Source organism: Primulina eburnea, chromosome 11, assembly GCF_022965805.1.
Source record: "Primulina eburnea isolate SZY01 chromosome 11, ASM2296580v1, whole genome shotgun sequence".
Lineage (NCBI taxonomy): Eukaryota > Viridiplantae > Streptophyta > Magnoliopsida > Lamiales > Gesneriaceae > Primulina > Primulina eburnea.
This window is the reverse complement of record NC_133111.1, coordinates 37560892-37614317: the sequence shown is the minus strand read 5'-3', so window position 1 is coordinate 37614317 and position 53426 is coordinate 37560892. Positions and strand designations below refer to the sequence as shown.

Below are 53426 nucleotides of genomic sequence, written 5' to 3'. Positions count from 1 at the left end.
ATATCGGCGATTTCGATTCAGGGTTTGGTTTAGGGTTTAGGGTTTGGATCGAGTTTGGGTCGCGTTTGGGTCGAGTGGTAGAGAGATTTTGAATTTTGATCATTTCATAATACATAAGTCATTCTATATATGATTAGAACGTAAATATATATAAAAAATTTATTTGTGTAAATATTTTATTATGAGTTATATATTATAATTTAAGTGTGTTGGTTAAAAATTCATAACAATATTAGACGAATGTATCTCTTATCGGGTTGAATTTATGCTCGACTAAAATTCTTAACAAATTTTTAATTCCAATAAATTTTTTAACAAATTTCGTATAATAGAACCTAAAAAACTCATAACATGTAAGACTCGATTCAAATTAAACTACTCTACCCAAAAATTGAGTATATTGTGTGGCGCGACCCCCTCATCCCAATTTTGGGTTGAGTGGGTCGTGCCACACATATATTGTATGGCGCAACCCACTCAACCCAAAATAGGGTTGAGTGAGTTGCATTTTGGGTTGAGTGGGTTGCGCCACAGGGTTGTGGCGCAACCCACTTAGGCGCAACCCACTCAACCCAAAATTGGCATTTTGGGTTGAGTGGGTTGCGCCTCAACCCAAAATTGGGTTGCGCCGGTGGCGCGACCCACTCAACCCAATTTTGGGTTGAGGCGCAACCCACTCAACCCAACCCAAAATTGGGTTGAGTGGGTCGCGCCTGGGTTGCGCCACAATTTGTGTGACTAGAAACAATAATCCTAATACAATTCAAATCACAATTTGCTTTCATTTTTTATGATGTTATATAATTGATCAATTGATGAATCATTCTCTAAATATATTTTTTGTATGAGATCGTTATTAGATTGAATGTAGTAAAAAAATATCACATAAATTAACTAAAATCAATGCAAAATATCATATAAATGTTTTAATCCAACAACCATAATTCATCACAAATACAACAACAACAATAATGTCTAAATTTTTCAATCTTCTGATAGTTCAATTGATAGGCATTTTCCCTGAACATGGTATAACCTGCTGTCGCTAAACAGTAAAGTCCACATTCACCGCTGCAATGAAAAAACAAACATAAATTATACATTGATATACATTAAACAATAATGAAATAATAATTTTTTAAAAAAATTAACCTGATTTTTTGAGTAAAAAAATTATTTGGCCTAGTTATTGGGTCGTGCTCTTCTTGAGTCAGCACGTGCTCACTGATGAAAAAATTAGTTTTTAAACAAATTTTAAAAAAAGATAAAAAGGTAAATTCCATTGACTCCCTTTCTCTTAATAAACGTTTCCGTGACTCCCTTTTCCCTCATTCCCCCTCTCTGCAAGAGACCTCAAGTCACACCATACGCGCACAAAGATAAGCAGATACACAGCTAACATGCATACACTGCATCTGGACACGTGATATGCGCGATTAAGGTGCCAAGTAAGTTCTGAATTTGGTAATTGAAATTGTTCGTCGAAATTTTCGATTTTTATTATATAAACGAGACCAGCATTCTTAGTACATAGACGTCTTTGGATCTTCGATCAAGGTTTTACATATTTATACATATATGGAACATATATGGAGATATAAAATATATGTATATAATATTATTATATCATATATTATTAAAAGTTAATAAATATATTATATATTAATTATATAAAAGTTTTAACACAATGAAATTATTAGAGTTTTTGTGGACGAGAGAATAATAATTATATTAAGAGTCTCACTCTATAAATACACTACTATGACTCATAATACTACCCTTAAGTTTAAAGTTGGAATATCGTGTTCTCAGGTAGATGAGATCCTACCTATATGGACACTACCTTTACTTCATTTCAACGGGTAAGATCTCGTCACACATATAATTTCAAAAAAAAGGTGGGTCTTATATATGCATGGGCAAATCTTGGTCATCCATCCTATCATGGGGACAATGTCTACATAGGCAGGATGAAATAAATCGTGTTCTCGCACCCATGACGCAGCAGAAGTTAAAAATTTTGTTCGTGGACGTCGTGTATTTAAAAACATTTATAGGGTGTTTTAAGAATTATACATTTGCGTTTATTACGATGTAATCCAAACTATTCCGATTTTTACGTGGAGATAGTCATTTTTGTAAATCTCTACAAACGACTCTTCTCCTTCGATCATCTTCGTTTGGTTTGCATTAGAAAATCCAAACAATTTGTGCATTGAGACTATAGTCTCTGAATTTCTAAAATCCGGAGATGGTGCAACGACGGAGGCACATCGATAGAAAAACCAAAGGGCTGAAAATTTTCCTTCAAAGATGAAATAGTGGCCTAGAGGTTTTCAAGGAGGAGAGAAATTTTGTGAGTTTTTGTGTGCAAAAACTTAGGGATAGTATTATGAGTATTAGTGGTGTATTTATAGAGTGAGACTCATAATCTAATTAAGAGTCTTTCTCTCCCACAAAGACTCTAATAATTTCATTATATTTAAATTCTCATATAATTAATATATAATGTATTTATTAACCTTTAATAATACATGATATAATAATATCATATACACATATTTTATGCATGTTAGTAGTCATATACACATATCTCCTCTAGATCATTTATGAGAATTTATGCATGTTAGTAGTCACAACTACTAGCACAATAATTTAATTAGTAAATTTCAAATTCACCAAAAAAAATTATTCCAAATTCATGATAACCCCGATCGACGATCCGAGAGCGCCGATGTACCAAGGATACAAGTCTCGTTCATATAATGAAAATATAAAATTTCGATTATAAAAAATTTCACTTACCAAATTTAGAACTTACCATATTTGGCAGCTGCCGGTTTTAGTGAACTCCTTGACAAAACATACAGTTCCACTCTCCTTGCTTATTTAGCAATCATGTTAACTTCCATTTCTTCTATCCTATGGAATCAACTCATAAACTCCTTTATAAGCTTCATGTTTGATTTCCATCAAACTATAGTCGCCAAATTCTAACTCTTTGAATTTTAACTATCTCAACGAGAACACAAAATACGATACTTATGTGACCCTCAATGGTTAAGTGATACAACTAGCCGTGAGTTCACATCTCCATGTAATTCAGAATAACATTTATTTTTATTTGTGTTTACCCTAGTTAACCTCATTCTTTTCATCAACTCTTTGATCAAGAATGTCAGAACTCATTTCTGATTGCACCCATCGGATCATGGTAAGAGCGTCAAGTAGCATCGCCTCATGATCTACTAGGTATCACTGATAGTGCCTGCAAGAACCTTTAGTCATGGTTAGCGTACAGTATGATCCCTTCAACACATATTTTCCGATCGATTCTGCGGCCATTGGTATATCGAGAGTTGTAGATGAATTCAACAACGATGCGATTTATCTTTGAATACTAATAGTGGCATGTTATGTGCAACTAGGAAAACACATTTTCCTAAAACACACAGCTTGCTCTGGCCAGAGACTCATTGTACTATTAACTCATCCAATCACATAGGATAGTTTCACCCGTAGGCGAACGATGAATAATCGACTACAATGCATTTGCTCCTACGTATTTCGAAACTACACTCAACCTCGTCATCTGATTACCTCGATGGAGTCGGTAAACGAATCAAAGTACATGCTAGTACGTATAGCCCAACATTGTCAGGGGTCAAAGGAGTAATGGTGTACAACCATAACTGCGGACTATTCTACTCGATAAGTGAGAACCACTTGGATAGTCTGAGCGAGGGTTGTTCAGTGCATCATCATATGATTACTGATCTGTGTGAATGGACATCTCCATGTCCTTGCCAATGAATATAGCGTTTACATCACTAGAAAGTGTACCGTGTATTCTAAACAAGTTCCTAGTCGATTCAGCCATCTAAAACAAGGATAGAGGTCGCTCGAGCTCGAGACTAGCATATGTGATCTTACGTTGTAACGCAAACCTCATGATACCTATTGTATATTCAAGGACTTTATCTATGCAGTTTGCATTAGTATACATATAAAATATGATGTCATAATCGAATGAAATCATAAAATATTATGAAAATAAAGATTGTTTTACATTAGAGTCAATAAAAGCCCGAGCCACAAGTTGGTTTGCTGGACACCTACTCTAACAGTTCATACCTTTATCGGATCTTTCTCAGTTCTATGAGCACCTGGGCGTAGATTGTTTGTGGATGCCTCGAAGTTGCAATCGACACAAATTTTATTTGACAAATGCGATTTTGAGAATTATTTGTTTGATAACTTGAAATTTACATGTTTTTTTTAAAACAAAATCTTTTTTTTTCTTGCATTTACCCATTTTATTCAATTTAAATCTATATATTTAAATATTATTTTTTAGTACTTCGACAATCAACATTAATAGATTTGTTGGATAGTTCAAGAGCAACATTGTAAATTCAGACAAAAAAAATATGAAATTACGCATTACCAACTGCGTCAAAAGTGCTTGCAGTTGCAATTATCGATTGAAGGTTGAGTGTGCTCTTTACCTAATTACACACCTTACCCAGATCAAGTTGCATATATTTCGTTGACTTGTATTGACTCGGGTATGTCAAACATATATCTGATCGGACCATTTGGATCAATAAAATGTAAGAGTTTTGGATCATGAGTAGGTCTGTTATGAGACAGTCTCACGAATCTTTATCTGTGAGACGAGTCAATTCTACCGATATTCATAATAAAAAATAATACTATTAACATAAAAAAGTAATATTTTTTTATGGATGACCCAAATAAGATATCTGTCTCACAAAATACGACCGTGAGACTGTCTCACACAAGTTTTTGTCTTGGATCATCAAAATTTTATAGTAAATTTTGTTAATATTGTTTCAAATACTTTGTTGGGTGCAATATTTATCCCTGCTTGGTAGAGCGATCGGACTGTGGTGCTTGAGCTGCTGTGCAGTTTAAAAGATTTGAGTTGCACCATTACCACCAACTATAGCTTTTGGTAAAGCGGTAAGCACTCGATCCTACAACTGGTATCAGGGTCAATGTCATGGGTTCGATTTCCATTGATTGCAAGGAGTGCAATTATTGGGAAGGAGATTGTTGGGTGCAAGAATTGTCCCTGCTTGGTAGAGCGATCGAACCGTGATGCTTGAGCTGTTTTGCGGTTTAAAATATTTGAGTTGCACTATTACCACCAGCTATAGTTTTTGGTAAAGCGGTAAGCACTTGGTCCTACAATTGGTATCAGAGTCAAGTTCTTGGGTTCGATTCTCATTGATTGCAAGGAGTGCAATTATTGGGAGGGAGATTGTTGGGTGTAATAATTATCTCTGCTTGGTAGAACGATCGAACCGTGATGGTTGAGCTGTTGTGCGGTTCAAAAGATTTGAGTTGCACCATTACCACCATCTATAGCATTTGGTAAAGGGGTAAGCACTTGGTCCTACATACTTTAATTTCGTTGGGGTGCAATAATTGTCTCTATTGAGAGGACAATTAGAACATGACGTCTTGTGTTGTTATACGATTTAAAATATTAAAATTGTACTATTACCATTAATTATAAAAAAAAATTTTGAGTGAAAATATGTTTCATCATCAAATAATGATGTTAGAAGGTACAACGTTAGATAAATACAAAGGAATCACATCCTTAAATTTGAAGGACATCTAGATTACATACACATTTTGACTAATAGATGAGCTACTTGGTTTTTCTTGTATAGAGCAATGAACAATCAACGATTGTGCTACATTGGAGCATAAAAACTATATCTCCTAAAGTAGGTTTCTTGTGAGACTGTTTCACGAATCTTTATCTGTGAGGTGTGTCGATCATACCGATATTCACAATAAAAAGTATTACTCGTAGCATAAAAAGTAATATTTTTCATGGATGATCCAAATAAGAGACCTGTCTAACAAAATACGACTCGTGAGACCGTCTCACACAAGTTTTTACCTATATCCTATGGATCATCAAGAAGAAAAAGAAAAAAGATCATGAACGGGGCAAAAGAACGTATAACTTTTGAAAAAAACGTAAAGTGTTTAATCATGCCGTTTCGATAGATAACATTTTAATTTCGAGATCAATCTCTTTCCATCTTATTCTTTTTCAAAGACATAAATCTTTAAATCAGACAATCTGACGTGAATTGTTGGTGACCCATTTCGTCATGTGGGAGGTGAAATAATTTGGAAATTGAAACTGCATTCTGTATAATATTTAATGCACCTCACCGTATAAACCTAGAATTTGGTACCAAAATTAAAAATTGCGTTGAATTTTGGGGACAATGGTCGTCCCAGTCAAGTGGAGAGGGCCATACGGACAAAATCTACTTAAAATTTATCTCCATCGCAGTATCGCCAGCTACTAACGAGTTGGAATGTATTTAGTGTTTTGTTAAATATTATTTTATACAAATAAATTAATAATTATATCACGATGAAATACTCGGAGATTCAAAACATATACAATGTAATGACATCACATATTCGACATATTGAGGTACAAATTTTGTATGATGATGTTTTTTTTGGTACAGAAAAAATTCTGAAGTATTTTTGTCGATATATATCGATCAAACTCATTCACGCATGCGATTGTTCGCATCCAATGTATATTTTAATATTAAGATTAAAGTAATGTATCATTTTTTTTCATCATCATTAAAAAGAATGTATAATAATAAAGAAATAATTTAATAATTATTAAAATGTTGGGAAGTGGATGATATATGATTACATATTAAAAAGCAATTAAAACATTCGAATTTAAATAATTGTGGCGTATAAAAGTACTATAAATTTGGTGGCGGCTTCTTTTTTTTTTTTTGGAAATTAAACATAATAAATTTATTAATTTTTGTGATTAATAATGTCACTGAGTCACTGAAATCTTGACTCTTTTGGCTCTTTATTATTTCATATTCTCAACTAGCAGTGTCCCACGGTCTCACTTCATTTTTAATGACCGAAGAAGTCGGACAGTGTTTAAAGAAACAAACAGCATGTGCGAGCAATAAAGTTGTGTGATTTCAAGAAGGAACATTCACATTTTCAAATCCCACTTACGAATTTTCCAGTAGATTAAATTTTGGTGCTTTTTTTTCTTTTACCGGTAGCTTGTTTGTTTGTTTGTTTGTTTGTTCGTTCTCTGCATGGGTCTGTTCTATGCATCAGAAGAGGTGATCTGAATCTTTTGCCAGCTTATTTGGCGATCTTTGGTGTAGTTTGTTTCTCTTTGTAGAGTGTTCTTGTGGGTTCTCGAGAATGTGTCATTTTCATGAAGATTTATGTGTCGATTGTTCATGAATTTATGGCTGAGCCTACGATGGGATTTTCAAGATTGTGCTTTTTAGTCTGTTTTTCATTGGGTTTCTTGATCTCTTGTACCTACCAACTTCAATCCTCTCAAATCCAAGTGCTTTTGCAGTTAAGGAAGCAATTAGAGTACCCCAAACAGTTAGATTATTGGCTCGATAGAGGAGTTGATCTGTGTTATTTTAATTCTCCTCAAGTGAATATTTCATGTCAAGATAATGTTATTTCTGAAATAAGAATATATGGTGATAGGCAAACAAGGGCCAGTGGTTTTGATGGATTCCCTATTCCTTATCAAACTTTGTCACAAAACTTCTCCATGGATTCACTTTTAGCAACATTGTCAAGGCTTAATAATTTAAGAGCTTTGAGTTTGGTGTCATTAGGCATATGGGGTCCAATTCCTGTAAAAATTCATAGACTGCAGTTTCTTGAATACTTGGATTTGAGTTGGAACTTTTTCTATGGTTCAATTCCTCAGACACTTCCAAGAATTGTGAACCTGGAGATCCTTAAACTTGATGGCAACTTCTTAAATGGTACTTTTCCTGATTGGTTTGATTCATTTTCAAATCTTACAAGTTTGAGTTTGAGGAACAATCAAATTGATGGTCCGATACCGTCTTCAATGGGAAGAGTTACTTCTTTGGCGGATATCAATTTGTCCAACAATCAAATTTCTGGTAAATTGCTTGATCTTAGTAGCTTGTCTCGCTTAAACTGGCTGGATTTGAGCAACAATAAGTTAGATTCAGAACTTCCAATTATGCCGAAAGGAATAACTGCTGTTTTGCTGAGCAACAACTCCTTTTCTGGTAGAATTCCTAGGCAATATGGCACGCTCAATAATCTGCAGCAACTTGACCTTTCTTTCAATGCTCTTCAGGGAACTACTCCTTCGGAGCTTTTTGCCTTGCCTAATATCACATCATTAAACATGGCATCGAATATGTTTATTGGTTCGCTTCCATCAAGTTTATCTTGTGGCAGCAGTCTTGGATTAATTGATTTCTCTAACAATAGATTGAAAGGCGTTCTGCCTTCATGTTTAAGATCGGATATGAAAACCCGAGTTGTTAAGTTTGGTGGGAATTGCTTGTCGATAGATTTAGAACACCAGCATCCCGAAGCATATTGTGTAGAAAACTCCTCAGGAAAAAAGAACTCTAAAGTGAAGAATGTGGGGATACTAGTAGGTGTAATTTGCGGGATCGTGGTCATATTGGCACTTCTGTCTTTTGGATTTCTTGTACTATGTCGACAGTATTGCCCTCACAGAACATCAGAGCAACACTTGCTGCACAAGTCCGTGCAAGATAACTCAGTTAAAAGTCGCCCTTCTGAGCTTATAACGAATGCAAGTATGTTGTCCCCTTATCTATTTCAGTTAATCCATAGTTATTTTTTGAAATTTATCTTCCCGAGCAGCTTATAATGGATTAGTCTTTACTCCACAGGATTTATTTCTGATGCGGCAAAGTTAGGCACACAAGATAGGCCGGCTCACCGATTATTTTCTATTGACGAGCTAAAGGAAGCTACAAACAACTTCGACGATTTAGCCTTGATGGGCGCAGGTTCAAACGGAAAGGTTGATCGATCTTTTCATATTGATGCATTTTTCTTTTTAAGGACGGTTTACTGTTTTCTTTGATTGAAATCAAGATCCAAAATATTGCATTAGAATTCTAGGAAAGCCGCCATTTTTTTACCTTTGACCTTGTGTGTACTTTTCTTGAATGAGTCACAGTTGTGCCTATGATTCAAAACTAGGCAACTTCTGTCAATATTGGCCTTACTAACAGTCTTGTTCTTAGATATACAAAGGAAGACTGGAAAACAGTGATCAGGTAGCCATACGTTGTTTGAAAGTGTCGAAAAGGTATACTATCCGAAACCTCAAACTTAGACTGGATTTGCTGTCTAAACTTCGGCATCCTCATTTGGTCTGCCTCCTGGGACACTGCATTGAGATCGAAGGAAAAGATGAAGCCGGTGTCAATGAAGTGTATCTTATTTATGAATATATATCTCATGGAAACTACCAAGCTCGTCTTTCTGGTGAGGGGGTAGCTAATAATTTGTTATTGCTTGGAACATGACATTATTGGCTGCAACATCAAAATCGAAAGTTTTCTTCAAGTAGTATTTCTTAAGTTGGAGAAATTATTGCTTAAGAATGGTAACTAAAAGTTAATCATGTTATATCCGGTGGCTGCCCATGGGACATAGCGATCAAAACTTAACTATTGGACTACTGTATGATTTTAAATATTAAGAGCTATATCTTGTGGTGCAGCCCAAGCTCTTGGTCCTAGAATAAACCATTTTATAATATTTTGAATTTGTAACATTGTAAAAGTAATAAACTAATTTACCAGTTACAACCTTGATGATAAATTACTAAAATTTAGCTGCATTGGCTCTGCAGAAACAAGTTCACAAAAGGTGATCAGATGGTCGGATAGGCTGGCAATTCTTATAGGCATTGCGAAGGCCGTGCATTTTCTGCACAATGGAATAATTCCTGGTTTTTTCAGCAACCAGTTGAAAACTAAAAACATATTGCTAACTGACAATGGGATAGGGAAGCTCAGTGACTATGGATTGTCTGTTGTAGCTGATCAAAAGATTGACAAGGACAAGGTATGGAATAATAAAAAAATGTGTGATTTTTCGGCGATCAAAGAAATTGCAGTAAAGCTACTGATAAATGTTATCTTGATATTTTCTTTTTATAGGAAGAAAGTGGAGGCCTTAAATCATGGTATGACTTATGAGTTACGTAGGATCATAAAAAAGTTATTGTAACAGACAAAATCTTTAAACGTTTATAGTAAGAGCGGTGTTGTTTACCATTTCTGCCCACTATTTTATAATCATCAAATATTGCTTTAAAATATGCAGGCAAATAAAGAACCTTGAGGACGATGTTTATAGTTTCGGGATGATATTACTGGAGTCACTTATTGCACCATCAGTTCGTGCAAGAAAAGAGTCGTTCGTGCTCAACGAAATGGTAAATAAATTGATTGAATGAGTCCGTGTTAACTGTCTAGAATATAATTCCACATTGATGAAAGCTCAATCTGAGATGCAACCAGTATTCTTTGATTCACATTTCTAGCTTAACAAGCGTTTTCATACTCTTTCTCATGAGAACTACAGGAACAAGAAAACTAGACTATATATGAGTCAGCCCCAAAAAAGAAGGCAAATGAAATAAAGTAAACCAACAAAATAATTCAGTCAATTTAGAATTTTAACCTTTTCATCTCCCCTTCTATTTTTTGTACTATACTAATTGCGTAAGGATGGAGATAATCATCGTCCGACGTCAAATAAAAGTTCTGGTGCTTTTCTTATGTCATTGTTCAAACATTGGTTCTACTTCACCTTTCTGAAGCTCATTTTCCTTGTTTAATCCTTCTATTACCCCGGCAATCCAAAGTTATCATCGAGAATTTCAGCTTCATCAAGCCTTTGCCTTTTTTTTGAAAGGTTTTCTTTATTATACAGGTGTCTTTAGGGAATCCTGATTGCATAAGTGGAATAGTTGATCCAATTGTATTGGCATCTTGCTGTCAAGAATCTGTATCCATCGTAATATCCTTAACGATCAACTGCATTTCTCCCGAGTCATCTACTCGTCCTTCTTTCGAGGACGTTCTTTGGAACTTGCAATACGCGGCTCAAGTTCAAGCAACATCAGATGGTTAACAAAGAATTGAAAAATCTACTGCAATCTCGATCATGTGGCATATAGCTGCAGATATGAGATCTTAATTCTGTTGTCATTTGATACTTTGTCAACCTGTAAATGACTAGAGCGACTTGGATTTGCATATATTGTGGTTGAATAGTGAATAATACCACTTTTTGTATCAACTTCTCTAAAGAATATTAGAAGATCAAAATTTGTAAAGAATATACCTTTTTGAGAATGGCAATAAAGGTAGTGCAAGTCCCTCTGTAAGTAAAAGGTTTCATATGTACTTTGTGGGGAAATCCGAAACTAGCATTGATCGAGCAGCTCCCAAATCGGGGCGATCGACCTGGTCGCCCATACGGGAGCGAGTTAACCAAACTTTGTGTTGAGGGGAGGTTTGGTTTTGAGTCTTCTTGTGTTCCAATTTGACTTCATAATCATATGGACCATTTTCATCATGTTATTAGCAGAAATAGTTGCTATTTCCAAATTTAGCATGTGGAAAATTTCTAAAAATGGAAGTTTTCAAAAATAGAAACTTATTGATTTTATGAAAATTTAGAATTAACTCGTGATTACTTTTATATGTTCGGATATTAATTATTTGAAGTTTGATTATATTAATTTGGATTGCTAGATTTAGCTACCATATTGGAATGATCCACATTCATTGATTGTGTGATTGGTGTACCAAAAGAAGGCTATGTTTAAAAAATAGTACACTAAGATAAAATATAATAGAAATATTTTCTAGAATGATTGGATAATTGGATTCAAGGTAATGATCATGCTATGCTATAAGTTTTCGAAAATATATATATATATATATATATATATATATATATATATATATATATATATATATATATATTGAAGATTGTATTGAAGAATATGATATATGGTTGATTTTTATTGGCAAAAACTTGTATGAGACGGTCTCACGGGTCGTATTTTGTGAGCCATATATCTTATTTTGGATTATTCATGAAAAAATATTACTTTTTATACTAAAAATATTACTTTTTATACTAAAAATATTACTTTTTATTGCGAATATCGGTAGGATTGACCGGTCTCACAAGAGACCTGCTCATTTTTATTTGGGAAAATCAACCAAACATTGTCTTTAGATGAATTGTATTATCATTATTTATATAAATATAATACATACATTTCACACAAAAAAAGTCATAAATAATCTTAGTTTGGATTAATTTGGCTCCCACATCTTCTAAAAACAAATATACTCATTTAATTATCTCAATAATCTGAACAATTGGATTCGTTTGAATATGATTGGAAACGAGACTCGTTTGAATCTGATTTTAAACCAGACAAACATAATAATAAAAGCATATTTAGAACATAAATATTTCGATCACACAAATATTATAAAATTGTATCGCTATTATACTTTTAAATTTACTCAATTGTATAAACTATTGACATAGAGATATAAAGTGGTTGATAATTTGATGACTAGTTATTGTTGTACAATATATTTAAAAAAACACAAGTACAAAAGTTATATTTTAATTTTTAAATTCTTAGTGTCTCGTTGAATAAATTTTTATAAACTAATTTAATTTATTTATACCAAAGAAATCATCTAAATATCCAACTTTTTTTATTAGAAAGATCGAATAAATTGAATTTTCTATAATACATACACTAAATCACGAGCATCGTATTCTAAATGCTATATTTTATCAAGAAAACAAATTATTGTAGTAGTTTTTAGTTTAAATTTATTTAGCTTTTTAGGTAAAATAATTTATTATTCAAAGACATTTATATTTAAAATAAAGATTAGGTCTCTTATGAGACGGTCTCACGAATCCTTATCTGTGAGACGGGTCAACCCTACCGATATTCACAATAAAAAACAATACTCTTAGCATAAAAAGTAATATTTTTTCATTGATTACCCAAATAAGAGATTCGTCTCATAAAATACGATCCGTGAGACTGCCTCACACAAATTTTTGCCTAAAATCAATAAATATTTAATGCGATAAATGTCTATATATATTTATTTGCTTAAGAAAAAATGATTTATCATTAAATTGTCCCTGTGTATATATATATATATATATATTTATATATTTCGGTTAAATTTTCATAATAAATCAATTATTCCTCACCACTTCACCTTCTCCCTATGCCTCAACAGCGTAATTTAGTGGCATTCTGACAATGCAGCTAACGTGAGCACTCTGTTTACCCACCTATAAAATCCCCCCACTCTTCGTTTCCGATTGCACCTAACAGTTCTGTCTTCTTTCACCCCTATCAATAAAATTTTACTGTTTGACCCCTATATATATATATATATATATAGATACACACCTGTACGTATATATTCAGTGTGTGCACACTCTCTCTCTAGAGATATCGCATTCGAGAAGAGAAGCAGCGGAGATGGTGTCGACCCGGCGAAGTGGATCTCTACCGTTGAATAACAAGAGATCATCTTCGGCGTCCGATGATAACAACAAGCCTTCTTCTCCGAAACGTCAGAAGGCACTTTCGGTTTCTTTTACTTTCTGATTTTTTGTTTGTGTTCGAACTGGAAATGATCTGTTTTTTTTATTGCTCGATTATTGAGTTTGGGGTTGATTTTTGAATGATTTTGGTGTAGGGTGAGAGCAGCAATGATAAAAATACCAGTATTAATGATGATAATTCGAAGGCATCAGAGCTGGAGCCGGCGGGGAATCCTAAGGAAATAAGCTCCACTGATCCGGCGGAACTCCCTGCAGCCGCGGTTCCAGCTGCCTCCGTCTCGGTCGCGGCTCCTGTGGTTGCTCAAGGCTAGTATATGCGAACTTGACTTTTGGATTTTGTTGCATGTATGTAGAATGCTGAAATTTGGGGAATTTTGTGTGAATTTTCGAAATTCAGGGGCTGTGGCAGCTGTAGCGGATAAGCCGAGGAGCTCGTTCGCTTCGTGGAAGCAACATCTAGGTTTTGAAACAACAACGCCTTGGTGCCGGCTTCTCACCCAATCCTCGCTGGTAACTTTTTTTTTTCTTTCTTTCATCTGATTCTTTTTATATTTTTATGAGCTGGAGTTCTTGGTCTACATTTGTTGGATTTGGTAAAGTGGTCAGGCCTGATAAATATGGTCTTGTACTTGATCTCTCAGATGATTTCTTTCTTTTCTTTTTTTCAAGCTTTATTATTTTTAATCTTTTACGAGTGGAGTTCTTGGTGTACGTTAGTTCAAGTTTGTCGCTTAGACAAAGCTGAAGATACAATTTTTATTATCTGATAATTACAAAATATTTAGTGATTTTAAATTGAAGGGAATGTTGACTAACAACAAGGTGCCTGTTTGCAGAACCCAACCGTTTCCGTGTACACAACCAATTTCTTAGTTGGCTCAAGCAAACAGGCGAATCTGTTGATCCGTGATCAAACCATCAGTGCAATCTTGTGTTCAATAAGGCTCACCCAGGTAATGCTTGTAAACAAAACTTAAAAATTGGAACAATCTATCGTCTATAATTGTTTTCTTTTGTACCTGATTCTGTAAATGGATATGATACCTGCATTGCTAAAGAGATGGCCCCTACTTGTGGTTCTTCACTTGCAATGTATGTGTGGAATATTCCGAGGTATTTGGTATCTGCAATTTTCTTTTTTTTTGCTTACTTTTTGTTGAAAATTATCAGCGAGATGATAAACCTGTTGCGGTGCTTGAAAGTAGGGGAAGCAAAGCATGTGTGCAAGTAAATGGTAAAGCAATCAAGAAAAATTCTAGTTCCGATCTCAATTCAGGGGACGAAGTGGTTTTTGGCTTTCTCGGAACTCATGCATATGTATCCTCAATTTATTTTGTTACAATTATTATTTGATTTTCAAGTCCATTTCGTATTATTTCTCGTGGAGTCCTTAATGCCTATCCATATAGATTTTCCAGCAGCTACCTTACGAACACATTATCAAGAGCCCCCCACCAGATGTACAGGCTAATGTAGGAAAGCCGATTCATGTTGAAAGGCGAGCAGGAGATGCATCTGCTGTGGCTGGTGCTTCAATTTTGGCATCTCTTTCTAACCCACGGCAAGATTTATCACGGCTTAAGCCTACATCTCAGGCCAGTGGTAAAAATTACAGAGTGAGTGAACTGCCTTCCTCCCCCACTTTTAATGAGGATGAGCTTGATGGCCAAGAAGTTAACTCAGCTACAAACTTAGGGAGTGAAGCAGCTGTTGACGTCGGGGCTGCCAACAAGTTTGATGGCAGTATAGAACCTGGTTTAGAGGCAAGAAGCAATAGTAGCCAAACTGAACCTTTTCTTTCATTATGAAAGTTCATGTTATTAGATTTATCATGACTTAGGAGTAGCCAAAACTTTTGTGTGACAGGATGAAAGAGACTGGGTTAGGGATCCGATTCTGGCATCAGTATCTGGCATGTGCACACGAACTTCAGCATTTAGAGAAAGCATAATTGCCTCTATTCTACATGGGAGACAGCTAGAAGTTTCATTTGATAATTTCCCCTACTATTTGAGGTAGTGCTATGCAACTTCAGTTCGAATTTTTTTGAGGATTTAAAACTGGAGTCTATATTCACCCCATCATCTTCTATTGATTGTCTAGTTTTCCTACATACATATTAAATTGTAGTCACTAGTCAGCATACAAAACACATGTTGTTATCACAGAGTTATCAGTACTTACGTATCTAATTAACTTGCAGTGAGAATACAAAAAGTGTTCTAGTCGGGGCTTCATATATACACCTGAAGCACAAGGACCAAGTTAAATTTACATCCGAACTTCCTACTCTGAATCCGAGAATTTTGCTTTCTGGTCCTGCAGGTCACTAATTGGTTTCACATAAGTGTTTGTTAATCAGTAGGCTAATCTTCTTTGTATTGTTTCATGCGATTTAATTTAAAACATGCAGTGTATTTTTTCTTGTTTTTTCAGGGTCTGATATCTACCAAGAAATGTTGGCAAAGGCGCTTGCTCATTTTTTTGGGGCTAAATTGCTTATATTTGACAGCCATTCATTTTTGGGAGTAAGTTTAGATTGACCATTTCAATTTTATTGTTAAAACTTAAGTTGAGATTGACCATTCCAATTTTATTTCTAAAATGTGTTCCCTTTTTTAGATTATTTTGTTTCCTGTGCTTTGGTAAAAATTTTGACGTCTGGTACTTGTTTATGAATATTTTTTTAACCAAAAAAAATGAAAGGCCCAAAAGAAAAGCTTGTATACTTATAATGGTCTTCTAATACCTGCATCTTTTAGTTTTTTTCTGGCATAGTAATTGATTGAGAAAGTGTCTCCAATTTATCTCGACTCTTATTTAATTTTTTAAACAAAAATGAAACCCAAAAGATTTTATAGAACAGTTTTTTAAGGAATGCATATGAAAAGCATGCTTTTGGAACTAGATAGAACAACATTTTTTAGGTTATGAAGTTGTTCATTGGTCTTTTGAATTTTATTATTGAACCATATATTTAAAAATCTAATAAACGGGATCTAAAAAAAAATCTAATAAACTGATGAAATGTCATATATGGTTTATCCATTTGTTTTAGGGTTCTTCTAAGGATGCTGAGACTCTGAAAGAGGGAGTCAATGCAGAAAAAGTGTGCAATATGAGCAAGCAAGTCACTAGATCTACAGTGATCGGCAAGGACATTGGACTTACATCTGGTGAGGCAGACACCACGCTTAGCGCTCCACTTGGCTCCGACTCGTTGAAAATGGAAACTGATGTCATATCCAATTCAGTGAATGCTGCTAAGAACTCTTCTATTAAACTAGGTGAGTAGCGTTGTAATTAGTGTGGTTTAATTGTTTGTTTGTCTGCTCGCAGTCTAGTTTTGGAAAACCCTCTTGTCATAGTGACAAATTTCTTTAATTTGTGATTCCTTGTGCTGATTGTTGCAAATTGATTTAGGTGATAGAGTTAAATTCATTGGTCTACCTTCTGGTGGAGTATATTCAAGTAATACGAGGTAATAACAATATCCCATGCCTTGCTTTCTTTACAGTCTTTGAGTTTGTGTCGTAGAAACATTTGGTATTTATTCCTATATTTGGCTTATTTCCTCTGGTGGTAACTGGTCGTGAATCACAGAGCTCTCCTGATATTAAATGAGGAATACAAATTGGCTTTTCATTGGGTGTTTGATTTGAAATTTTCGTTGGTTCCTGTCCTCAAGAACAATACTTATGAAGTGATTGTGAGTTAGAAAAGGAGGATGAGGCCAAAATTATCTTTTGTTACTTTGATAAAATCATCCTATTGGATACAATTACAAAACATCCTTATATACACGTAACAAAATCCAAGAAAAGGGAATAAAATCTAACACCTCTTCTTCTGTTGTAACCAAAATAACAGAACAAATAAGATAAAATTTCCTCAACAAATGTTAGTGATTATCCTTGGAGTTCTTTGTCTACATATTCCTCAACTCATATGGCTAGGTGTCACTCATCCGTTATCTTTGTACAGTTAAACCCTTATATATTTGGGTAAATCATACATGCCCAATATGCTCATTAGTTCTCACTCATTATGACTTGTTTTTAATATAACATCTAGAATGTAGTATGCACTTTTTATATGTTAATGTCCTTTATCGATAGACATGTCTTTTCTCACTTAGATTTCACCTAGGTTTGCAAATAACACCTTTTTAGCTCGACTTTTAGGGGACCAACTCCTGGAATGCGAGGGAAGGTTCTCTTGCCTTTTGAAGATAACCCTCTGTCAAAAATTGGTGTAAGATTTGACAGACTTGTAGCAGATGGGGTTGATTTTGGAGGTCTTTGTGATAATGGTCATGGATTCTTCTGCCATGGTGATACTCAGCTTGATAAGATCTCTATTTGATTTCTGTTAGCTTTGTAGAATATGAAATTCGGAGTTTGCCTTATTCCTCATAATTTCATTATGCTTTTTTCCATCTAGCCAATGAACTTCGCTTGGATACCTCTGGCATTGAGGATATGGACAAGTTGTTTATTAACACCATGTTTGAGGTGTGGTCACTTTTCTTTTCAAAATCAACTGGGTTTACATTGAAATGGTTACCTAATATCACCCAATTTTACTCTTCCCAATTGCTAGACTGTATTTGAAGAGAGCAGGGATTCCCCTTTCGTTTTGTTTATGAAAGATGCAGAGAAGTCCATGGCAGGAAGTTCAGAATCATATGCTATTTTTAAGAACAAGCTTGAGAAGCTCCCTGATAATGTTGTAGTTATTGGAACACACATTCAAACTGACAATTCTAAGGAAAAGGTAGAATTTGTCACATATCCATCTACATTCTTTACATGTTTCATGATTGTTCTAATCAAGCTTCATGGGTTGACATAAATAAATTGACATTAAGTACAAGTCAAAATCTTAATACATATACTTTGGGATTCATTCGTAAATCCAGTTTGCTCTTCTGCAGTCTCACCCTGGCGGTTTGCTTTTCACAAAATTCGGCGGCCACCAGACTGCGTTGCTTGACTTGACTTTCCCGGTAAGGATCTGTTGAAAATTTATGTCTAGATTGTTATTATATTGTTTGCGTTGTTTAAGAGGATACAACATGTTTCATCTTTAGCCATGAAGCATGTATTTGTGCCTCACAAAGTGAGGGCCTTGCTAGTCTGTCTTATTTAGCAATGTTTCTAGCATTTTCAAGCTGTCTTACATTTATATGAGGGCTTTGTCTTACCATGAAACTCGTCTATCTTATCGAAGTTATGTATCCATCATCTATTTGTTACAAACATTCTTCTAGTTCTTCAAGCTAGATTAAGAATAATGGAACATATATAAACTCTATGTGTTTTTTTCTTTAATTCAAACCTCGTGTACTGGGCAGTAAATAACACAAGCGAATTCTTGAATTATATGCATATGTGTATATATGTGTTTATATGTGTATGTATGCATGCACGTGAGGTGCACACATCCTATTAGCTAGACTATCAACTCCTCCTAGAAGGAACTATAAACTACTCATCTTTAAACAGCTAATACCAACTAAGAAAATTACAAATAATACAATTTGAAATCCTAGGATATTCGTGTCTTCCTTTGACCTGAGTGATAAAAATTTGACATGCCAAAAGGTTCTCTCTAATGAGTCTCAAGAAAAAAAATGTCAAAAGAGGAGGAGATCCTGCAAGAAAGGAGTATTACCGATATCGAGAAGTCTCTAATCTATCACCCTATAACAAGATCGATAATGCAGGGTGCCATAAATTGGTATTAGAGCTCATTGTTATGGGATTTTTAAGTTTCACAACAGCAGTTTGTGGCATTTATGCTGAGTGCACCTTAACTTGAACCTTGAGCTACCTAGACTGACCAACTCCTCTAAATGCGGAACCTATAGATTATCACAAAAGGAAGCGACAATAAATTGTGTAATTTAAAATCTTGAATAATTACTCATAGATTAACTTTTCATCTCGGGCTTACCTTGAACGAAGCATTCTTTATTAAGAAAAGTACACCTGTTCGTAATTTTTTCTTTGTTGGTTCTCATCATATACCTGGTATATCCTAGTTGCTTGTGTTTGATCGGCTAACATTGTTCCAGATAAAGATTATTTCTTGTGTTATGGGATAGCAAAACAGCTCTCAGATTCTCAACTCATCACATGTTTTATTGCCCTCATATGATGTGGATTTGATTATACCAGGATAGTTTTGGGAGGCTGAATGATAGAGCTAAGGATGTTACCAAGGCAACTAAGCTTTTGTCAAAACTGTTTCCTAATAAAGTAACAATTCACATGCCTCAGGTTTGTTGCTGGAATTCCTTTTTCATAATATTTTTTGGCAAACCAAATTGCATAATGATGCTGATCAACATCTCAGGATGAAGCTCATCTGGTTAGTTGGAAGCGTCAATTAGATCAAGATGCTGAAACCCTGAAAGTGAAAGCAAATTTGTATAATTTACGAACTGTGAGTTTTCTTTTCATTATGGAAGTGACCCCATAAATTTCATTTATATATGATTGTTATAGGCTTGCAAATATTATGATTTCACTTAGCACTTCAACTACTCATGATGCAGATGTCCTTTTGGTGAACATATGTAGTTTCTTCTTTATGTATCACTATTCATACTTTTCAATGTTTATTCTAGAAATGATACAGTTTATGATAACTTGTCCTCATCAAATATAATCTCTAACCTGAATGCACAGAGAGACTGAGTAACACGAACACCTGCACTTATATGGAGAATGACCGGCAATTACAAATATAAATCAGAAGCTTTTGTTGAATTCAGATCTTTTGTAGTATTTAACTGGTGTATGACTCAGTATTTACTTCAGACCTTTCTAATATTGCTAGGATGCCATTTTTTGCATGACAGAGTTAAGATTATAACTTTTTCCACCCAAAAAATAGTTGAAAAAAATTGTGAATGGGTTTGTGCTTACACTCTGGCATTTGTACTGTGTTGTTTTTAACGTCATTCCTGTGCAGTTGTTTTTTAGAGATGAGAGGATAAGAGGGGATTAGTTTGTTCATTCTCTTATCATTTCAACTGAAACCACCTCTACAGTACAAGGTCTTTTGACTTTTGCTTTGTATTTTTATATACAGGTCCTAAACCGTAATGGTTTGGGGTGTGATGGATTAGAAACTTTAAGCATCAAAGACCAATCACTTACAAATGAAAGTATGCATTTCTTTTGCACGTCTTTATCATATACTAGCTTTGGTTTACTTTATGATTTCCGTGTGAAATGATAAACTTGTGAACATGAGAGGATGACATAAGTTTTGGAATGTTTTGAAGGTGCGGAAAAGGTTGTTGGATGGGCTTTAAGCCATCATTTGATGACGAACCCTAAAGCTGAAGCAGATGCGAGGCTTGTTTTATCTACAGAAAGGTAATTGAAAGAAGCCACTTTTATTTGCAAAATATTGATCAATATTCAGAATCAAACTAATGTGGCACTCTTGTTGCAGCATTCAATATGGGATTGAAATTTTACAATCCATAATGAATGAATCCAAGAATTTAAAGAAGTCCCTCAAGGTGATACTTTGTTGCTTGACACCATATTCATTTGTTGTTGATTTGTGAATCTGCTATTTGTATCTTCAATTTGGGTTTTCCCAGGATGTTGTGACTGAAAATGAATTTGAGAAGAGGCTTCTAGCTGATGTAATCCCAGCCAGTGATATTGGAGTGACATTTGATGACATAGGAGCACTGGAAAATGTGAAAGACACGTTGAAGGAGTTGGTGATGCTTCCTTTACAGAGGCCAGAACTTTTCTGCAAGGGTCAACTCACCAAGGTGACTTTTTATTCTTTTTTATGTGATTGTTCCCTTGATGCAAGAAGGAGATTTCTGGTGAAGGAACTAATCTGTATTTTCACAATTTTTACTATTTTCAGTTTCCTTTTATGTTGAGTTTGTTTTCTTTTTTCTTGAATTATTATTCATATTTAATATACATCTTGTTTAAAAAATACACATGAAACATGATCCCTTTTTCTGGTTAGTGAGGCTATTTTCTGTGCCAATCATGTTACTGTTTTCTCTTCCATTTTCTGCAGATTCTTTTATTTATTTATTGTTTATAATATGTATTTTTTTGTTCAGAATAATTTCCATGATACAGATGAAAGATTGTAATTTTTTTTAATATTGAAAGATTGTAATTTTGCTCTAGTCATTTATCACTAAATAGAAAAATGATTTCTTTAGACTATTGTCTAATTGCTCATAATTCTTAACCCATTTGAATTAAGATATTGCATTCACTCTCTTTCAATCTTGCAATGTGCATTCAAATGCTTATTTTTGTTGCCTCTGAGATTTAATCTTTTCTGGCATTGCTTGACTGGTTGGATAGTTAAATATTATTGTGGCTAGCATGCGCTCTGTGTTAAAAACCTCCAAATCTATTCTCATGCAGCCTTGCAAGGGTATACTTTTATTTGGGCCTCCTGGAACAGGAAAGACCATGCTTGCTAAAGCTGTGGCCACTGAAGCTGGTGCTAACTTCATTAACATTTCAATGTCCAGCATAACATCGAAGGTTCAATAAAAAGCTCAACTTACCGTTGTAAATTATGCTGATGTCATAATGTTCTCATGTTGCACCATCATTCTTTGTATTTGCAGTGGTTTGGTGAGGGTGAGAAATATGTCAAGGCTGTCTTCTCACTAGCCAGCAAAATTGCTCCAAGCGTTATCTTTGTGGATGAAGTATGCCATGTTACTCTATATTATGATGTGTGTTCTCCTTGTGATATTCTTCATATGTGCTTGCGGGTGCAGTCAAGCCAATTAGAGCTTAAGAACCCAAAAAAGTTGCTGCTCTAGCTCGAGTTTGATCAAGTAGTAACTTGTAATTAAGTAGTAACTTGCAAATCAAATTACTTGAGCCAGAGCTTGTGCAGTTGTGCTTGAATTATGAGTTCGACGATGCGGTGTCTAAAATGCTTCTCTTTATAAAGTTTTTAATTGTTGATATGAGTGATAAATTCATGGTAAGATAAAATATTATGACAAAATATGAAGGGTATCGTAGCTCGAGCTCCATTAGTTGGATGCTGTATGCGGGGACTTGAGCTTGGCCAATGCTGTTTATGAGTGCTTAAAAGTTCTGTCAAAACTGGGCGCCATCTGAGCTCACATGACACATTAACATTTAATCTCTGACCGCTGTGCTTTTTCCTTGTTTTGTAGGTAGATAGCATGCTGGGGAGAAGGGAAAACCCTGGAGAACATGAGGCCATGCGTAAAATGAAAAATGAGTTCATGGTGAATTGGGATGGACTGCGAACAAAGGACACAGAGCGTGTTTTGGTACTTGCTGCAACAAACAGGCCTTTCGACCTAGATGAAGCTGTAATAAGGCGGCTGCCTCGCAGGTAAGAACAAGACCGAGAACATCTTCGGGAAGTTTGATCTTGAGCACAAAATGTTTGATGATTGCACTGGTATTGTGTTGTCTGTAGATTGATGGTCAACTTACCAGATGCTGCTAATAGAGCAAAAATCCTAAGAGTGATACTAGCAAAAGAGGACTTGTCTGCTGACATGGATTTGGATTCAGTATCAAGTATGACAGATGGTTATTCTGGAAGTGATCTAAAGGTTGGGCCTAAAGGCTTAAGTTGTGAAAGATTGGTAGTTGCAGGACTCTACTTAAGTTAACTTCCATGTTTTGTTTCAGAATTTGTGTGTCACAGCTGCACATCGCCCAATTAGAGAGATTTTGGAAAAAGAGAAAAAGGTATTTTTTTCCTTAATTTATATCATGTAAATGGGAAAATTAAACTGAGTGGCATCTATTTCCTGTTTCGGGTTTTTACTGTTGCAAGTGTGCCTCACGAATCATGTCTTGTGGGCCTTTCAAATTCTTGTAAATGGCCATTTCCCAAGCTTTTTAGCATGTTTCCTTTGTTATATCATCAATTGAATTATTTGTGGGGATGATCAAGTTTTAGAATCCATTTTGGATTTTTTTTATCTTATTCTCGATGTATCCTGGTGGCTTTGTTTCTTTCTTTACCACTTCCTATTTTGGAGAAATTGTTTCTCATATGGATGTTATCAAATAGGTTATCCGAAGAGATGATTACCTTTGTTTTTGTTTTTGGAATTTCTATCTTCATCTATATAACTGCTATGGTTAATATCAGGAGCAAGCTGCTGCTCTTGCTGATGGGAGGACTCCACCGGCTTTAAGTGGGAGTGCTGATATTCGTCCCCTAAATATAGATGACTTCAGATTTGCTCATGAAAGGGTAGGAAGAAATCACATGAAAATGTTATTTTATGTCACCAACTTGTTCCTTGTTCTAAATTTATTTATTTTCATTCGACCTAGGTCTGCGCAAGTGTTTCATCAGAGTCGATAAACATGACAGAGCTTCATCAGTGGAACGAACTTTACGGTGAAGGAGGCTCGAGACGGAAGAAATCCCTCAGCTACTTCATGTAAAGGTTCGCATATGTACAATTTGTTCTTTCCTTCTCATCGCCAGCATTCTCCACCCATTCTAGATCCAACTTCTCCATTGGATATGCATGTGAAAACTCACCGCATCATACAATGAAGTATAGGTTTCTATTGTACACTCGTGTTCTAATTTATGAGATGGTGTAAGGTTAGAAGAGCCTCCCCAAGTGAAAATTATTGGCTACTCTAGCTTTGTTTTGTGTCCCATCTCTCTCTTCTGTTAAATAGAAAATGTCAGGCAGGATTCAGTTTAAGTTTTTGCGACTGCACAAGAATTAGTCGGATCCTGTGCATATATATTTATTGCCGTCCTTCATTGTTTTAATTGTTGCTAACTTATACTAATAAGGAAACGTGGTTTCTTTCATTCCTTCCGTCAGCTGAAGTTTTAGTTTTGAATTCATTTCTCTAGCTGGTGTTGGCGACATTAGTTGTCCTGCCAGTGGAGTACTTTGTGACCTGAATTTATGTAGATTTTAAAACATGCAAAGTATTACTATTAGATGTAACTTTTTATATATCACGGTGCTCGGTTATACAATTGGTATGTCTTTGATTTAAATTGTCCTCGTGGTATGCCAATGCTACAGTGTTGGCCAACGTCAAAACTTTACATTCGAGTTGCACAGTACAAAAAGCTGGATTGGAATTGTTCTTTATCGCTTTTAGTCTGATGACGCAAATATAAGTTTATGTAGCTTCCATCATGCTCCTAAGAATCTGCGGGGGCTAAGTGTTAATAAAACATCTGTATGATATGCTAAGTACCCAAGGGTCATTACAAAAACTTGTTTCTAGACAAGCTAGTTAAAAAAAATTAAACGTTACATGTTTAATCCAATACTCCATATGATGTAAGTTTGATTTGAACAATTTAATTACCATAATTAAATCATTATCTGCACCAGATCATGTTATATTTGTTGCGTTTGAATCAGGCCTGACAATTTAGTAAAGAGGATCGAACCTAAAATTTCTCCGGAGGGGGTTGGATCAGATTCAAGGGGAGGTGATTAAAAGGGTGGCAAAATTTGGATTTTTGTATAAAATTATAAATAAATTTTAAATTTTCCCACATGAGCAGAAGGCAACTGCTTTATTTCTGGGGAAAAAAATAATTTACGAGGCAATTAAACAAGTGAATCAAATGACGTCGAAAAACAAAATCGAAACAACATTATGAAAATGCAGCAGAATTAAGATATAAGCAGTTGTGCTTATGGGCGAGTTCTTGGGCAGTTGCACAAGTAAGACACAAGGGTCAATTTTTTTTGCTAATAACAAAGTTTATGTTTTGTAACAAAAAAACAAACATCTATTTTAAGAAGTCCTCTTGGCGATATTTGAAGCTTGAGAAAATTTGCATCATAGGCATAATTGTATTTGAGGGTGAGAAAATACACGTAAAGTCAAGGTTGTGCAGCTTCAAGGAGTTTCTCATATACTTGTCTGGCGCTCAAATCCTCCACCTGTTTGATAACGAATAATGAATGGCGTCATGTGATCCATAAAATACAACAAAACGAAGGCCCGAACAAAATAGGAGACAAGTACAAAGGATGTGTTGATACTTATTTTGTAATAACGACAAAACGAAAAATAAGATTTTGCACACATCTTTAAATCACAAAGTAAAACGGCCGTGTTAGAAAATTTTAGTCTGGTGAGAAAGCAGAGGCTATGACAAGCTAACAACGACAGCATATGAGAAAACTGTCATAAAGAAAGGATGGAATCAGCGAAGTCAAATCACTGATCAAGGCTAGGAATTAGCAAAGAGGAAAAAAAATCAGTCAACAGAGTCTCTACCGGGTTTAAAGACAAGCTGCTAGGAGGTGAAATTATCTCTATTGTCTCACCATGCTTTTAGGAAAGTATGTCAGAATCAAGGATATACTTCGAAACGCGAAAGACAGATTCCATATGCCGTTTAATGAAGGTATAAAATCTCAGTTTTCAGGTCAGAGATCAACGGAGACGATTTGAATAGCACATAGTAAGGTTAGGACTGATATCAAGGCGGCAATGAGGATGGATACTCAATTACCAAAATTCAAATGCTGCCATCGACTTCCTCCATAAAAGAATTTGAACTAGACGATTACCATTCAAAAAACTTACATCTCAGAAAATTTTCTTAATACATTCTAAAGAATTGAGAATTTAGCTTATACTCGGGATCAAGATTAATCAATTCTTATAGACCCCAGATAAATCCGTTCCTGTTCTCTGTTGTTTTATTTTTGTTAGATTTCTTGAGCCAAGCACTCACAAACTCTAAAGAGGCAGAGGGGATGTAAAATATAGTGGATTAGACATACTAAATTGAGTTTAATTTTTTCCTTGTTGGTAATAGGTGTTATAGTCTGTAGTGTCAGTTGTGATTGTAAAAAGTTTGAAATAATCAAAGTATTATACCACCTTCGAAACTTAATAAAATCTCGTCTTTTTACGTACTGCACTTTATGTTTGTCTGTCTATTGTCCTTGTTCATGTTATATCCCAAATGAATGTTACTCAAGTCTTCTACATTTTATTTATTGCCTACAGCTCTATTTAAACCTAGAGTCGACAAGGTCTTAACCAGCTTTGTACAAAATCAAATTGTTCATGAGACGGTAATGGTCTGTGCACCCACCAACTTCTAGACTGTAATATCTCTTACCTGGTACTGACAAAGCACGATGTAACTTGCTTCCTCGGGATATCCAAAAAGAAGCAAGCCACACGTACGATAGAGTGACCACAATGCAAGGGACAAAAATGGCACTGCCATCTATTAACTTACATTGGATATCAATTATCACAAATTTCCTTATTTAATGGTAATCCAATGGGGGGCGGAAAAAGGAAAGTTACTCTCCTACACCTGAAGAAAAAATTCTCATATTTCATGAATAATTTTTTATGAAGTCATGTTTCGCACCCTCTCCAGTTTGATTTTAGTTTATTATAAAATAATTTGAATACTACAGTTTAAGTTGCCTTCTTAGTCCAAATTTCTGACCTTTGGAAAAAGACAGCACCACCATAGCTCTTCACTTCTGGACCTGTGTCTCTTAGACTTGGCATGATTCTACAGTTGTTACTACCAGTTTCTGGGCAATCAAGGTAGCACTCATTCATTGATTATATAGATTATCTCTACTTCCATTTTCAGGGTTTCTAAGAAATACGCGTGTCAGCAAAGATACCAGGCTTAAAAATTTGGTTTAATTCTTGGGCTCAGGTAAAAAATGAAATGAAACCAAATAAACTAAATCAACAAATCAAGTTTGATATAAAGCAAAAGGGCAGCCTCTCATTCCACTAAAAAACACACAAGTTAAAAGAACGAAATTCAAGCACCAAGCTTACCACCAGGAGCTTTGATTTATTATTCCACCCTCTTTGGAGAGTCATCTGGCTCAGTTTCAAACCTAATACCTATTTCCATGCATTTTTGTCAGGTCAATTTGGATATTTTGTTTCAGAGATTGTAACAGTTGCTGTGACTGGTGATTAGACATTAAATAACTAATCTAAGTACCTTTCCCATATATTCTAAAAGCTCATTGTTAGCTTCCCCTCGGGCTGCAGGTGCGGCAACAGTAACTCGAACATCGTCAGCATTTACTCCTGAAATTAGTTAAGAAACAAGGTTGTAAGAAAAGAGATACATTTTCCGAACTATCATGGAATTTTGTCGAAATTAAAAAATGCATCTAGAAAACTGGCGACACACAAATGTGGAACAAGGAACATGGTGCTTTTCCCACATGTCACAGATTCATATTGTGGGAACCAAGCTATGCACTAAATGGACGCCAAACCAGTAACTAGCACCTAGGTGGAGACTAGACACCGCAAGACGGATTCCACGGTATCAACATAATAAATCACATATTATAACTCCAACACAATAACATCAAATTTAAAATGCCTTCAAAATTACACAACTAATAGAATATCACAAATTTCCTCTACTTCTTCTCCATAATTTTCAACTTGTTCGTCATCATGCACAAACTCAAAAACATCATTGTGATAATCTTCTTCTTCTTGGATGTAAGGTCATCCTCGCGAGAGGTTCTCTAACTCTAGATCACTGACGAAGATGAAGTTTGATGTGTTAGGATAAATCAATAAATCGCATTTCTTTCAGGTCTTTGATTAAGAGCCCATAAAAAAACTACTTTTCATTTTTTTAATTGGTAAATTAAAAGCCCAAAAACTTTTTAAAAAACCCCCTAAAAAAACCAAAAAGCCGCCTAGGATGACCGACTTGACACTTTTCGGTGTGGTCGGCCGGTGCTTAGGCCGAATTTTAGAACATTGGTGGGAATTGCAGCAAACAGTTTTATTAGATGGTCAAAATTTCCTATTTGAAAATTTTCCAAACCACGAGGAGAATACATTTTTTCGTAAAAATATTGTTGAGAACAGGCCGAAGATTAAACAAGAATGATTTCTTGATAACGAGTCTAATGAAAAGTGCCTTCACAAACTAATGATAATTCTTTTGCCTTGTGCGAAAGAATTACACATATTGCCATAACATGGTAACCTTATGAAGAGTATCAAGAACATTTCAAATTTTCAAGGAAGCACTGAAGAGAGTAAAAACCTTAGAAGCCTATTTTTTTTATATAAGCAACACACACATGTGAATTAAAATGCTGGAAATTCAGCTACTAAATAAATTAAATGGTGGAAGATGAAAGACAGGAAGCCTCATAAGCTCACGTTCCAAAGCGAGGGTATCATAATTTATTCAAGACAATTTAAAGTTTCACTTCTTAACTTTCAAACACTGTCCAGAAAATACTAGCTTGCAGGCCGACTGGCTGAGACATTATTTTAATGCATCGTAGAAAGCATTTCTAACACAATCAATGCAGCCACCTACAGTGCTACACCATAGTGTTATCATCATTTGAAAATGTAATTTTTCTCATGCCTTTTCTTGTTGTGTGACAGTCAAAAAATACTCCTGAGAAACGCCTCAACCTAGACAAGCTAGATAATTCCTATGATTTCAAACTTCCCGTACAATCCTTATCTTATTAGCTTCTAATGTCTACGGATTGTACGAGATCAAAAGGTTCAAACTTTCCATCAACCCAATGGACCAACTGGTAATAGCAATTTATGCTGATCATTGATCTAATAACAAGACTATTGTATTAATTGCAGAAGTTCTGCAACACATAAAAAGGTACTTATGATCCAATTTTTTAACTATCCTGATACGAACACATTTACTGCTAGAGAAACAAAATACCGAAAAGAAACTAAAAAGCACATTCAAAGGCATGGCTAGTTCATATTTCTTCGCCCGATAAACTTTGAAAAGAAAATCAAACAACTAAAAATATTGATCCCTAGAAATTGAACATTTACGTAAATACTTATCAATCAATTACAGCATTAGAGCCAGTTGACTGTTGGATTACTTGTAATTGCTGAGCGTTGTGAACGGTCTTCCACTTCGATGGCCACTTGAACAAGGCCGCCCTCTAATTGCGATATGCAGGGCGGAACAGGAGCATCCTAAACCATATGACACGTGTAAATTGCATTCCACCAAAAACAGTTATCCAACAGGGAGAGTTAAGTATGTAAGGCTCCAGAGTGCATGCCATAGCAATGATGAACAACAGAAATAGTAATCTGACTAACCACCCAAATTTATAACATGTACAGAAAAAAAAACGACAAGGAACAAAACTCACTTTAAAATTGCAATCTGACAAAACTTTACAATGTTACCTGTGGATTAGTTTCAGCAGCAATTGTACTAAGTGCACCGTCTACAACATATATGATGGAAGCAGATGCCATATCTTCTTCAGCGCGATAGCAAACAAGCAGCTCACAACCCACACAATTCATTCGATACTGCTTCTCCACTTTCCCTTCACCACTGAATCAAATAGATCCACAAAATTCAGAAGACGTAAGATAAATCTAGATCAGTGCAAAACAACTTACAGAAAGTTACCGCTTCAAAAGAACCTTTCCAGCTTCACTAGTGTTAAGCCTCGCAAGATGCTTCTTCCTGTCCAAGACATAAGCTTTGTCCGTATTTCTTTTGGGCATTTTCTGCAATTGGGTATCTATAAAACATTGTAATTGATATTTCTCAAGAGCTAAAAAATGAAGTGTAATCAGAACCAACACATATAAAGCATTAAAAAGGGAATAGATCCATCCAGTTAAAGCAACAGAAATCTGAAACAAGGCAATCATCCAAACTCAAATTCAATTACACTACTGGATTAGGGATTAAAATCTCATTCAGGATTAAATTTATTACCGGTAATAAGAACATGAGAGCTGCAATGCTTGCAGTAGTAGACGAAGAGATCGGAATCGGGACCTTCCGGCAAAGCGTCCTCGCTAGAGTATGTATGCGTCGTTCGTTTCGGCATCTCTCTCACTTCACCTGTTCACCACACACCATACTTCAAATTTTATATATAGAAAATAATTTATTTTCTTTTTGTTTTTTTTTTTGGACTTCTTTTTTAATCATACCATATAATAAATTTTCAAATTTAGTTTTATAAGGCTTCTTTAGACCATTTTGGTGTGATAACAATGGCCATATTCATTTTGATGGCGATGCAAACTATTCGTACTATCGCTCCTTTGTTTGCCGGCAAAGATTAGCCAACCAAGTGGTTAACGAGTTGGCTCGTCGAAGTTTGCAGTTTCACATCAATATTTTGTTTTTGACGTATTTGTTCTTATACAAACTTGTATTGACTGACTTATTTGTTTAAATGAATGTTGTTTTCATGCTAAAAAAAGTCAGACTCATTTGCAGGCGTTTGATTTTTATAAACTTATGGTTTCAAAACATAATTATTAATTTTATGTAATAAAGATCGTTTTGCAGGGAAATATATGCTTCTTACTCAAAAATAATATATGCGTAGATATATTTTATCTGGACAAATATTACGTATAGGACAATACGAATACCTTTTCTCGATTTATTTTTTATTTGGTGAATTTCATCATCCAAAAGAGAAATGGGGTTTTTATTAAAAATAATTTAAATTTTAAATTTTTTTTCAAAAATACTTTAAAAAAAAACATGTATCAAAACTACCTCAATCCGCTGATGAGAAGGGCGGACGCTGCCTACGTGTAGCAGCGTCCGCGCTTGGTAAGCGCGGACGCTGCTCCACGTAGGAGCGTCCGCGCTTCTCATTAGCGGACGCTCCTACGTGGAGCGTCCAATCAATACGTGGCCCTTATTGATTCGTCCAATTCGATTCTTATCTTCTTCCCGTCCTCTTCTTTCATCCATTTATCTTGTTCATCCATTTATCTTCTTCAGTGGTGCTCTCGTTTATCATTTCCTACCTGCAATATTTTTTGAAGTTGAGAAGATCTACAGCATTTTGCAAAAATGGCAGATAATAGAAATCCAGAAGATCTTAGTGTCCTATATTTACAGGCGACCCATATATCATCAAGAGTATCTTCGTTAACCGTTGATGATATTGTCAAAGTGAAAAGGTCAGACAATTTGATTTGGAAGTTATATACCAATAATTACTTACACAGGCGTGTATTGTCATATTTAAATCATATGGGTTTTTATGGAGTTTTAGAATGTGGCTCGCAAGTTATTGATAATCATTTGATTACTGCGCTTGTTGAACGTTGGAGACGTGAGACACACACGTTTCACTTTACATGTGGTGAAGCAACAGTTACACTACAAGATGTTTCAATAATTTGGGGTCTGACAATTGATGGTGAAGCAGTAACCGGAGTAGACGTGTCGCATAAAGTGGAGGAATGGCAACACATATGTTTGGATATGTTAGGATTTGTGCCAGAATCAAAATATTTGAAAGGTGGTCATCTGTCTATGACAGCACTACATGATCATTGTATATCTAACCTTGTCAATGATGAAACTTCAGAGGTAGATGTTGTGAAATTTACTCGTTGTGTTGCGTTAATGATTGTTGGAGGAATAATGTTCCCTGATTATCAAGGAGGGTCAGCTAGACTAATTTTTTTGCAACTGTTACGAGATCTTGATAACGTGAAGTCTTATAGTTGGGGTAGTGCAGTTTTAGCGTTTCTATATCGTGAGTTGTGTAACGCGACACGTGTAGAGAAGTCTACAATGGCTGGACCTTTATATATCCTGCAGGTATCATTAATGTGATGTGATTATTTAACACGATATTTTGTTTAAATTTTTTAATTTTTTTTATTATTACACGCAGATATGGGCATGGAGCATGATTAAATGTGTTAATCCCGATCGAGATGGGTTAACATTAGTTGTACCTCCCGTTGATCCGGATGCTTTAATTCCAGTTTCTCCATATGGTGCACGGTAATATTTAAAAATTATTTTTGTGAATATCATCTTGTATATTTTCTTGATATATAAATTTTTTTTGTAACTGTAGGTGGATGTATGGGTTTAGTTACACACATTCGCCAACACATTCTGTCAGAATTATAAGGGATTCGCTAGATCGTATGAATAATAATGAGGTATTATAAAATTTTAATACGTAATAGTGAATAGCCGAGTACTATTATGTTTTTATTCATCAAATTAATATTCAATTTTAATAATTTTTTTGCAGTTTAATTGGAGCGTATACCAGAAAAATGACATAGATGTGAAGACCATTATTGATTCATACGACAACAAAATATGGCGGTGTGTTTGTCCCCTTATTTGCTTTGACATCGTGGAGATGCATCGTCCTAATCGGGTAATGCGACAATTTCGAAGGCGGCAATCAATTCCAGGGTCTGCCGTCGACAATGACGATATGCATAATATCACGAGAATAGGACATCGCAACACCAACTGGAGAGATTATCATAGGAATTCAATTGAGTTGTGGAATAATAGGCTGAGATATGTTTGTAAAGGGGTGCGACACGGGCGAACGACGCAAACTGATGAAGATTACTTTGAATGGTACAATCGAATAACTGTGCGCTCGATCTCACCTGCAGTTACTGCCGTTGGTTTTCAACCACAACCGTACAATACTTTTGTTGGAGAATTTAATTTTCAACAAAATTTTAGTACGCCTTCTCCGTTTTCGCATCAGTCTTCATTTGGAGGGAGAAGTGACATGATTGGGCAACCAAGTGGGTTTGCAGGAGGCTCTACGATTTTTACGTCAGGTGAAATGAATATTGCAGGAACCTCTAATACTCAGCATGATTTTTTCGGTGATTCAGGGTATGGTGACTTTCGTCCGTTTGGTCAGACAGATTTTCAGACTCCTTATTGGTCGAACACACAAAGTTTCACGAATTTGCTTAACGTCGGACATCAGCATGTTGTGAATGATACTCGACCGCAGAGGAATGTTATATCCCCTATCACTTATCCAGAGTATTCAAACGAAAGAATTCCTGAAAATATAGGATTGCGTAGAGGGACGAGAAGACGCAATCCACCTGACTGTGGAACAGGGAGCCATTTGTATCATTTTAATTATGACGATGATTCTGCTCATTAATTGTGACTATAAAATTTCAATTGTTGTACATTTTGCGTTTTTGCACCGTGTGAATGTTATGATTTCGTAAGTATAGTGTTATTTAAAGCATTGTAGATTATTTTATTTCATCAGTATCAGATTAATAAAAGTGCAGGAAACAAAACACAAGTAAACAAAACTGAAATAAAACATATAAACAAACAAGTTCCAATTCTTTTTACATCTTACACACCTGAAATGAAGAAAATACACAATCGAAAAATAAGATGAAAAAACATAATTGACTTCCATATCCTCGACTTTGTTGTTCTTCTTTTCAACCTGTTGATCTGCGTTAAGTAAATTGTAATTAAAGCACGATAAAATATAGTACATTCAATCTATCCAATGAACAGTAAAAGATAAAGAAGAACAAAAGATCACATACCTCACTCATCCTCGTCATTATCTGGTGGTGGCACTCCCGATGCATTCCCCTGTGGCTGATAGTCATACTGAAAATTGAACGGAGAAATGAACGGAGGAGGTGGAGGAATGGTCCCTGGGTCAACACCTCTATGGGCCATCATTGTATGCATCATGGACTCCAAATATGATATATGTTCATTGTGGTTCAAGTTAACTCGTTCCTGGTGTGCCACGAAGGCAAGAGTTTCATCTACTTTCTCGTTTAGGGACCGTCTGTGGGGTTGTTGGCGACGCGGGACGGCGGTGCTCGATCCACCTGTATCGCCCTCATCCGTCCTGAATTCTAAACGTCGTTTAGCATACTTACGCTGCCAGTCCTGGATACAAATGGGCTTCATTGGTTGCAGCCACTCTTCATCATCACGGAACACAACGCCTGCCATTGCACACAACTCTGATATGAGACATGGAAAGAAAAGACCGATATGTCTGTTATTAACGCTTATCAAAATTTGAGAATTGATAAGCTTTCCCACATTGATTGGGTAACCCTGAGATATAGCATATAGCACCACGGCTCGCTCTTTTTGAACTTCACTTTTGTGTGACACCGGCATCATTCTCCTTGCCAAAAACAAATACCAAAGAGCATTATCGGCCTTCAGATATTTTTCATCAAAACAACTCGGTGATCCCCCTACTGGTTTCCAGATCGCCCCTGGATGACACAGGGTGTCGATTATCACAGTATAATCGGGGTTAGCAACCAAAGCCTGGAAGGTGGAATCGTCGACCTCGGGCGTTTCTAAAAAAGCATTGATTATCTCAGAATCAAATGACACAAGTTTACCCCGAACAAAAGCTTTGTCATCCGTCCTCTCACCCGCATTTGCGTAAAATTCTCGCACGATCGAGACCACCGCCGCTCTCGGTTGAGCTCCAAATTTCTCCCAGCTGCGCCTATCCAAATCCACAAGAGGCCCAACGTATCGATCCTCCCTTTGTCTACGAAATCCCCGCTCGGTAATCGGGTTTCTATTGATTTTGGCATGTTCATACCGAGCCTGCGCCGCATCACTAACAAATCGAGTTCTATCAAACGAAGAAGAAGACCCGAGATTACCTTTCACCTTCTTGGGAGCCATTGTTTGATAATTAGATGAGGATAATTGAGTGATATTTGGAGAGTTGTAGGAATATTGGTAAGGAGATAAGGAAAAGGGGTGGAGGGAAGAGATTTGAGAGAGATTTGGATAGTTGAAAGTGTATGAGATAAATAGATAGGGAAAGGAGTGGAGGAAATATAAAGGAGAGGGAAAGAGAAAGGGGGAGGCAGCAATGCATGCGCTCGAGCGGTATATTGTTACCGCTCGAGCGCACGCTGTGCGCTGGAATTATTTCCAGCGCACGTAACGCGCCCGAGCGGTAACTTGTTACCGCTCGGGCGCGAGGGGCTCTGGAAAATTTCCAGAGCCCCTCGCGCTCGAGCGGTAACAAGTTACCGAACGAGCGCGACTTGTGCGCTGGAATTCTTTCCAGCGCACGCAACGCGCCCGAGCGGTAACGAATTACCGCTCGGGCGCGAGGGGCTCTGGAAATTTTCCAGAGCCCCTCGCGCTCGGGCGGTAATTCGTTACCGCTCGGACGTCGGCCGTGCACTTGAAGTCTTTCGATTTGCGCTGGGATTTTTTAAATTATTTAAATTTAATTTTAATCGTGAACATAACGTAAAAACAAATAAAACATTAAATTTCTCATTTATCATATCAACGATTATTATAATATCAGAAAATAATTTATCCATGATGTCTCTGTCTAGAAACATTTGTGTCCATCTCATTTCGCAATCGAGTTGTTCTATCTCTACCAACTCTTCTTCTTTCACATCTAACAGGATTGTGTTGCAACTCGAAAGGTGGAGGATCCCAGTAACGCTCATCTGCAAGAGGTTGAAATCTGCCTTCGTAAGTCGCTAAGTACTCAGATATGTTATACCATGGTTGCACTAGTGTCGTGGGATCCAACGAGTGCCACTTCGCGGTACAAATAGCATGAGAACATGGTATGCCAAAAATCGTCCATTTACCACACGAACAATCACTCGTTGCTAACTTCACCACCTGCATATGTTGGCCACGACTTGGTCTTCCTACAGTTGCAACAGAAGCAGTTTGATCACGTACATCATATTTGGCAACACGATGTTCACTAGATTTTCTCGCCCAATTGTCATACTTCCGAAATGCATAATCTGACCACATTTGATTTTCCTGAACCATTCGAGCACCTCTAGTCACACGTTCAATAAAATATTGTACGCACCTCTGAAGTGTCAAGTGTACTATGGCAGATATAGGAAGTCTACGAGCACCCTTCAACACACTATTTAAACACTCCGACATATTTGTTGTCATCACCCCACGACGCCAACCACCATCATGTGCCAAACTCCATTTTTCTTTCTCAATTCCAGCCAAATATCGGTGCGCCAAAATATTTTTTTGTTTGATTGCCTCTATTATTGATTCAAACTTACAGATTTGATTCTGTGTGCCTGCCGCCCAGCATAAATCTTTCAGATGCACGTCTTTAAATTTAGCGTTGAAGTTTGAACACACGTGTCTCAAACAAAACCGATGCACACCATGTGGAGGTTGAAAATAGGGTAGATCTGCAGTTGCACGCACGATTCCCTTATGTCTATCAGAAATAAGACACACGCCATTTTGACCACGAACAACATGTCTTCCGAGATTCTCCAAGAACCATTTCCAAGAATCTGTTGTTTCTTCATCCACAACAGCAAATGCTAGCGGTAGAACCTGATTGTTCGCATCCAGAGTGACACCGATCAACATTTTGTGCTTGTATTTGGAATACAAGTGTGTACCATCAACACTAATTATTTTCCGACAATGCCGAAACCCATCAACACACGGCCTAAATGCCCAGAAAACATAGTTCAGTGTCTTACTCATTTCGTTGTTGCCTCTGAGATGCTTCCACTCCACAACTGTTCCCGGATTGTATTTTGACAAAGCACACATATATTTCGGTAGTAATTGAACCGAGCTCTCCCATGTACCGTAAGCAATTTCCATAGCACGTTTCAAACTTCGCCATGCCTTCAGGTACGAGATTTGATAACCATATTTATCTTTCACATTTTCAATGATGTACTTAATCTCGTACGAAGGATCACAACGAACAACTCCCAATAGCGTATGTGCCACCATCTCACTACTCAAGTTCTTATGGTCTATACCAACAGACGTAGATATACATGTGTGAGGCCCGCCATATTTTGTTATTTTCCAATAACCTGTCTTGGCCTTGAATGAAGCCCGCAGTCCCCATCGACAAATGACCGTAGAAGAATTATTTTTACAACGTAACTTCAACAAACTGCGTGTGCTATCCTCGACACGGTACTCACGCCTGACAACTCTGACAGAATAATCTTTCACAGATGCAATAAGATCATTCTTATCTTTAAATAACATGTTGACGCGTAATTCACCTCTATCCGGATTGTAATAGCTTGATTGCTCTCCACAAGGAACATCGATAGAATCAGGATGCTCTTCCCCAAAAAATTTATTGAAAAATGATGGTATTTCAGAAGTGTTTGACAAAAAAGGTACGGTCTGCCTCTGCAATGTGTCACGTGGTGGTTGTCGACATGATGTCCCCTCATCAGGATTCGTAAAAATATTCACTTCATCATCAACATTCGCATCGTCTTCTTCAGACTCGCTGTATGATATATCGGGTTCAGAATCAGTCCTCCAAATATAATCATTATTGGCCTCATCCGGACAACGAGCACTCGTATCTAATGTTGGATTCGACCAATATGGAACATTATTTTGTTCCGACGAGACATTTATAAATTGATCCCAAGGCCCACATACATCATCGAAACTCATATTACCGAGTCCTTCAGTAACCTGTGGAACATAAGATTCTTGCTCCTGGAAACCACCATATATAGACGTACCGGGTTGGTTATAAAAACCTGAATCGGATGCATGTGGAACGTAAGATTCAGGATCATCAAATCCAACATTATGCTCAATTGAATTTGCTTCCACGTACAGATGCAACACATGCATGTTGTCACATTGCATTATGAACTGTAAAGCATCGTCATCAACGAGATTGACTTCAATTTCATGCCAAGATGCTCTCTCCATGAATGAATACTTGGTTGACATCTTCAAAACAAAATTCGCTGGATCGATTGCTAACATTTTATGCACAACTTCAACTAAATCCATTAAATTAATGGATCGTGATACTCGTATCGGTCTAACAAATGGAATGCTATATTCAATCGATTCATTATCGCTAACTATATGACCACCAAAATATAAGAGTACGTCGATGTTAGACATTTTTCTCTGAGATTGGAGAAAAATTCAAAGAGAAGTGAAGGAAAATTTATGAGAATTGTTATCTGATTCAATCGAAAATTTTTTAATTATATAAGACTCGTTTCTTTATTATTGGTCTTCACGTGAAATTTTCAGAGTATTGACTTTCACGTGAAATTTGCAGAGTCTTGATTTCTCAACTTTCACGTGAATTGTTCAGGAATCGTTCGTACATAATCAGACGAAACGATTGGTGTAGGAAAATCGATAAAATTGTAAACAAAAAAAAATATATAAAATAGCAGCGCGGTAAGCGCGGACGCTGCTCCACGTAGGAGCGTCCGTTGCTGACAAGCGCGGACGCTCCTACGTGGAGCAGCGTCCGCGCTTCCGCGCTTGGTAAGCGCGGACGCTGCTCCACGTAGGAGCGTCCGCTGATGACAAGCGCGGACGCTCCTATGTGGAGTAACGTCCGCGCTTACAAAGCGCGGACGCTGCTACATGTAGGCAGTGTCCGCTCTTCTCATCAGCGGATTGAGGTAGTTTTGATACATATTTTTTTTTAAAAGTATTTTTGAAAAAAAATTTAAAATTTAAATTATTTTTAATAAAAACCCAGAGAAATGGGATACGGTAATTTTTATTTTAATTACTCGACAAGATTTTAAATACTATAATAAGTTGACAAATTTTCGCATGAGTATGTTTAATGTAGAGTTTGGATTCCGTGAACTTGAATTTTTCAGCTTATGATTTTAGCTTGTTTATTAAATAAATTAATAATATGAAGGATTTCAAAATTCCAACTCTTTCAAATCTCAAGATATCACAACTTGGAAAAGTATTATAACAGCGTGCACAATCACAAGATATAAAGGGAGCATTCAGCAACAACATTTCAAGTTCTCAAACAAACACTCGCAAATGTATCGTTTAAAAGTTTAATAAATCGTCAGTCAATTCAGGACACAAAATTGAGTATAATAAAGATGCTGAAAATGAAAATAAAGAAAACAGAGCCCAGAATGTCTTGGCAATGACGAAACTCCATCCCAACATCTCGACTGCCGATGCCGATTTCTTGTGGAAGCTCTGCCCAAAAAGGAAAACAAGTAAAGTTCACCTCTGAGAAGAACAAAACACTAGCGGAGATTAGGAATAAATTATCAATATTTTAGACAACAAGTAGCACATTTGCATCCATGTTTTGGTCAGTAGACTTTTTCACATAAACTTCTTGAGCACATTGGAATAACCTAGGAATAAACTTTGCCATATGGATTGCCAAACAACACTAGACGGATAATTTTAGTCAAAAGAGAGACAAAGAAGCTTACAGATTTTATTGAAGGCTGCAATGTCACAACTTTGGACATATTCACTTATTGGTTCCACGGTGAGGTGTTCCTCAATGAGCGTATCAATAGACACCAAGTCATCCACAATGGTCATCATAATCTGCAGCTTCTTGATACCATATCCTACGGGGATAAGATGAGCTGCAAACACGATGCATCAACACGTTATTCTTTCCACGTGATTTCAGGATGAATAAATATGTATCCAACTTGGATCGATGCTCCATCACAAGAAACTCCGAACATGGAAATATTAACAATAGTAATCCCACCATACCTTTCTGCTTAGGGTACAAAATTTTCCAACGCAAACCAAAAATCTTAAGGTGAAATATCAGTGAACTGAAACCTTGAACCACCTAAATCATTCATGAATTGCTAGAGAATTACTTACATGCTCCCCAGAGTAGACCTTCCATCTGCACGCTTCTAACAGCTTCCTCGAGCTTTTTCATGTCTGTTTCATCATCCCATGGTTTTACATCCAGTAGGACAGATGACTTCCCAGCTGAAACAGAATAACATGATCCATGTGTTAAACTAACATGGCTGTATATGCAGAAATTTAAACAATCGCAAACATAAGATCAGAGTGAATAATGTCCCTAAAACAATTAAGGAACTCACTATCAACAAATTACAGCTCATTTAATTGAACACGATTAACAATTTATAGAACAAGAAAAGAAATAATTTCTTGCACGGATATAACGAATAACCCACATTCTTTCTTCTTTCCAGATGCCTTCACAGATGCCGCACGTTCTTCAGCAGCTTTCTTCTCCTCCTCAGTTTCCTCACCAAACAAGTCCACATCGTCGTCGTCGTCCTCCTCAACAGCTGAGGCCTAAAATACATACATGCATTAACAAGGTCATAAAAAACTTACATCAAAGGTTAGAAGGTTAAACCAATAAATTAAATGACATAACTAGAATAGTGGATAGACAAAAAACTAAACAACTAATTAGGGGGTCAAATTGACAAAACTTTGAACACCATAATCCGAAAAACAATGCAAACAGCCTATTTTTAATATCTTGCCTTACTGTCTGCAACTGGAGGAGTTGCGATTGCCTCCTTAGAAGCTGGAGCTGACCCTTCAATAGTCACACCGCATCCTTCACCAGAAACTCCACTGTAGATGCCTAATCATAATAAATAACAAAACCTAAAGAATGTTAATATTTAAGTATGTAATTAAAAGACATACCTGATCCTCAACAACGCCTCAATATGGTTGTACCACCGTGATACATTCACAAAGTCAGATGGGGGAGGCTTCACAAGGGAAGTATGCACAGTGAGATCGTCTTTTGATGCGTGATACCTGGGACAACATATGAAGAAAATACTTAACTCACATACATAGCCAACAGAACAGTTTCCACCGTCTTAGGCCTTTCATAAAATTAGTATAATAATCAATTCTCGTCCCCATGATCCCTATCTTTAATCACAAACATCTGCCTTCATATCAACAAACAGATACTAGAGTTCTTTAGGTTCCAGGAATTATGACTCCACACGAAACTAACCCACAAACAAAAAAGTAGCATGTACTTGGGTGGTGTGGTCACAGAAATTTCCCATCAAACATTTAAATCACTATCAGAGATTCAACTGAATACAAGAATAAAATACTGACCCAGTTATATAACTGCGAGATAAAAGGTACTCATCGAGCTTCTTGAGGCCAGATTCCAAACTAACGTCGAACGAAGTCATGGCTTAATAATACACGAGATCGAATCGAACTGTTCTGCACCGCATGAATAATGTTGAATCAGGGGAAAAAACTAGCAGCAAAATCAAATAGACATAACAAAACAAATCCGAGCGATAAAAATTGATACCACACACAAATTAGAGTACGAATACACACATTTGCGCAAATTAGGGTAAAAGAGATCTGGCGGAAGACTTACAAGCGCGGCGGCGTGAGTCTGGGCTCTGGAGTTGGGGATACTTGTTATGGTGATTTAGGGTTCACAGGGGCTTTAAGAGTATGATTCCAGAAAATTAATTTACTTTAAGCCCAATAGGTTTGGAATATCTGATATTTGATCCCTTAATTTTTTTCGTTTTACTTTTTCGGAAAATTAAAGATTTTTCTCCACATTATTATTAGAAAACGGGTTTTATTTTAAAAATAATGTATTTTTAAAAATCAAAAATAATATAAAAAAAAACATTTTCAAAACTGCGGAATGCTGCTCACGTGAAGCAGTGTTCGTGCTTCGTAAGCACGGACGCTGGTCCATGTAAGCGACATCATATATATCAAAATCGTCGCTAAAATTAAAGCAGCGACGATTTTTGAAACCGTCGCTCAAATTGAATCTGCGACAGTTAAAATAGTCGCTCAATGCCAAAATACTGCGCATAATTGTATCAACAGCGTGCACATGTACGCCGCGGATAATATTGAACTTTCAACGGCTTGCAACTTTGTAGCGTGAAATGTACGCTACGGAAAGAGAATTTGGGCGCTGTGAAAAGTCATTTTGGTTGTAGTGAAGATAGAGAAAAAAACAGGGATGGCTGACATATTCCGTCGTTTACGTGGACCAGCGTCCGTGCTTACGAAGCGCGGACTGATTCAGGGATGGCTGACTTTGGTTTGTTTGGTCAGCAGGATTTTCAGACTCCGTCTTGGTCGAACATACACAGTTTACAAATTTGCTTAATGTTGGTCCGCAGCATATTGTACATGACATTCGAGCACATAATGATGTTGAGGAAAATGAACAACATTCAATTGAGATATCCCAGTCTTACGACATCTCCACAGTCCCAGGAAGCACCAATTTTGTTTCCATGATCATTTCAAGATTGGCATCATCACATGTGCACAGCCTCTTTTGCTTGATAAGCCATGAAAAACTTATTTTTTGATGAATTTATTGTCTGTTTTTTTCTCTATCTTCACTACAACAAAAACGATTTTTCGCAGCGCACAAATTCTTTTTCTGCAGCGTACATTGCATGCTGCAAAATTGCAATCCGTTAAAGTTCAAGATTATCCGCGGCGTACATGTGCACGTTATTGATACAATTATGCGCAGTATTTTGGCATTTAGCGACGGTTTTTTAACCGTCGCTAAAGTCAATGACGGTTTTTAACCGTCGCTGATTCAATTGCAGCGACGGTTGGTATATCGTCGCTAAAATGAGCGCCGGTTACAAAAACGGTCGCTACTTTAATTTTAGCGATGGTTTGGATATATTCCGTCGCTAAAATATTCCTTAGCGTCCGTGCATCATAAGCGCGGATTGCCATAGTTTTGAAAATGTTCTTTTTTTTTTAAATTATTTTTGAATTTTTTTAAAAAATTACATTATTTTTTAGAAAAAAAAACCTAGAAAACGATAGGCATTAAAATGGATTTTAAATTATTTTTTATTCTAATGAAAAAAATAATAATAGTAGTAATAAAACTATGTTTGATTCAATCGTTTGGATCATTTTCCAATTTTTCAAATATGAAAGTTTTCATTTGTTCAATAGAATACGGTATAGTTTGGTACATGAGATAAGGGAGAGATTGATAAATAATCCTCCTTATCCCATGTTTGGTACATTTTTAAAAAGCTCATGATAATATCATGGACCCTTGATAAATAATTTTTTAGAAGGATAAAATGTCCTTTCTATTAGGTGTGATAATTTTAATTTAAGGATAAAATACACTACAAATGACTTAATTACCCTCAATTTATAAATGATTTTTATAAATCTATGTCAGTAAGTAGAAATTAAAATCAAATAAATATTTTGATTTATTTTTAGATATTATATAATATGATAATTATATAAATGAATTCGAGATAATTATATAAATAATTTTTATAAATCTCAATAAAATTATTAGTATCACCCGATTAACATTAAAAATTGTTATTTGACTTGACTCACAAAATCAATGGCTCAATTATCATATTATATAATATATAAAATTAGATAAAAATAAATAAATAATGCAAGCACTATCTGCGCATGAACATATAAAAAATAAGAACTCAAGCAACAACTTTGAAATTGTAAAATTTATTATGATAAGATTAATTTTGTCATTATAATGTAATATATAAATTTAATCACTCTTATTAAAATCATATCAAACATTAAATATAATATCATACATCTTATTTATCCTTAACTTATCTTTATATTATATATAATATGTTTATCCTATCATATGTACCAAACTATGCCTACATGTACAAATCCTGTAGAGCAAATTACGTCAACGCCCATAATAAAATTTCGGTAATGTGAAAAAAATTTCATCCCACAAATTTTTAAAATTTTGTTCTCTCAATTTTATCTAGCTTTTTTTTTGGTGTATTTGTAAACATCATTTTATCTTTTATACTTTAAATGATACATTAGTATTAGACACAAAACCGTCTATTTTGGTCTATATTTGTTCGAAAAAAATGCTTTTTTGAAAGATTAACTCGAAACGCGGGTAGAGATCCCCGATTTTTTCGAGTTTGGGTTCGGTTCGGAGATTTTTTAAAATCTCCGATGTAGTTCGAGTAGAGTATGAGATTATTATCTCCATCCCGGAACTCACCCGAAAATAATATCAATAATAAAATAATATTATTATTATCAATAATATAATAATAATAATATTATTATTTTTAAAATACTAATAAAAATATTATTATTATTATTGATATTAATATTATTATTATCACTAATAATAATAGATAATAATAAGTTTCGTTTTGAGAAAATCTCTGAATCCGTCATCATCTTGACATATTAATATTTTTAAACGTGAATGAGGACAGAAATAAGAAGTTGATCCCGAACTTTCGGGTTTGGAGATTCTCCGAACCCAAAAAAAAAAAGAATCAGGACGGGTATTGGGGTGGGGATGCAAATCGAGGACGGAGATGACAAACCGACCCCCCACCCCCATTGCCATCCCTAAGTAAGACTATTACTTGCATCAAATAAGTTTATTATTATTATTAACAAGAAGTTATAAATTTGAATTAAGAATCTTTCATATTAATGCAAATACATTCAGCCAAAACCTTAAAATAACATTTTTGAAATAATTGACGAAAACTATAATTAAGTTTTTTTATATAAAAAAATCGAGTCAAGAAATTTAAGAGGTGAAACTTGATTTTCTGTATAAAATATGCCGACAAGAGGGATCAACCAAATTCATCCCTACAAACCCACTTTAAACTACAATAAATAATAAGAGAATAAGCACATTTCATTAGTTGCATCCAATATATAGATATATAGTCAACAATGGATTAAATAAAAACGTAATGTGAACAGGGAAGTCGATGATTGTTCATGCATGGGAAGTGTTTCATTCGTGACAAAATACAATGCCGAGTCACGTTCACTATCACAAAAAGAGGTTCAACAAAAATTGAAATGAGCTAACTGATTATCAGAATTTCACATCCTTTCCTGCGTACTGATTGATTGTCGAGGTTCTCGTATCAACAAAAATCCTGCAATGGCGCACACAAGTATCATTGAGTCGAATGATGTTTAAGCAGAAATCCCAGCGGTAATCAAATTTACCTAAGAAAAGTTGGGAAAACTAGTGAGATGTGACAACATTGAAGTAAAGAGTATCTGGATCATTGTTCATTGATGCGTACTTCCGCAAGATGAGGGAAAAATCCCCCATGATTGCCTACTAAAAATAAATTTAAGCAAAGATTTTTCTCTCTCGAAGCTACTCTCACGGTCTCGCTTTACTTTCAACACCAAACCACATGATGCCACCTCAAAGGTTTAACTTTATCAGTGATGCTTCCAAGAACAATAACATGACATAGAAAAGCTCATCTCCACGACTCCATCAGTGACATGAGGTGAAGAAAAAGAAGACACGCCATAAAACCACAAAGAACCATAGATATTAAAGGACCATGGAAGTTGTTCTACATGCATTATTGAAACAAGGTGTACTGAGATGTACTAAATAAGAATTTGTATGCACAAACAATTTTTGTCCTAACAAGTACTGTAGAAACTGCTATACAAAAACAAAACAAATATTCGTTACTCGGGAAGTAAAAACGAATTACTATTACATTGCATTTCACATTAAATTCATAATATTTACATTTAAAGTCTACATTCAAGTATGTATTGATGTTTTAACCCGCACAAAGAGATGTGCTTCATAGTCAATGCAAGCACTTGACTAGTATCTTGAGCCTTAAAGGCTAAGCACCACTACAGCTTGAGCCTTGAGGTGTGCTTTGTGGGTTTTCTAATCATACAAAATGCGCAGAATAATTCATACTAAATTCACAACGGTTCTTTGCTGTTTCAATGTGGTTATCAGTTATATAACCACTGTGGATGACGGATGATTCATGGGGGCCACATTTCCAATTTTGTTGCTTTTTCCCTTTCAAAAACTTTTATCATATCGGAATGAGAAATTTCAATTCATAAGAGGAATTTCGAACTCGGTTAAATCAATAACCGAACAAATCTCTAAAATCACACAGATTTAAATCAACTTTTGTGGCAAAAATCAAATAAACAATGACATAACGTAAATCAGCAAAATAGGCACCTATTCGATGCGAACGAAGCATTAAGAAGCACCGACGATGATATTGTTGATAGGAATGAAGATCAATTTAACAAAAAAGCCTACGAATCCCATCACCACGAACCCGATCGCCGTACGAGTCGCTACCTTCGTGAATTCTACATGCAGAAATTAATCACACCAGAAATTACTCACAATATCGAAGAAAAAACAATAGATTAGCCATCACAGATTCATAGTTTTCCGAAGAAATCGCACGCACCTTTGCGATCGGGCTTGTGGCATCGCTTAACGAGGCGAACGCTGTCCTTGGCGAAATCTCTGAGCGGATCGAAAACCTGGTCCAAAGCATCCATCTTCCTTCGATTCGATTTCAATTCTCTCTAATTTCCCGAAGAACCGATTAGTGTGAAGCTCAGATTTCTCGGGATTGGTTTATGTTTGGGGGAAGGGTTTCAGATTCGTTGAAGCCAAATCAGATGACGCTATGTTTAAATACCAAAATAACCCCGAGGAAAACGAGTTTTTGTATTTGCAATAAATAAAAAGAGCAATTATTTATTAAACAATATTTAGTATAATTTTGAAGGATAATCTTTTACCCTAGATGAAAATATGTGAGCTTAATATGATATGATTTTCTTTTCCATTTCAACATTTTCTATTGGTTTAAAGTGGAATCTATTACTTGAGAAATTTGGAGTAAATATTTTGTGAAAACTTTAAACTCAAGCAACATAATTATAAGTTAGAGCTTTAATAGATTTTTCATAAAATGCTTGATAAAATGTACAATAAAACTCTATTTGACTTTTCAGTTTTTTATTGATAAATTTCATTCCAACAGTATCGAATTATACTTTTTGGTTCTATTTGTGTTGCGTTAAGTTGGGTTTTTTTTTAGGTTTTTTAGGTGTCAAAAACTGAATTTTTATTTGAAGCTTTTGTCCAATGATTCATATTATAGTTATTTTCTCATTTACAAACCTATTTTTATAACTTTATTATTTTCAAACTCATTGTATACCGTTGCTTTGTTTTCTAGGCTATGGAACTTAATTGGATTTGTGTTTCTAAGTTCAACTTTGTTTTTTCAAGCCAAAGATTGCTTCTTACAAAGAGGTATTGTATCTGTATGTTTTTCTTCTTTTGCTTTCACTTTGTTGTTATACTTTGTGTATATTGTTTGGAATGTGTATCATACATCATCCGTATATCAATTCTTAGCTTTCAACTTTCCATATGATTTTTCTATACCCCCTCATCAATTGATTTTAGATTGATTGCGAACAGATTATCCTAGCAACCAAAACCTACTTACTTTGCTCCAAACTCCTTTATCGAGAGAACAAAATGCTTAATCGGACTCACCATCGACCGAATTACTCATCTGGAAGGCCAACAATCGAGGTAAGAATCGGTTATACATCTGTGATTTAGTTTGTGATGGCTTCTATGTGCGTGATTTTTGGTTTCTTTGTTGTCCTCAGATTATTTTAGTATAAATAAAATTGAGAGTGAATACCTCTAGGTTTGCATGTATTAACTGTCAAGTGTTGTTTTATACTTAGAATACCTTGGTCAAGTTGGCTTTTTTTCACGTGCAATTATGTGTAAGAGGTCAGACATTTTTTTTGCATTGTAGTCACGTCCGTGGATTAGTTGCTTACGCTTCAAGTATTTATCCTAATGTCACCTGTGATATCCTTTACGCTGTCATGAGGTTGTTATTGTTATTGTCTTACGCTGCAAGACCAAAACCTTCGGAGTTATATGGAAAGTATACATGGAAGATTGATAAGTTCTCACAAATAACCAAAAGAGAGCTCTGGAGCAATGCATTTGAGGTTGGCAGATACAAATTGTATGTTCTATTGTCAAAGTTTCTTTTAGTTTTGATTTTCTATATGTGTTTTAATATATCGTTTCAGTGAAATAGTGAAAGTGAGTAATATACTTTAACTATATTGATAATACTATATTTCACCAATGTTCAATAAACAAAAAGATCAATTTCTAAGCAATTTATAATGTATTTAAACTATCTACCTCTTTTCATTACTCGATGCGTTCTTCCAACCTAAAGATGGGGAAATTGTTCCTCTTCTGTGACTGAGGAGTAGCATTTCTAAATAAAGTACAAAATTCATCAACATCTCATCCACAAAACAAGAAGAAACATAGTGAAGATAGTTGGCTTGATCTGTGAGTATTACAATGAGGTGGTAGATTGACCATCCTCTTTATTTAACTGGCTGGTACATTGTTGTCACTCTTTGCATTTTACTCAATTAATATATAACCATTATTAAGGTAAATACTCAATGAGCAAATACATGCACTTTATAAAAATCAAATTAGTCGTTGCATTATATACTTACACTTCAGATACTAAGTTGGGTTAAGTACCATTAGAAGATATGTTTCACATACTTAACGTACCATAAAAGTTTAGAAAACCATTAATAAAAGTAATCATAGAATCAAAAATTAAAGAGAAAGGAAAATAGATGTAAAAATGTTTTTTTACTACAGACTGATGAAGGATCAATGTAGATGGTAAAGTTGTTCTGCTGCCAGCTGTCTTGGTGATCCACTTCACTCACTCCACGATATTTTTACAGAGGTTTGATTTTTATCCCTTTCTCTTTTTAGTAAATTTTTTGCCCCTTATGAGCTATTTGGTTTGCTTATGAATTTTATTTATTTTTAATGTAAAAAAAAAAATCAAAATGTAGTTTGAAATCTTTTACTTGGTAATTATGTACTTTTAGAGTAGGTGTTTAACTTGCTTATTTCTTTATTTTGTAATTTCTTCAATAAATAAAATTTCAAAATACATTTTTCATATCTTTTTCCTCATGTTTAATGTATAAAAATTATTCTTTTTTTAAAAAAATTTGGATGTGTTGAACTCTACAAGATAGATGGTTGTGTTGCTCCAGGAATAGTAAGTGTTATTTGAGGTTATTTGTTAGATTCACTAAAGCAGAACTATTAATACGCTAGAACAGAGAAGGTTTAACTTATGCATACAATGTGTAAAGATAAATACAGTTTTAATTTTCTTTGTTCAATTTGTTAGCTAAATTTAGGTTACAAATTTGAGGTTTATATTCAATAAATTTTAGTTCGATGATATTATGATATTTTTTGCAAAATCATTTGACTATTTGTTTATTTTTTTTACGTTGAAGTTTATCATTTTTTTACATGAGATAATATTACGGCTTCAAAATAATAATATTTTTTATGATCAAAACCTATATCATGTAAGGTAACAAATTGAGTTTGACATATTTATTTAAGCTTCAGAATCCATTGCCTTTCATGATTCACGTACAAAATGTTTCGGTGTCATGTTGTAATATCATGAATTTTTAATATATTAGCTCAATATATTCATGACACACGCAACGCGTGTGCCTTGGTGGCCAGCAATCATCATCATCTCCTTCTTCCCAAGATTTGCTCATGGTTTAACTTCTCCCATTGAAAAGCGACAGCCCGAATCACATTCCCTAACGGATCCGACCTAGATGGTAAAATTGTTCTTCTGCCAGCTGTTTTGGTGATCCACTTCACTCACTCCACGATATTTTTACAAAGGTTTGATTTTTATCCCTTTCTCTTTTTAGTAAATTTTTTACCCCTTATGAGCTATTTGGTTAGCTTACGAATTTAATTTATTTTAAAATTAAAAAAATATCAAAATGTAGTTTGAAATCTTTTACTTGGTAATAATGGACTTTTAGAGTCGGTGTTTACCTTACATATTTTTTTGTTCTGTAATTTCTTCAATAAATAAAATTTCAAACTACATTTTTCATATCTTTTTCTTCATGTTTAGTGTATAAAAATTATTCTTTTTTTTTTATTTTGTTGTAATCTATCCTTAAGTCCCCGTGTTACATAACTTCGTTAACCATTTTTGTGATAAAAATTCTACCAAGTATTGCTCCATTATTTCTTTGCTTTTGTGATGAGATTTCTCCTAATATTTGTTCTTATGATGTCGACCGGGGAGTAGCCGATACAGAGCCATATTTCCGGATGGATCGAGGAATCGATATCGTATTTTCCTATGTTTTTCGATGATCCTTATGAAACAGGAGACTTTATAGGTGATTCTTGGTGGGCTCAGGGTCAGACTCTGAAAAATATATTGTAGATGACAGTTTTACCTTGAAATTTATCATTATTTCACATGACATAATATTACGGCTTCAAAAGAATATGATTTTTTATGATCAAAACCTATATCATGTAACGTAACAAATTGAGTTTGACAAATTTATTTAAGCTTCGCAATCCATTGTCTTTCATGATTCACGTACAAAATATTTCGGTGTCGTGTTGTTGTAATATCATGAATGGATAATATATTAGCTCAATATATTTATGACACACGCAACGCGTGTGCCTCGGTGGCTAGTATTATATAATTGTTGAAAATAAATGATTTGAATATTGAAAAGTAATAGTTGAATATTTGAATGTTGAAAATAAGAGTTGTAATATTAGAAATTTGTGTGTGATGATGTAGATAATGATGTATTTTATTTTTTGGATTATGTGTAATGAAACTCTATAAATAGATCTCTCATTTGTGAAGAAAATCACAATTGAGTAGAGAGAAAAATATTATAAAGTGTGTGTAGTTTGGTAAATTTTGAGAGTTTGAGATTTTTACTTTTTACCATAAATTTTTACTTTTTCACAACACGTTATCAGCACGAAGCTCTAAAAGTCCTACATACTTTTCCAAGCTCCAAACAGAAGAAAAAGGTAACAAAAGTAATAATATTTATTTTACTGTTATTTATTTATTGTGTATTTATTTAATATACAATATAATGTTATTATTAGAAATAATAAAAATAAATTTTTCATAAACTTGTTATAAATCTTGGGAGGATGTTAAGACGACATCCCACACTCCCGGTAAGGGATACGACAAGTATAAAAACCTATAAGGTTTTTAAACAAAATAAATTATGACACTCATTATAATATTATGATATGATATAAATAATTATTTAAACATGTCTAATATTATATATACCATATTATTACCATAAAATTATACAAATACATACCTTTATTTTTTTGTACACCAACGGTCATAAATAGTAAAAAAACGGCTAGTTTTTGCCCTATAAATATGATCTCACAAACACATTCAATCACTCCAACTTTCTCTTCTTCTCTAAAAATTATTCATCATCAAATTTTTCGAAGAAAAAAGAAGATGGCTTTCTCAAGGATATTTTTAATTATTTTGGTTATCATACTCACGAGTCTTGTATTTATCGGAGAATATACTCCTCGTGCGTTTTCTTTATTTTTACAAATACTTGTACTTGTTGTTTATCCATTACTTTGTATTGCAATATTTATTAACTAATAAAATGCATCGTAATTTTTTTAGTACCACCATGTCAAATTTAACAAAGCTCGAATTTGTTGCGCTCGACATCACGGGAAAGAATTATATGCATGGACTCTAGATGTAGAAATGCATCTTGAGTCATTGGGTCTAAGCGAGACCATTAAAGAAAATGGCATATGCACGTCACAAGAAAATGCAAGAGCCATGATATTTTTGCATCGACATCTCGACGATGGATTGAAATGTGAATATCTGACTGAAAAAAATCTCATGGCTTTGTGGAAGGGATTAAAAGAAAGATTCGAACATATAAGAGAAGTTATACTTCCGACCGCCCGGGATGAATGGAATACATAGAGATTCCAAGACTTTAAAAAAGTCAGTGATTACAATTCGGCGATGTATAGAATAATCTCGCAATTAAAATTTTGTGGACATGAGGTCACATAATCTGAGATGCTTGAAAAAACATTTTCCACGTTTCATGCATCAAATATTACTCTACAACAACAATATAGAGTACGTGGATTCGCGAGATATTCTGAACTCATCGCCTGTCTTCTTGTGGCGGAAAAAAACAACGAGCTATTAATGAGAAATCATCACTACCGACCCACTGGATCAACAGCATTTCCAGAAGTAAATGCTGTAAGTAAAAATGAATTTAAACCTGGAAACCAAAATCAATTTCAAAGACAAGGTTTGGTCGAGGTCGAGGTCGAGGTCGTGGACGTGGACGTGGAATTGGTCGTGGTCGTCGACGCGGCCGTGGTTTTGAAAATAATAGAGATATTTATTTTTATAACTCATCTCAAAAGAGCGTCCCAAACCATCCACTGAAAAGGCATCATGAGAATACAAGTGTTAATGAGAATCACTCAAAAAGATATGAAAGTTCTTGTTACAGATGTGGTACTCCAGGACATTGGTCCAAAGTTTGTCGAGCCCCTGAGCACCTTTGTAAACTTTATAAAGAATCATTAAAGGGGAAAGAAAAGGAGACCAACTTCACTGAACGCAGTGACCGTTTGAGTGATTCAACTCATTTTGATGCTGGTGATTTTATGAATGATTTCTCTGAAAATGATCAATATGTTGGTGGGATAGAAATGAACAATATTGATGCTGCAGATTTTCTCAACGATTTCTCTGAAAATGAACAATATAATGGTAGAATATAAATGTACAATAATTTATTTTTCATGTATTCATAGAATAATATTTTATTGTATAATTATGATATGTGTTATATTTAAATATATATTGCCAGTAATTTATTTCATTGCAAATTTTTTTGAAGTTCAAATATGGAAAGTGCTATGAGCAAAGCTGAAGTTTGCATACCCGATAGTGGTACAATGCACACTATCCTCCGAGATAAAAGATATTTCTTAGAACTAAAACCAGCAAAAACAACGGTGAATACAATATCAGGTCCTGTAGACTTGATTAAAGGATGTGGTAAAGCACACTTTTTGTTACCTAATGGTACAAAATTTTTGATCAATGATGCTTTATATTCACCACAATCGAAAAGAAATTTGTTGAGTTTTAATGATATATATTCCCATGGGTATGATACTCAAACAATGAATGAAGAGAATGAGAAATATATGTGTCTTATCACATATAAATCATGAAAGAAATATGTGATTGAAAAACTACCAATGCTCCCTACTGGATTGCATTATACACATATAAGTCTCATTGAATCAAACATGGTAGTTGATAATTCTTCGATATTAACCAATTGGCATGATCGATTCGGACATCCTGGTTCAACAATGATGCGAAGAATTATAGAAAATACACATGATCATCTACTGAAAGACCAGA

General features: G+C 35.1%; 6 protein-coding genes across 10 annotated transcripts; 3 read left to right on the top strand and 3 right to left on the bottom strand.

The window, feature by feature from the left end:
• Window positions 1-6914: 6914 nt before the first annotated feature.
• On the top strand, window positions 6915-11196 carry LOC140805770 (probable inactive leucine-rich repeat receptor-like protein kinase At3g03770). Its single transcript, XM_073162073.1, has 7 exons — window positions 6915-8669; window positions 8766-8899; window positions 9126-9369; window positions 9740-9954; window positions 10050-10075; window positions 10216-10327; window positions 10828-11196. The coding sequence occupies exons 1-7, from the start codon at window positions 7271-7273 to the stop codon at window positions 11026-11028; spliced, it is 2331 nt and encodes a 776-aa protein (XP_073018174.1). The 5' UTR covers window positions 6915-7270; the 3' UTR covers window positions 11029-11196.
• Window positions 11197-13278: 2082 nt separating this feature from the next.
• Window positions 13279-24524, top strand: LOC140805769 (uncharacterized). Of its 2 annotated transcripts, none has more exons than XM_073162072.1 (28): window positions 13279-13540; window positions 13659-13830; window positions 13922-14034; window positions 14361-14477; window positions 14695-14841; window positions 14934-15287; window positions 15391-15539; window positions 15728-15849; window positions 15961-16052; window positions 16583-16811; window positions 16948-17005; window positions 17709-17857; window positions 17968-18038; window positions 18127-18300; window positions 18461-18532; window positions 19707-19808; window positions 19885-19974; window positions 20626-20701; window positions 20822-20915; window positions 20995-21064; window positions 21149-21328; window positions 21954-22076; window positions 22163-22246; window positions 22730-22914; window positions 23002-23140; window positions 23220-23279; window positions 23689-23793; window positions 23877-24524. In XM_073162072.1, the coding sequence occupies exons 1-28, from the start codon at window positions 13439-13441 to the stop codon at window positions 23988-23990; spliced, it is 3543 nt and encodes a 1180-aa protein (XP_073018173.1). In that variant the 5' UTR covers window positions 13279-13438; the 3' UTR covers window positions 23991-24524. The 2 variants fall into 2 exon arrangements, with proteins under 2 accessions (XP_073018173.1, XP_073018172.1); XM_073162071.1 differs by having other exon boundaries at window positions 17697-17857.
• A 637-nt stretch (window positions 24525-25161) lies between these two features.
• Window positions 25162-30471, bottom strand: LOC140805768 (UPF0235 protein At5g63440). 2 transcript variants are annotated; one of them, XM_073162068.1, is made up of 7 exons: window positions 30307-30471; window positions 29992-30106; window positions 29760-29913; window positions 29444-29540; window positions 27538-27626; window positions 27366-27434; window positions 25162-25477 (listed from the first exon to the last, which is right to left on the bottom strand). In XM_073162068.1, the coding sequence occupies exons 1-7, from the start codon at window positions 30419-30421 to the stop codon at window positions 25418-25420; spliced, it is 699 nt and encodes a 232-aa protein (XP_073018169.1). In that variant the 5' UTR covers window positions 30422-30471; the 3' UTR covers window positions 25162-25417. The 2 variants fall into 2 exon arrangements, with proteins under 2 accessions (XP_073018169.1, XP_073018170.1); XM_073162069.1 differs by having other exon boundaries at window positions 29992-30092; window positions 30307-30467.
• An 857-nt stretch (window positions 30472-31328) lies between these two features.
• LOC140805041 (serine/threonine-protein phosphatase 7 long form homolog) lies at window positions 31329-33544 on the top strand. The gene is made up of 4 exons (XM_073161225.1): window positions 31329-32169; window positions 32246-32358; window positions 32435-32522; window positions 32618-33544. Exons 1-4 carry the CDS (start codon window positions 31411-31413, stop codon window positions 33512-33514), a joined length of 1857 nt encoding a protein of 618 aa, XP_073017326.1. The 5' UTR covers window positions 31329-31410; the 3' UTR covers window positions 33515-33544.
• A 5603-nt stretch (window positions 33545-39147) lies between these two features.
• On the bottom strand, window positions 39148-41676 carry LOC140805767 (elongation factor 1-delta-like). Of its 3 annotated transcripts, none has more exons than XM_073162064.1 (8): window positions 41567-41676; window positions 41287-41400; window positions 40852-40968; window positions 40683-40776; window positions 40362-40485; window positions 40033-40146; window positions 39618-39779; window positions 39148-39372 (listed from the first exon to the last, which is right to left on the bottom strand). In XM_073162064.1, coding segments are annotated over exons 2-8 (693 nt in total). In that variant the 5' UTR covers window positions 41367-41400; window positions 41567-41676; the 3' UTR covers window positions 39148-39370. The 3 variants fall into 3 exon arrangements, with proteins under 3 accessions (XP_073018165.1, XP_073018167.1, XP_073018168.1); XM_073162066.1 differs by having other exon boundaries at window positions 41287-41395; window positions 41567-41671; XM_073162067.1 differs by lacking the exon at window positions 41567-41676 and adding an exon at window positions 41524-41540.
• Window positions 41677-44866: 3190 nt separating this feature from the next.
• On the bottom strand, window positions 44867-46697 carry LOC140805766 (protein transport protein Sec61 subunit gamma-1). The gene is made up of 3 exons (XM_073162063.1): window positions 46461-46697; window positions 46220-46356; window positions 44867-45134 (listed from the first exon to the last, which is right to left on the bottom strand). Exons 1-2 carry the CDS (start codon window positions 46552-46554, stop codon window positions 46241-46243), a joined length of 210 nt encoding a protein of 69 aa, XP_073018164.1. The 5' UTR covers window positions 46555-46697; the 3' UTR covers window positions 44867-45134; window positions 46220-46240.
• Between the last annotated feature and the right edge of the window lie 6729 nt (window positions 46698-53426).

What these genes read in the sequence shown, in the direction of transcription:
- LOC140805770 (XM_073162073.1), top strand. Translation starts at nt 7,271, where the DNA reads ATGAAGATTTATGTGTCGATTGTTCATGAATTTATGGCTGAGCCTACG. An exon ending in TGAGCTTATAACGAATGCAA is followed by an intron (nt 8,670 to 8,765) that starts GTATGTTGTCCC and finishes TTTACTCCACAG; the next exon opens with GATTTATTTCTGATGCGGCA. An exon ending in GCGCAGGTTCAAACGGAAAG is followed by an intron (nt 8,900 to 9,125) that starts GTTGATCGATCT and finishes TCTTGTTCTTAG; the next exon opens with ATATACAAAGGAAGACTGGA.
- LOC140805769 (XM_073162071.1), top strand. Translation starts at nt 13,439, where the DNA reads ATGGTGTCGACCCGGCGAAGTGGATCTCTACCGTTGAATAACAAGAGA. An exon ending in ATTTGTATAATTTACGAACT is followed by an intron (nt 19,975 to 20,625) that starts GTGAGTTTTCTT and finishes TTTTATATACAG; the next exon opens with GTCCTAAACCGTAATGGTTT. An exon ending in CTTGTTTTATCTACAGAAAG is followed by an intron (nt 20,916 to 20,994) that starts GTAATTGAAAGA and finishes CTCTTGTTGCAG; the next exon opens with CATTCAATATGGGATTGAAA.
- LOC140805768 (XM_073162068.1), bottom strand. Translation starts at nt 30,421, where the DNA reads ATGCCGAAACGAACGACGCATACATACTCTAGCGAGGACGCTTTGCCG. An exon ending in CTCTCATGTTCTTATTACCG is followed by an intron (nt 30,107 to 30,306) that starts GTAATAAATTTA and finishes AATGTTTTATAG; the next exon opens with ATACCCAATTGCAGAAAATG. An exon ending in ACAACGCTCAGCAATTACAA is followed by an intron (nt 27,627 to 29,443) that starts GTAATCCAACAG and finishes AACTAATTTCAG; the next exon opens with GAGTAAATGCTGACGATGTT.
- LOC140805041 (XM_073161225.1), top strand. Translation starts at nt 31,411, where the DNA reads ATGGCAGATAATAGAAATCCAGAAGATCTTAGTGTCCTATATTTACAG. An exon ending in GACCTTTATATATCCTGCAG is followed by an intron (nt 32,170 to 32,245) that starts GTATCATTAATG and finishes TATTACACGCAG; the next exon opens with ATATGGGCATGGAGCATGAT. An exon ending in GTTTCTCCATATGGTGCACG is followed by an intron (nt 32,359 to 32,434) that starts GTAATATTTAAA and finishes TTGTAACTGTAG; the next exon opens with GTGGATGTATGGGTTTAGTT.
- LOC140805767 (XM_073162064.1), bottom strand. Translation starts at nt 41,366, where the DNA reads ATGACTTCGTTCGACGTTAGTTTGGAATCTGGCCTCAAGAAGCTCGAT. An exon ending in TCTCGCAGTTATATAACTGG is followed by an intron (nt 40,969 to 41,286) that starts GTCAGTATTTTA and finishes ATGTTGTCCCAG; the next exon opens with GTATCACGCATCAAAAGACG. An exon ending in CTCCAGTTGCAGACAGTAAG is followed by an intron (nt 40,486 to 40,682) that starts GCAAGATATTAA and finishes TATGTATTTTAG; the next exon opens with GCCTCAGCTGTTGAGGAGGA.
- LOC140805766 (XM_073162063.1), bottom strand. Translation starts at nt 46,554, where the DNA reads ATGGATGCTTTGGACCAGGTTTTCGATCCGCTCAGAGATTTCGCCAAG. An exon ending in CCACAAGCCCGATCGCAAAG is followed by an intron (nt 46,357 to 46,460) that starts GTGCGTGCGATT and finishes TTCTGCATGTAG; the next exon opens with AATTCACGAAGGTAGCGACT.